At 47.7% G+C, this 72089-nt stretch overlaps 2 protein-coding genes and 1 pseudogene across 2 annotated transcripts; 1 reads left to right on the plus strand and 2 right to left on the minus strand.

The window, feature by feature from the left end:
• The window catches only part of LOC146192200 (uncharacterized), a 2028-nt pseudogene extending 1757 nt beyond the window's left edge, over positions 1-271 (plus strand).
• A 13220-nt stretch (positions 272-13491) lies between these two features.
• LOC146192201 (uncharacterized) lies at positions 13492-16867 on the minus strand. The gene is made up of 2 exons (XM_084600024.1): positions 16607-16867; positions 13492-13949 (listed from the first exon to the last, which is right to left on the minus strand). Exons 1-2 carry the CDS (start codon positions 16855-16857, stop codon positions 13724-13726), a joined length of 477 nt encoding a protein of 158 aa, XP_084456150.1. The 5' UTR covers positions 16858-16867; the 3' UTR covers positions 13492-13723.
• Positions 16868-16885: 18 nt separating this feature from the next.
• Positions 16886-38584, minus strand: LOC146192202 (putative glutamate receptor). Its single transcript, XM_084600427.1, has 6 exons — positions 38433-38584; positions 36197-36287; positions 30289-30456; positions 26416-26554; positions 22091-22323; positions 16886-16960 (listed from the first exon to the last, which is right to left on the minus strand). The coding sequence occupies exons 1-6, from the start codon at positions 38582-38584 to the stop codon at positions 16886-16888; spliced, it is 858 nt and encodes a 285-aa protein (XP_084456553.1).
• Between the last annotated feature and the right edge of the window lie 33505 nt (positions 38585-72089).

The raw sequence follows: 72089 nt of genomic DNA on the forward strand, positions 1-72089 counted from the left end.
CCTTACGCTCCTCGCGCAGGCCCGGCGGTCCCTTACCCGGCCGTCCTAACAAAACTTCTAGACGCACCCCTGAGGTAGACGATGACGACAACTGCTCGCTCTCCGGTATGGAGGATGCCCCCCTTCCCGCGAGTGTTGGCTCCGGAGCAGCGTCAATACAACCCCTCCTCAGCCTAAATGACCATGGCGAGCAGCCCTAAGATCAAGCGTTCCCCAAAAACCAATTCGGCCACCCCCGTCCAAATTGTCCAATGGAACTGTCGGGGCTTCCGTTCCCGCGCAAAGAGGGCGGATCTCCGACTTTACCTTTCAACTTTCGACTCTCTTCCCGCGGTGGTTGCCCTCCAGGAGCCAGGGAGTGGCGTCACCCTCACAAATTACATCACCTTTCAGCAGGACCCCTCTTCCTGCGTCTGCGTGCATAAAAATTATACGGCTACTCTAGTTGACTTAGAACTTGACACTGAATATTCCTACGTGATGGTGACACTTCTTCCGCTCAAGAAACAAGATGCGCCACTCCACGTACGCAACATCTACTGCTCCCCCAGACTCAAAAATGTAACGTTCGCAGCACTCTTTAGCCGCGCTCTAAAGGCTGCGGGCAGGGACTCCTTGGTGATTGTGGGTGATTTCAACGCCCACAGTACACTCTGGGGATACGTGCGTGAAGAGAAGCGGGGACGCAAGCTAGCGGAACTCGCGTCCACGCTGGGCCTGACTCTTCACACTGACCCTGCATATCCAACACGGATGGGTAATTCAGTGACCCGGGATACATGCCCGGATCTCACCTTTACCAAAAACATTGTACACGCAGAATGGATCAACACCGAGGAAACCCTCGGTAGTGACCACTGCCTTATCAATACCACTGTAAGAACTAAACCATTGGCAAGACCCCACGCACAAGCTCGGCTACCCGACTGGAATAAGTTTCGGCAAAGCTACATCAATTCGGCCTCTATCCACGAACAAGGATACCACGCGTGGGCACAAGGATTGGTTACACATCTTCATTCGGTGGAAACACAAATTCAGCTCTCGGAGGCCACTCCAGAGGTGGACAACCACCTTCTGCACCTTTGGGAAGCGCGGCACAGCCTCGTCCGCAGATGGCGACGCCAAAAACTTAACAGAAAGCTCAAAATTCGTATCGCCGAGCTCACTCAGCGAGCGGCAGAGTACGCGGCCCAACTCGCCGACTCAAACTGGGTAGACCGCTGCAACACGGCGGCCAGACAAATGTCGAGCCGGAGCACGTGGCGCCTTTTCCGTGCCCTAATTGACCCGACTCAAACTCGCGCCGAGACACAAAAACATCTCCAACGAGCTATTCATAGCTTCGATGGAAATACATCAAAATTAGCATGCAAACTGCGCGACCAGTATCTTTGCACTAAGCAGGACCCCGGAGGACCCGCGTACTCGTATGCAGGTTCAGAGAACGCGGATCTGGATCAACCGTTCCAGTTGCATGATCTGAAGGCGGCCCTGGCTAAAATGAAACGAGGAACAGCACCGGGCCGGGACAAGATAACTGTGAAACTGCTTGCCAATCTTCCCGACCCCACCTACGAAACCCTCCTCGCTTTCATCAACTCGATCTGGCTTGGTGAGGCACCTCTACCAATTGAATGGAAGACCGCCCTGGTAACTTTCATTCCGAAAGCCGGCAAAGCCATAAACACAGACAACCTCCGCCCCATCTCCCTCACGTCTTGTGCGGGAAAGCTGATGGAGACCATGGTGCGGGACAGGCTGTCTGGGTTTCTGGAAAATAAAAATACATTCGCAGACACCATGTTCGGTTTCCGCCCGCAAAGGTCCGCTCAGGATGTTCTGCTTCAACTCGATCGAGAAATTCTCAACCCTGTCGAATATCCCTTCAACGATAAGGCAGTAGTCGCCCTTGACTTGAAGGGGGCTTTCGACAATGTCACACACGAAATCATACTGCAACATCTCTCCCAGACGAACTGTGGACATAACACATTTCAGTACATCAAGCAATTTCTCTCAGATCGGCAATCTTTCATCCGAATACAAGACGAAGAACACGGCCCATATAAACTGGGAACGAGAGGCACTCCACAGGGCGCGGTCCTCTCGCCATTACTTTTCAATCTGGCCATGATGAAACTCCCGGCTCAGTTGGCGACGGTCGAAGGCATCCAGCACGCGCTGTACGCCGACGACATAACCATCTGGGCCAAACACGGATCGGTTGGAGACATTGAGGCCAACCTGCAGCAAGCGGCGCAGATCGTAGAGGCTTACGCCCGCCGCTGCGGCCTTCAATGCTCACCGTCCAAATCCGAATTTGTGCACATTCGCCCGTCGCCTAAGTGCACCACAAAAATGGAACTATCCCTGGCCAGCGGCCCAATACCCGAACACGATGAGATTAGAGTGCTTGGTCTCCTTCTCCACAAACATCGACGGGCTGATACAACACTAGCAAAACTGCGCAAGGTGGGGGACCAGGTGGGCCGGATGGTGCGCCGGGTTTCCAACAAACGCGGGGGTTACGGTGCACAGACGCTTTGCGGCTGGCGCATGCATTCGTGACCAGTCGAGTACTCTACTCGACTCCTTACCTCCACCTGCGCAGATTTGATGAGAACGCTCTCGAAGTGATTCTCAGAAAGATGTACAAGCGTGCCCTCGATCTCCCGGTCAACACATCCAACCAGCGTCTTATGGGTCTGGGGATGATAAACACATTCGCGGAGCTCCGAGAGGCGCACTTGACTAATCAATACACAAGACTTTCAAAAACGCCGTCGGGACGCCGCCTATTAGCCCGACTACACATCCATCACCCAACATTTACGGAAGAGCGCGTACGCATTCCTGAAATCTGGAGATACGCCCTGCACGTACGCCCTCTTCCGGCCAACATGACACGTGACGACCACAGTGGCAGGCGCCTTGCGCGGGCGGAGGCACTGGCCCGTCACTATGGGAACAAACACGGAATTTTCTACGTGGACGCCTCCGGCCCTCACCATGGGGGTTGGTACACAGCCGCAGTCGTCCATCAAAAAATCACGGTGAATGGCCTAACGTTCCGAGCTCAAGACATAACACATGCGGAAGAAGTTGCCATCGCGTTAGCCGCCGCAGACAAGGACTCACGAGTCATCATCACCGACTCGAGAGGGGCCTGCAGAAATATTAAACAGGGGTACATTCCTCTCTTTGCGCACCGCATCCTTCAAAACAGTGACTACCTCGGGGCCCCCGCGTCTCGAACGATTGTATGGGCTCCAGGTCACATGGGCCTCGAAGGCAATGAAACGGCCGACGCCGCCGCCCGCGCGCTCACTCTCCGGGCAACGCCTTCAGACCCTTATGACACGGATCTCGAACCCAATCCGGCTCTCACTTTTCGAGAAATTATTGAATTATTTCAATTCGGCCATGCAATTTATCCTAAGCCTTGTAAGGGTCTTACAAAGGTGGAGGAACGCACACTCCTCCGCCTTTACACCAAAACGCTGCTGTGCCCGGCAGTTTTAAAACACTTTGATCCTGCCTGTACAGGAAAGTGCCCGCACTGTGCGGAGAAGTCTTCGGACATCTTCCATATGGTGTGGGCATGTCAGTCAACCCCGAACCTCACCCCCAAACCCAACCCCACCCGGGAGGACTGGGAGGCAGCCCTGCTCGGCTGCTCCGATCTGGCAAGCCAGAAGGCCCTGGTTCACCGAGCCCAAGCCGCAGCGGTCGCCAATGGGCTCCTGTAATGAAGAGCCCACCTAGTGTTTGCGTGAGGTTGCTCCGGCTACCTCAAGCTTCCTCCCAATAAAGGTTTTACACACACACCACGAATTTTGTGTTTCTTGATTGCATGAGAAAACCTCCGCAAAAGAAAGAAAAACTCCACTTATACTCGCCCATGTCTGAAGTCACCGGGCTGCTTAATACGAGCCCGCCATACCCCTAGCCCGACAATGCACCACCACCAAAACATCAAACTTCTGGGAGGCACGCACATCAATCTAGGTACGGCATCCAGTTTGGAGGTTCTTCGCGTGGAGCTTATACCCTCCTGGCCAAAGCACACTGCTCCTGAAACACGGATTTGGACGATCTTGGTGGCTCGGCATGCCTGTTCATCATACGCCTTTTCCAAAGACTGAACAGTCCCATCAACACATAGATCATAAGGCACAACATAAAGCACAACATGTAATAAAAACGCTCATCATAATTTCCCTTGTCTACCGCGGGGATGATAGTGGGATTCCGCGAGTGACAGATATTGCGCCTTTTCTTTCCTGTAAACTGTAGTGAACTATGAGAGGATAACACGAAGACGAGGATGAGAACGATGAATTGCCGCTGCACGGCTCGAGACTGCTTGTGTCTGCCGAGACTGGCTGTGTTCTTGTGTTGTTCGCCGTGCAGCTTACAGAGGGCTATATTCCCTGTTAAAACTGTAAAAAAAAACGAATTATAGAACAAATGGCTTTCGCCTTATCGCATTGTATTGGCCCAAAACGCCCTCTAGAATTTCTTCGCTTTTGGCTATTCCTAGTTATGTTTTCCACTTTTTTGCTCTCTATTTTTTTTTTCGAAAAGTTTGCCACAAGGCATAAGTTGAGAAAGAGGGAATAGGATGCAGGAGATAGAAAGTTAAAAGAAGGAGTGAAGTCCAGTTGCGCTTATGTATTAGAGAAGGTTGGCAGTGTAGCGATTGTCCATTGCCCATTTCTCATAATCACAATCGCGATTCCACCGCAGGCCCACCTTCATGATTATCCGTTGCCTGATCTGAGTCGTTGATGGACACGTCAACAACAAGTGACGCACATCGCAGACGTCAGGTGGAGTGTCACAGTGAGGGCACCTGTCAGTCACTGGTAGATCTTTTTCCCGCCATCGATGTCGAACAGATGGGGTCAGAGCCGCCCCTGCACGGATCCGGCGCACTGTTACCTCCTCCTGCCGAGTAAGACTACGGGGGAGAGCGTGCGAACACGGAGGAATGAGAGCGCGTGTTCGCTGGCGCAGAACTTGCGAATCGGAAACGTGGGACAAGAACGGATCTGGGGGAAGAGGGGAAGGTGGTGGATCGCCTGATGTGTTTATGTGCGTCATAGCATCCGCTTGAATATTATGTGGATAGCGATCATGGCCGCGAATCCAGTGTATGCGCAGAGGACATGGGTACTTTGAACAGAGCAAATAAATGGACTGTGTTATTTGGAATGTGCGTCGAACGGCCTTAAGCTGTTTAAGGGCAGTGAGAGAGTCTGTGTTAAGATGAACTGCATTGAATGTAGGAACTGGCGGAAGGGAATATATGGCATTGTAAATAGCTTGAAGTTCCAGAGCCAGAGGGCTGCACGTATCCGCGGTATATGTCACGTGAGTGTTGAGATGCGGATGAGAGGGACTATACACAGAAGTACCTCCTCGCTCTGGAGTATGTGATGCATCGGTATATAATATGCACCCTTCAGGCAGATGTGCGGATGATACCGACGGGGAAGCAGTGGGGCGATTGTCCATGAGCTGGCAGTACGACCATGGAGGTAGTGTCTTTAAACGATGGAGTTGTAAAGACTGCGAGCTCTGTTTACCATCCGCTGATCAATGAGTTCAGTGAGCGAATTTATCTGGGCGTATTCCTGAAGTACTGGTATGGGTGTTAGGCGGGGAAGACATGTTATTGCACGCATAGCCTCACGATTGATGGCTTCAAAGGAGTCCCACTGTCTGCGGGTGAGACTTTGAAACTGTGCCTGGTAGATTATACGCGGCTGGAGGGCCGTGTGAACACACGCGCTGCCAGAGCGCATAGCTATGCGACGAATCAGACCTAGAGTAGCGTGAGCGGTCTTACGGATGGCTGTCAGCCACGGGGTGCCAGTCCCAGAGGAATGAAGAAGAAGACCAAGAATGCGAATGGTTTGTGCCTGAGGAATCGGGGTATTATCTATCATAAAATTTATAGTGGGAGCTTTCCGTAAGCCAGCTTTATTTCCAATGCGAATGAAACAGGATTTTGTATGCGAAAGAGTTAGACCAAAAGGAGGGAGGCGAACTGTCAATACATCCAGCGCATGCTGGAGGGCCGCCTGATGGACAGACTATCTGGGTGACAGCACCATAAGGTTATATCATCGGCATACGCAAGCACGCGTATAGAAGGGATGGCCTCTAGGGCTCGAACAAGTGGAATGAAGGCCACATTAAATAATGTAGGGGCGAGAACGGAGCCCTGGGGCACTCCTCTGTTTGAGGGGAAGTGACCAAAGGGCTTTCCATGGACACGCACACTGAACCTTCTATTTGTTAGAAAGGCGTGAATGGCGAGGATAAACCAGTGAGGGAGACCAAGAGTTTGTAGGGAGGCAAGAATGGCTGAGTAAAGGATGTTATCATATGCCTTTGTTATATCTGTAGCGATCACAGTTCTAACAAGATGACTGTGCGGAGAGTGATGAAGAACGTCAGCAGCCAAAGCAGCAAGACCGTCCTCCGTTCCTATTTGCGGGCGGAAGCCAATTTGGGATTCTGGATAACAATCATGGGATTCCAACCACTACGATAAGCGAGTGGCGAGAATATTTTCGTAAAGCTTGCAGATTGTTGGCGTCAGGGAAATTGGACGAAGGGCCGAGAGAGATACTGGAGGATGACCTGACTTCTGTATTGGAACAAATATAGAATGCTTCCACTCGTCCGGCATGACACCAGAATGCCACACGTCATTGAATGCATCAAGCAGGGCCTGCAAAGCAGTTCCTTCCAAGTTGCGGAATAAGGAGTTAGGTATGCCGTCGTGCCCGGGAGCAGAGTTAGATTTGAGGCGTTCAATGGAGGCCAGCAGCATTGCCATGGTTAGGTCAGAAGTAATCGCATCGGGGGGTTCGGTAACCGGTAAGCAAGGTGGAGAAGTCGAGGTGGAATCATAGTGGGGAAAAAACTGTCTGGCTGCCTGTTTTGCAAATGTGTCTTCATCTACATTCATCGCCAGGCGAATGCTCTCTGTGTAATCAAAAACTTGAGAAGAGCGCTCCATGGCGTGAAACACTCGCCAAAGTTGTCGATTACTCTGCTTGGAGGACAGGCGCTCACACGATGAAGCCCAACGTTGCCTTTCTAGGCGCTTTTCATACCGCCTCGCATGTGCGGTAGCCCGGTGAAGAGCGGGAATAGCCGATAGGTCGTCGGGGTTACGAGCAGCATAATGATCTGCCTGGCGACGCAGAGCTCAAAGATTCAGGAAGTGGATGTCCGGGTTTGGCTCGTCTTCATTTACAGTGGTGGTAATCGTGTGGGACGCAAGAACAGCAGGGAGAGTAGACAATGCTGATGATGGGTGAAATCAGATAGGCGGTTGTCTGCGCGTACAGAGTCCCATGATGTTATTCGTACGCTAGGGCGTATTTTACGTATCCGCGAAGGAGTGAGATAAAGATAGGACTGTGATCACTACCCCAGGTATCTGGTTCAACAGCCCAACGAGGGCTACCAGGGCCTAACCACCAAGTCAAATCAGGTGAATAAGGCCCACCTCGTGGAGGGGTAGATGTATGCGGGTGGTTTAAAAGATGAAAAGAATTATCTGAAAAGCTGCCCTGGATGTGTGTACCCCTGCTCTATATAATCTGCGTGTGTGCTCTATATAATCTGACAAATTAAAGCTCAGTAAGCACCAGTACCACGCTCATTCATCCTTGTCATAGACCCATGCGGCCCTTGTAGCGTGCGCCACATGGTTACAGAAACTTGCAGGCGGGAATTTTTCCCAACCCACTCGCACTAAGCAGATGGCATCCGGTGACACAGGACCCGCGGAGCAAACACTGCAGCGAAATTGCATATATGATACATATGGTGTGGACATGCAGACAGGAATGTGAAGTCCTAGGAAGCTTTAATGATCAGCCAGCACAAAGAAGACCAAATAAACATCATCCATCTGGCCCTGGACACCGCTGAATCCCAAGGGATACCAGCCTGCTGAAAGGGGAGGAATCTTTTCCTTGACAGGTGTTAATAAAGTTATTCATCATCATCGCTAGCGTTCGTTCGCCCACAGTTGTGAGCACGAACTTGTGGAATAGGGAATTTGGATTTTTTCGCCGGCATTTTTGTGCCAGTTAAGTTTATTAATGTGAAAGCATAGTAGTAGTAGTATAAAACTTTATTCCGCAAAATGCGAGGAGGTTTAGGGGTTTAGGTGTCGAGGTTATAAACTTCAGATGGTGTTCCTAGGTACAGGATCCCATTGGTTGTTGCTGCCTCTTCGGCCCACTCAACCAGCGCTAGCTGAACTTGCGGGTCGGAGCTGGACAGAAGCCCCTCCCACTGTTTGACTGACCGGTTTGTAATTTTTGGCTCTATCGGGCACGCCCGAAAGCCCCATGTGGAGTGGTAGAGGGTGGCTACCTCTCCGCACCCCACGCATTCTGGAGTATATTGCGTAGGCCAAATCGTACGGTTTATGTAGCAACTTGGGTATGCGTTTGTTTGTAGCCGTCTCCAGGGAGTTTCCCCATGTCTTGTGAGTGTCTTGTAGGGAAGCGGGTATTCACGGCATGCTAACTTCCAAAACATGGTGAGCTCTCCGTAGCTGTTCGAAGCAGTGTTGGTTTCCCCCATTGTTGTTGATTGCTCGCTAGGTTTGTGTAACCTCGAACTATCACATAGACTTTAAGGTTTCCTTCTACTCCTCCATGCCCAGATGTCCATACCACATTCTGCTTGTTGTTGAGTTTTGTCGCCTCCCTGATTACGGTGCCGGCCTGCCTGCTTATCCTTCCCCTTAGGAAGCTTCTGCATTGCGAGATTCCGTTCTCTCAACGTTAGGGTTCTCTGAGCAGCGTCACCTGACGACAGATAGCGGAAATATTGTAAAAATGAATAACAGCGCATTTAAAACCTTCCGTATACTCGTTGCTTCAGTGGCCCAATAGATTACCTGAACGCTGAGCGAATAAAACATCTGTTCGAATTCTGTGAGTGCAACGTTTTTCTGATTTTCTTTTGAAATCGCAACGTTAAAACAACCTACCAAGATCTTTGCGGGGGGCTGTACCGCTATGTTGCATTATGTGATCATTTTTAATTTTTAATAGGCGCAAAACGAGCCAAGAAGAGACCCGCGAGAAGACGCCATGACAACAGTAACACAATTAATTTAGCTTCACCGTAATCATTGCCTGTCTTCAGTGAGTTGCGTTCAGAGACACTTTTCGGTAACAATTGCCGTTTAACCGCTCAGAGGCAACCAGTGAATAAAAAGAAGTTCTGAGACCCTACCGTTGAGCAGACGGAATTACGCTTCTGATTGCGGCCTGTGGGTCTATTACTATTGTATTGCTCTTGTTGTTTTTATTTCCTTCAGTGATGGCTAAAACTATTACTACTTCGCTATGTTCACAGATTTCTGTCCGAACACCGCGTCTGCAGACCGCGTCAGCAAAATCGTGTCCGCAGCACTTGTGAGTAATTGAGAAGTGACAGATGTTAAGGAGCGGTGTCAATCGATAGAGGGTGACGTAATGCTCTGTCCTAAAAAAAAATAATTAGGCCAATAAGTGTTCTCATAACCCACTGGCTTGGCGCCACATTTGAATGTATCAAGTACTAAAATAGTCGTCAATGGTGGCCGGTGAGGACCGACGTATGTCTCTGTGCTTCGCCTAATCCGCTTCCATCGGCGATCTGCTTCGTCACACTCGCCTGCTTTTCACCCCCATGAACCATTGGTGTGTGAACTGCATCCACTCGGATATTATGTGCTGCAAAGGATTTTCGTGACTTTTTAACTGTTTTGTGCCGGACCTGAACCGGGGCCACACAGTGCACGTGGGCGGCCTGCGGCTCCACCATGTCCGAGACGCCGGCCACGGAAGAAGCCGACTCCTCGCCTCGCAACAAAGTAAGTGACGCTCCTATAGACGCACAAGAATTTTCGACCGGGATAGGCGGAGATGGCTCCACCATGTCGGAGACGCCGGCCTAGGAAGACGCTGGCTCCTCGCCTCGCAACAAAGTAAGTGACGCTCCTATGGACGCACAAGAATTTTTGTCTGGGATAGGCGCAGATGACTGGAAAATCACACTCAGAAGGAAATATGTTTCTGACGAACAAGCGGAAAAAATAAAGCGGCAAATGATGTGAAAGCGACGAAGCTGCTAGCGAAGAAGATGCTCAAAGAAGCGAAAACCTCAATTGTCCGGACTTTCCCGGTACCCAAAGAGTCCAAGGGGACCCAAAGATCGTACCTAGACCTTAGGGAGGCAAAGAAAAGATAATCAAAGGCTGTGGGTTGGCGGAGCTCACCGATGTCATCGCTAAATCCGCGGCAATGCGCGAAGAGGAAATGTAAGGTAATCAAATAACGACCAAGTCTAAGAATCAAACCATTCTGATCGCCACGGCATCGGAGGAAAGAGCAAGAAGGTACCAAGGCATCGTGGCCCTCTGGCATAAAGGAGGCACGTCCCCGGTCACAGCCCACCTTGTGACGCCGGATACATTCAGGAAAGGGGTTATCTACGGAATCACAGCTGGCCTCTCGGACCAAGAAATATTGAATATCCAGAATAGATCAGGATATTCGGCCATTGCGTCAGCTAGACGACTGGGACAGAACACAGGCACTGTGTTGCTGTGTTTCGTAGAAGACAGGCACTGGACGGTCAACTTGAAGGCAACGCCACTCAAGTGCAAGCTATTCAAAAAGAAATACCAGGTATGCGCCACATGTGGGCAATTCGGGCATAGGGCTGACGTCTGCCCAAATCCCGAGACGTGCAAATGCCGAGGATGCGGGGTTAAAATCCTCTATCGGATCATACGTGCATCCCCAAATGTGCACTTTGCCAGGGGCAGCACCCCCTTGGGGACAAAAGCTGCGTCAAGATTTACAGGACCCCATATATTGTCACAAGGAAACTCTGGGAAAAGAAACTGAGAAATCAAGATACCGCCTCTAAACAGGGACACATTCATCTAAAGAACAAGTTCGAGACTCTCAGAACTAAGGAGATATGCTCTATCTCCCGCTCCCGCAGCCGCTCCAAGTCTGCACTAGGCCAGGGCCAGCAGTCAAGATCGCTATACCGGGGAAGGCGGACGCTACACCCGGGTCGAAACTTAGCGCCGGAGCAGGGGACCAACCACGCAAAACACCGCAGCGAGCCAGGGCAAACCTCGGATCACCCATACGTGACCCGTCGGACCCATGGGGCCTCAAGCAGAAACGTACCTTGGCAGGATGTAAGGACACGCGCGTAACTGATCAAGGGAGTCTTGAAAGTAAAGTAGAAAGACTAATCAGGGAGAGTCAGGCACTCGTGCAGAAAGTAAAGAAAATGAAGCAACAAAATGCAGAATTGAGGAAAGGATTCATCAATCTAGAAAATTGTGAGATGAGGGCACGTCCCCCATTCGAGAGTGAAAACGAACCAGAACGCGAAAGTGGGCCCCCCAGTAGACAGAAGGCCAAGCCTTAGGACATGCATCTCGACAAACTTGCCGTAGAAATGAGGTCTCTTAAGTAACAAATGGAGAGGCCGAACTATAGGCAGGAAAATCTGCAAGTTAGAATGCTACACATGGAGGGCAGCCTAGGTATAATGGAGCAAACCCTTCTCGCCGCAGGCATAATCGCTACCAACAACGGCGGGAAAAATGGGCAGGGGACACAATAATTCGAGGAGGAAAGATGGCATAATCTGGAAGTGGAACTGCAGGGTATTCGTAGGAAAAAGGGGGGTCCTTCAGCAGGTAATACAGTCGAACGAAGAACCACCATTGGTAATTGCATTACAAGAGACCAACGCCAGGCATGTTGGCCTCAAGGGATGCAAATGTTTCCGCAGCTCGCTAGGGGACTCGGCTCGGGTGGCTACTCTGCTTAAGCAAAATACGGCGGTTACTCAACACGAGTTTGATGAGGACATTAAAGCGGTTTTGATTCAAGTCCATTCAGGAAATAATAAGAAAGAGAATCTCTTTGTGCTCAATGTACACAGCCCACCGAGACAAATCAATGCGAAATTCTCGCCCTTATTCAAAAAAGCTGTAAAGGTTCCTGGCTGCGAACCACTTCTAATCTGCGGGGACTTCAATGCTAAACACCAGGAATGGGGATATGATACACAATGCCGGAAGGAGAAGGACCTGCTTGAGTTGATATTATCCAATGGGCTGTCTCTAATAACGGATGCGGCGACACCCACGCGCATTGGTAACAGTATCTGTAAAGACACCACGCCCGATCTTACACTAGCTCACAGGTGCGGCCCAGATGAATGGTAGAACACGGGGAAAAACTACGGCAGCGATAATATGGTCATTGAAATTCGGCTCAGATTTAATCTTTGGGGTACCGTGTTACGAGCTAAAATAATAGATTAGGATAAAGTTAGGTCCATCAGAGGGGCTGCAGGTAATAAGTCCTGGTCTTCTCTGACTGAGTGGCAACAAGAATTTAATCGGCATATAAAGGAGGCCACGGAAGAACAGACGACGAATCTCCAAGTCCCAAAGTTAAGCAAACACCTCCTACATCGCCTTAAATCCAAGAGTTACGCTAGAACTATATGCCTGGTTGCGCTTAGATTCGGCTTGAAAGCTATGGGGGTTAAATGCGCCACAGGCGGGGGGGGGGGGAGGGGGGGGGAGAAAGGCTAGACGCTACAGTCGCCTTCTAGCCCCGACGTGCCAGTCATAGCAGACAGAGCTGTGACCCCCAACCCGCGGTGCGAGAAGTCGCCACTGCGGCGGGTTAGGGCCAGAGGGGACAAACAGGAGTTGCGCACTCGAACAAGTTTTAATTTGCCCGAGCAGTTGTACACTGCTACATACATATCCTCATCAAGCCGAAGTGCTTGATGAGGATATGCCAAACCATGGACCTCATTCAGCTTATTAGCCATCGGACATGCGACCATTTATTAGGACAATTAATCAGACAGTGTTGTTCGCATATCAGGTTCTGTTATTGTAAAGAATGGCTGTTTGCTCTGAACGGCCTTTCAGGTTCTTTGTTTTCTGGTTAGCTGTTTAGCATAGTATTCTATTTCGTTTTATTTGCAATCGAGTTTCTGATATCACCCTTTCACATATTGATCCAGATGTAGCCTGTGAGGTATGTGAATAGAGCATAAGTACTTGGTGCACTTTAAACTAATTACACAGTTTGTGCTTTTTCCTATTGCGGCAAATAATCTCGCGTGACCGTGACACTACTCAAATTTAGTGTGAAAAGTTTCGTGCGAACTTTCTGCGTGTTAGAGTTTGGAAAATCATTCTGTAATCCTCCCTGCTCCCCTGCCTGGACCCACTACCTAGCTCACTTGTGTATATTTGTCAACACTGACAGGCAACAGCTGAACCGCGAACTTTATGTCCGTCCCCAGTTTTTTGAGCGCTCATGTTTACGGCTACGTGTTCATGGCCATTGGTCGCTTCGAGGTAATTCACCAAAATACGCTGTCAGCTGAAACGAAGCATTTATTTTTGCAACACGCGGAGAGAAATGAAAAAGACAGACGTGTGCACCGAAGTAAGTAGGCTGCTTCAGACAGCTTGTCTCGAAGCCTTAGTGCGGTTGTATGTATGACAGGGACGCTAGAGCATTAATTGCTTTGCTTTCAGCTTTGGGCGAGGACGGCATCAGCAAGTTTGAGTGTCCACTTTGACATGAAATCCACCCTGAGCCCGCCAGTATCGGCGTCACTGCATTCACGGCCTTCGAGGCCGTGTCTGGTGCCTCCCGAGCTGCAGCTCGGCCAGCAGGGCCAGCAGGGGCAGGGTGGAGCCCAAGAGCGCAGCAGCCACCAGAGTTGCGCGCAAGTCCTTGAGCGACAGTGGCTGAAATGCTCTCTGGCGTTGCGCGCAGCGACCCCAGTCGGGCAGCATGCGCTCCGTCCACAGGCCCATGAGGCCGGATTCGCGCAGCCAGCCAAGCCTGCGAGTGGTTATGAGGGCATATGTGGTCAAGGCGTCGACTTGACCATTGAAGTAAAAAGTCATCATGTCAGACTGATTGACCAATTGGGTGAGATGCTGTTCCATATGGAACGCAAACAATCAGGAAAACAAATCGCTGTCAGAAACCTGCGTAGTTGACCCGAAATACTAGATGAGGGACGAAAGAAATAGAGAAATAAAAACGCTCAACAGTGTACGTGTCTCTCTTCTTCTGACCTCGCCTGTAGTTTTTGAGCAAACGTCTCCAAAACGTATACAAAATCACCTAAAGGTGACAACGTGCTCAGCTAAGATACGTCGGTTCAATTTTCTTTCAATGCTTGCCTGTGTTATAGCAATCCACGTAATACGGGTATCATATATCAATACGATGGCCTCGTTTACCAGAAACACCGGTGTCGACATTGTGGGCGAAAAACCACGAGCATGGCGCTGGCAGGCGATACCTGACAGCAGTAATGACCGCGCACGTATTGGACATAGGGTTGCCTGATGTTACGTTTGGAGGGAGCTGCCAACTCGGGACTCTCCTTTCACATGGGAGGGTGATATCAGAATCAGCCTGCCAGGACCACGCACTCACGTTACCGCTAGGCCACGGGGTGTGGACGTTCCACCGAAAACTCCACACCGTATTTCAAGAGACCTGCAGTTACCTGACCCTTCCAAGCTTTCACCTTCCCGTATATTTTTTTTACTTTTATTTACTTCATTCTTTGTTACTGGCGGAACGTGTGATCGATCTGTTTTATTGCTACTCGCATTGGCGTCTTGACCGCTTCGGATTCATCGGCTATTGTACAAATCAGTGCACAACTCAGTAGATCCATATCGGTAATTACTTTGTCCGCCTTGTGGCTTACGCATACGTTCATTTTTTGCCTATGCCTAGTTCCCTCTCAACCGCTTTCAGTATACCTCCGACCTTTTAAAGCGTGATCAATTTTCTGCATGTTATACGCTATTATGTCGGATTTATTAGGCTTAATAAATATTATTGATAACTCTACCAGTCCTTTCCTGAGAGTTGGATTGGGGGCTACATGTTTTGAAGTTGCTCAATAAGAACATGCATGGTTCTGCTTAAAGTTGTTATCCTCATTACGTCCAACTGTCGTATACCGCCTCAACATATACTACGCACTACGTGAGGATAGCTCTTGAATTATCGTTCATTGCTACTACTAATATTGTCTTCCTAGATTAAAGCCTAATATCTGTTCTGCAGCAATATCCCGAAATCACATTTCCTCACTTGCAGCTTACTAGTAGATATGCTTCTTATTTAGTTATTTTTTCCGTACTCTCTTCCCGTCTGGACCTATCTCATACGTTACCATTCTATGGGCGCATGCACAAGGTGGGTTTGGCGCACAATATTGTTGCGACGAAGAAGATCGGCAGTGGCGAGAGAGGAGCTCTCGCGCTAGGCCAGACATTAAATCATCGTTCATCCTGCCACCATGTTGTGCCGTCTCTTCGCTTGTCACCACGTAACAATATGATTTTGTTTTAATTTTTAGTTTCTCTATTTCACATATTAAGAGCTCACTTATTCTGCCACTACCCAAAGATGTCATTCACTAAACGTAAATTATTGAGCTCTGAACTCTGCCAGCAGCCTATTTATAAAGACTGACATAATCGCCTACTGCCGGGTCTGTAGCCTTCTTTTTTCCTAGCTAGGAATTCAGGTCATCAATCAATACAGTATAGTGTCTCCTTAATTTATTCGTTTTCCGTTCTAAATCTATCGTGACGTTTACGCCATCATAACTCATAACGTCATCAGAAAACGTCTACGTCATCATAGACGTTTTCTACTACGTGGTCATCATAATTAGATGTATGCGCGTAGGTCTTTATCAACTTCATTTTATATGCCCTATGAATTTTGATATGTTCCTCTCGGCTAAATTAATAGCACACAGTGGGTCCACCCCTTGGTAATGTACAGACTTCATATGTCCCAACCTCAATATGAACTATTCTATCACTTTTAATTCCCGCTAGCGCCTCGAACTGCACTGTTGTACTAGTCTCAGTCGGGAATGTTTAGCGTTAAATGTGCCAGGCTCAGTTACCGATGGCTGCCTGTCCATAAACAGAGATGCTTGTCACCCTCCTTTACGCCACTGGCCTCATCGCTAGCATGATCACTCTGTACCAACTAGGGACTCAAACCGTGGGAGTTTACTGTAGCAGGTCATAGTCAGTTACGGCACCAGAGTTACCAAATTCTCCTCTGTCGAGGAATTGCATTTTCGGCGGTGGTCACCGGGATCAGGCTGCATCCCTGTCTTGGCAATCCAGTGAAGAATTCTGTGGCATCGGGATGCAAACTACATTCCTCTTCACCTCTAATCCATCGCTTGACATTTTTCGCCCGAGATGAGAGTGGTGAGACTTGTGCTTATACGAGTTGGCATAACTATTGATAGAACACATACGCTTCTGAGAAGTAAATACAACACCTATTCCAATGCTATCCAGGCAACAACAAAACCTGACGACTATTATAACTACAATACGGTACTTAGTATTGATGAATCTATGATAACCAAGCGCAATTTCACGAAGCCCAGTTCACCTCAAATGAGACCCATTCGAACGTGTTCCGGCAGAGATGTGTACCTTTGGTCCAGGGCACGGCGGAAGCGCGGATCCAGGCGTGCGTTGACGTACAGGCCGAACGAGAGCGTGTTGATGGGCTCTCGGGCCACGTAGAACTGGGCGTGGGGGAAGCGCGAGCAACTGCGCCCAACCACGTAGCGAAAGCTGGTGCGGTCCGAGAGGATCACAGACCGGCCCAGGGCCACCTCGCCCAGGTGTGCAGGTCGGTAGAGCTCATCGATGGACACCTGACCCGAGTGATGCTCCACCATGTTCCACACATGGCGCCAAACGGGCCGCTCAGAACCCTGCATGATGGACGCAGTCTCTCCTCAGCTGCGTTGCTGCCTTGGCAATGGTTCTAATAGTTCCATTCTACCGTGACACGGGTGGTCATAATTATACAAAATTGCTAGCCCAAAATATTAAAATGAAAATCTCTCATCAGCGCGAAAAACGCGTAGAAAGAAGAGACGATGACATACAATGAGCGCTGACTGTTAACTTACTTTATTCGTCATGGTATATACTATTTATAGGCATGAGCGACGGAAATGATAGAAAAGAAATGGCCGCAGCCCACTGCCTTATCTACAAGAGGTGCTCGCGAAGGTTCAGTACGACAGGCATCCTGACAACACATCGCGAGAGGCGGCTTAATCTTTTAGCATCCCCGACAATGAGAGCATATGCATCACCAAAACAAATATTTATCAAACTAAGAATGAAATTGCATTTCTAGACACAAGATGACAAAAAGGTGGTCTGCTTTTTATAATTTTTCCATGTTTATAACACTCTTGCTTCTTTTCGGTGATTTCCCCGCATATGTGTGTAACTGTTGTGTACCATGGTGAATAGAGTTAGTTTAGAGTCAACACTCGTCCTGTGTCATCGTTTCTTCTGTCTACCTGTTTTTCGCGCTGTTCGTTGCGAGGGATTGATACCAACTCGCCTTACTCGCTCTACTTCTACGATAATGTCTCAACAAAGAGTACACCCAAACAGAAATGATGGATGCTTGCAACAATGAAATGGCAGACGGCTGCACTTCATAGGCACATAGACTGCCGTTTACTGCCCAATGTTCTCGGTCATTTTGCGCACAAGCGCCGCACGTTCACTATAAGCGCACTGCAAGTCAAATACATAAACTCCAACTGTAGTGCGCATGCCTAAAGTAGGTTTTCATTTCGTTAGGAGATTAGACCACAACATCGCAAGGAGGCTATCACAATATCTGAAAATTAACTGGCAGGTAAGTTTTTGACATCATAAACACCCTTGCCTCACAATTTCCCGCATTCGCGCGCAAGATAGTCTGAGCCTATGCCAAACGAAGTCCTTGTGTTATGGTGCCCCAAAGATTGTGAAGCCCAACTCCACTGAGAGGTAATCGTCTTGTCAGATATTTTTGGCTGAATGAAGAGGCAAACATCACTCTGAGTGGGTCCAGCCCTGTTTTATTAGCTGTCGATGATATCCAGTTTAACTGCTGAGCTAGAGTCCCCATGTTCAACACTACATGACGGCATAAAGCTCATGGCCGGCGAATGCCTCTACCAAGCTTTGCTTTCTCTTCGCACAGCCTGGATATACTACGCGCCAATTGTGTGTACAAACTCTATTGTACATCCATTATTTATAAACTAAGTTGCTAAAAACGGCTGTTTCAAAATAAACCCTTATGGGAAATTTATTAACTATAATCAGTTCAGTTCAGTCGTTCAGTCGTGTCCGACTCTTCGTGACCCTATGAACCATGTCACACCACGCTTTCCGGTCTCTCACTATCTTCCTAACATCACTTAACTTCATCTGCATTGCCTCGAGGATGCCATCTAACCATCGCGTTCGCTGCCTACCCCTTCTCCGGCGACCCTCAACCTTTCCCAACATCAAATCTTTCTCCAGCGACTCCTGTCTTCTCATCAGATGACCAAAGTAGCTGAGCTTTAACTTTAGAATTTGACCCTCCAATGAGCAGTCAGGGTTATGGTCGACAATATCGACTGATTTGATCTTCTGACAGTCCAAGGAACTCTCAAGGGTCTTCGCCAGCACCACGATTCAAACACGTCAATTCTTCGGCGGTCAGCCTTTTTCACAGTCCAACTCTCGCATCCATACATCACAACTGGAAAGACCAGAGCACGAGTTATACGGATCTTGGTTGGCAGACTAATGTCTCTGCTCTTTACTAGGCGGTCAAGGCTAACCATTGCTCTCTTTCCCAGAAGCAGGCGTCTCCTAATTTCATGGCTGCAGTCTCCTTCCGAGGTATTCTTGGAGCCCAAGAAGAGAAAATCTGTCACAGCTTCCACTTCTTGTCCATTGATGCTCCAGGACTTGATAGGGCAAGACGCCATGATCTTTGTCTTTTTAATGTTCAGTTTAAGCCCAAACTTCTCACTCTCTTCTTGTACGCGCATCAGAAGTCTCTTGAGTTCCACTTCACTTTCTGCCATTAAAGTGGTATCATCCGCATATCTAAGGTTGTTGATGCGTTTTCCAGCAATCTTCACTCCAGCTGAAGACTCGTCCAGACCGGCCTTCCTCATGATGCACTCTGCATATATGTTAAATAGGCAGGGCGACAGTATGCAGCCTTGCCTCACTCCTTTCTCAATCGGAAACCAATCAGTAAGACCATGCCCAGTTCTGACTGTGGCCTCTTGTCCTTCATACAGGTTCCTGAGGAGACAGATGAGGTGAATTGGAACTCCCATCTCTTGGAGAGCTTGCCACAATCTGCTGTGATCTACGCAGTCAAACGCTTTCGCATAATCAATAAAGCAGAAGCAGATGGGTTTCTGGAACTCTCTTGCTTTTTCCATGATCCAGCGAAGGCTGGCAATTTGGTCTCTAGTTCCTCTGCCCTTGCGAAACCCAGCTTGCACGTCCGGAAGCTCCCGATCCACATACTGCTGCAGCCTTCCTTGGAGGATTTTCAACATCACCTTGCTAGCATGCGAAATAAGCGAGATCGTGCGGTAGTTGGAACAATCTTTGGCACTGCCTTTCTTTGGAATGGGGATGTAAACTGACCTCCTCCAATCCTGTGGCCACTGCAGGGTTGTCCAAATCTTCTGACATAATGTGTGCAGAATGTTAACAGCGTCATGGTTGAAGTTTTGAAGCAACTCAGCTGGAATGCCATCAATTCCGCTAGCTTTGTTCTTAGCAAGGCTGGCTAAGGCCCATTCAACTTCACTCTTCAGGATGCCTGGCTCGAGATCAGTAATCACAACAGTCTTATGTTGGGTTTGCACGTTCGGGTCCTTCTTGTACAGCTCTTCTGTGTATTCCTGCCACCTCTTCTTTATCTCTGAGGCTTCAGTGAGGTCCTTGCCTCGTTTGTCCTTTATCACGCCCAGCTTAGCACAGAAGCTTCCTTTGATATATTTGATTGTCTTATACAGAGCTCTTGTGTTCCTTAAATGGCTGTTGTCCTCAACTGCTTGGCGCTGCATGTTCAGGAAGGCATTCTTATCTCTCCTTGCTATTTTCTGAAAATCCGCATTTAGAACCTTGTATCTTTCTCTTTCCCCCATAACTTTTGCCACCCTCCTTTCCTCAACTATTTGCAAAGCCTCTTCAGATAACCAGTTTGCTTTCTTGCATTTTTTTTGCTTTGGAACTACCTAAGTAGCAACTTCTTGTATTATATCACGAACATCAGTCCACATCTCTTCGGGCTCTCTGTCTTCTAGATCTAATTCTTGAAATCGATTCCTCACTTCCACAGCATATTCTAATGGAATTTGATCCAGATCATACCTGAAAAGCCTTCTAGTTTTCTGCGTTTTCCTCAATCGAAGCTTAATTTTGGCAACAAGAAGCTGATGATCGGTGCCACAATCGGCCCCAGGCCTTGTTTTTACTGTTTGTATAGCGCTTCTCCATCTCAGCCGGCAAAGAATATAATCGATCTGATTCCTGTACAGACCGTCCGGTGAAGTCCATGTGTACAGGCGCCTCTTGTGCTGTTGAAAATGAGTATTCGCTATGGTCAAGTTGTTTTCTTGACAAAACTCTACTAGCCTATGTCCAGCTTCATTTGGCTCGCCAAGACCGCACTTGCCTATAATTCCGGATATTTCTTCACTCCCGACCTCAGCATTCCAGTCTCCTATGAGAAAAACGACGTCTGATGATGGGGTGCGGTCTAAAAGGCATTGTAGGTCCGCATAAAATCTCTCAACGTCAGCTTCTTCAGCAGTAGTGGTCAGTGCATAGACTTGGATAACTGTTATGTTGAAAGGGTGACCTTGGATCCGAAGTGAAATGATTCGGTCGTTTTTGGGGTTGTACCCTAGCACTGCTTTGCCCATTCTTCTGTTTACTATGAGAGCGACCCCATTCCTTCTCTTGGATTCGTGCCCTCAATAAAAGACATAATGGTCGCCGGAGTTAAATTCTCCCATTCCGGTCCACTTGAGCTCGCTGATACCCAAGATATCAATGTTCAATCTGTCCATTTCTCGCTTGACGACAACCAGTTTACCTTGCGTCATAGATCTTACATTCCATGTTGCTATGTGATATATCTTCTTGCAACATCGGACTTTCCGGTCGCTTCCCGACACATCCACAACTGAGCGTCGTTTTGGCGTTAGCCCAGCCGCTTCATTCGTCCTGGAGCTACTAGGAATCGCCCTTTGTTCATCCCCAGTAACATGTGGGACGCCTTCCAACCTGGGGGGCTCATCTTCCGGCGCCATATAATTAATGGTATTGTGACTGGCCATAGGGTTTTCTTGGCAGGAATTACTGGAGTGGGTTGCCATTACCTTCTCCAGTGAATCACATTTTGTCAGAACTCTCTGCCGTGACCTGTCTATCTTGGGTGGCCCTACACAGCAGAGCTCACGACTTCATCGAGTTTCGCAAGCCCTTCCGCCACGACAAGGCAGTGATCCATGAAGGGGATTAACTATAATAACACTGAACAAAAACCATAAGAGGAAAATAATTACATACATCGGCTAGATAATTTCGAAAAATATAGCAGAACAAGCTCTGTACTGTGAGTTGGAAAATCTGCTCAGATCACGTCTATTCTAAATGCCGCAATTTTGTAAAAACCACAAATATAGTTTATTCATTTGAAATCCAGATATTCATCTTTGTATCTGTATAGATGCAAAAATAGAACAGTATGGCTGTAGAGAGAAAGTATTTGAGAGATGGCATGGATGAGTGGCGACCAACAGTTCTGTTCTCCGTGATTTATATATTCAGCTGCAACTAAAGCAACTACCTCCACAGCGTGACATCGATGACTAAGTTTTTCAACTGCTACTTTGGTTGTGTCTGTAAGTACCTTCTTTATTTTAATAGCTTTCTTTTTCCACGCAGGCAGGGCTTTTATTTTTATTCCTGAAAAATGCAGTGATACATATAAAATGAGAACTGATTGTGTGCAAAGTCGGGAATACGAAGCAGTCATTTAGCTTAAGTGTCTTTTTTGCGGTTCAGAGAAGGAAAAAAAGGATTCCTCACACTGAGCATGGCGACCAGAATGCTGTTGGCGAATAGCAGCGGCCGCACATTGGGCCTCATCGCCAGGTCCTTGAGGCTGTCGATGCGCGGGCTCTCTGAGCGCACCGAGAGGCAGGCCTTCATCTGGCCGGCCAACGCGTACGCCAGCACCAGTGCCGAAAGCCACCACACCACGCGCAGTGCCCGCGCCGCCATGTAGAGCTGGCCACGCATGTCCTCGCCCGCTGAGCCGCCTGCAAGACAAGAATGTCAACGCTCATCTGTGGGCTGATGATTGTACTGCAAAAAACTGATGAAGAACTAAAGAAGAACCAAGAATTAACTAAGATCGCATCATGCATTTATATTATTTTGTCTTATTGTCCTCCTTATTGTACAGTTAAGGTTCAAAATAATTTCATCCTTCCAAACCAGGCGCGGTTAGGCCTAGCTGAGTCGATCCAACCTCTTAATTCGTAGGTAGCCATTTCCCCACGAACCAATAAAACGTAACACCAAAGATTTTAGAGATGACCAACTGGATAGATGAAGAGAAAGGGCATTGCATTTTTCTTCCAATCGCAAGTCTATTCGAATCCTGATCCTATTTCATTGTTGTACATTATTTTACTCGGTAATTCATTCGGATTAGTAATCGCTAAAACAGCCAACGTCATTCTAATTTTCTGCTGAAGTATTTTTAATGTGGCTCTCAGTCATCCCCTCTAGAATCGAATAGGAGAAAGCCCCCTAAACACCACCTGTCAAATGCAAATTCTCACAAATGGCTTCAATGGGAACGACAGAGCGTCTTTGCCATGATGGCATTCCAGATCGTATACCAGAATACCGGGAAGAAGACTATTCGTACAACACCGAACGGTCAGCATCAAGAAGCGTAGCTGAGTCTATGTAAGGCACAGGCAGATATTTAGGCCTAACGGGACCTAACTGCAAGCGTGAATTTATTTTCTCCCATCGATTCGCATATTCTTTCCTTGCGAAATGCTAAAAAGAATGTGAGCAGCTCAAATGCTGAACCAGAAGCGCTTGTGTATACATATCCTCCCTCGTGGCGTAATCGATAAGCAGAGAACTTGACGTTTCAACAAATATGATATCGCGTGTGGGAACGCAATCATATTTTGCGGTAACTTTATTTGTGGATTGGATCTTCTTATTGGATCGTCATCAATTCAATCATGCTAATTCTCATTCGTCATCTGTTTTCCCGATTTTATCTGGTGGTCCACATAGTGCTGTTTAAGGCCTCCATCTATTTCTTATCTATATTAATGATTTACCCTCGTAGCGACTCGCGTGGCATGCGTCAAGAAGGAGGAGGTCCGGCATGTGCTGAAAAGAAGGAGACAGCGTCGGCACGAAAGCTTCGGAACGCTCGGGACCTTCACGTCGGCCGGACGCTGCCGCCGCCGCCTCTTCAGCTTCTCCTCAAATAAGGCCGCGGTCGCCCCTACCTGGCGACCTCTATATTTGTGGTGACCCGGAGAACCATGTCTTCATCCTGACGGAGACCCGGTTTTTGACCTATCGCTTCCGACGTTCCGGCCTGCAGGCACCGGCGAGTGGTTCACTCAACTGTAGGCTGCGATATTCCAGACCTCTATCACTATCGAGCAGTTAAAGCATACAGTTCTCTCCGAAATATTACCACCCGACCCCCTGTACCGATTCGCCTGCCCTGCCTCGAATTGCCGGTCAAACGATGTGCTGCGCGCTGCCGTTCTGGCGTACTTTGGCGAAAGCTACTACCCGCTAGCGCTCTACGACGCGGTCGACCCACTTTCGCCGCCGCTAACTTCTGCGCCCGCGCCAGCATCGCTCTTGTCTACGGCCGCATCCTCGGGGCACAGCACGAAGCAGCTGCCCCCGACAGCTCCCTGCCACTCCTGCCCAGCGCATCCGCCCGGCTACTCTCCCACACGTATCGTCTACGACACAGGAAGCGCAGCCTCAGCTGTCCCGTCCTCCTGTGCCGTCGCTTACACTCCCAATACCGGTGCCAAACATTGCCGTCATTCAAGTGCTGGCATACGAGTCGTATGAGGCAGCAGCACCGGACTTCAGCACGTACCTGGCCGGATACCTCACACCAAGCGTACTGCTCATCGTCTGCAAGCGCCCTCTACGGCGATGGCGCATCAGTGGGCTCCTCAGCCACCTCGCTCGAACAGCATGGCCATGCGACTCAACATCTTTGGTTCGTGTCACAGCGGCTAAGGGCACTCATTTTGCCTTTGTTGTTTGCCTCCTGCTTTTTCAAGCCCCAATCAGGCGGCAACAACATATCAGCATGTGCCCACCACAAGTGGCCCGTGCGTACTTACCCCACAGCCCACATCTGCTGTCTTCGTCACGGCTAATTTCGCCCTCCTGTGCAACAAGCTTAGGACTGTACATAGCTCTAACGCCACGTTCCCTCCCCAGAACCCGCTCGCCCCAGTGCTTTGCAGCTTTTATTTTATCACTTCGTTGTGAGCACTACGATCCTTCAGCGCCGTCACATGAACCCCCGACACCGTGGTGAAACTACCGCAACTAGCCCGCCCGTTCAAATCAGTCTTGTTAACCGACCTTCGCAACAGGCGGAAGTGACTCGGCATACCAAACTTCCATGAAAGACACGACCTGATGATTTTCTTCAGGTCCTGCATGCGCGCGTAGCGTTCCAACGTTTCTAGTCGCCGCTTCAGTTCTGGCAAGCAGAGGACTCAAGGTGCTTCCGCACGCTCCTCAACAGCCCCGCCTCCTCTACCACTACGTTTCACTCAGCGGCGACCTCCTGAACAGGCATTGATGAAACCTACTTGCCCCTTAGACTACGACTTGTACACGAACTTAACAAGTGCATATGTGCATAGCTTTCTTCCTAGTTCTTTTTTAGAGCAATGCCTTTTGCTTAGACTGCGAGTTTCTTTTCCTTTTTCTTTTTTTTCGACTAATCGCCTAGAGGAGGGGCCCTATAGCGACTCGCGCGGTATGCGTTAAGAAGAAGAAGGAGAAGGTCCGGCACGTGCCGAAGAGAAGGAGGCAGCGTCGGCACGAGAGCTTCGGAATACTCGGGACCTTCGCCTCAGCTGGACGCTGCCGCCGCCGCCTCTTCAGCTTCTCCTCAAATAAATGTGGTCGGGGTCTCCCTGGCTGGTGACCTCCACTTCTAACACCCGACTCTTCGCTGATGGCTGTGTCCAAGAAAACGTTTTGAACATCGAAGAGTGGTGTAACTCTTCGCTAATGTCGTTAAATTCTACTAAAACCTCTCTTTTTTTCCACCACCATCGCAACCACCTGGACGCTATTGGTACAATTAACAATATCACCTTTACATCAGTAGACTCCTATAAATATATCAGCATCCACTCGATCTGATCGCAACACGTTCGCCATGTAACTAATTCAGCTAATCAAGCTAAAGAGTACTTACGCCATAACGTTACCTTAGCACCCCGTTCAATAAAACTGCTTGCTTACTTAACATTTGAATGGTCGAAATTAGAGTTTGCATGCACCGCGTACGACCCTTACTTTGCTAACCTTATTAAAACACCTGGATCTGTCCAGAGTCGCGCTGCAAGATTTATTTGTTCCGACTATTCGCATCACACCAGGCCTCGACACAAGTCTTAGCTTAATCTCCTTACATTGGCCGTCGTCACAAGATCGCCCGTCACCTTATATCGAACGTTCTATTATATCTTTGATCCCTAAGCTATTCCTATCACATGCGCTTATCGCAATTCCCGTAATTATCAATCTAAAGACATTTACTCAGTGAAAGCTCGCACCGGAACGTAATAATACTTTTTTTCTTGAAAACAGCCCGAACCTGTATTGACCTTCCATCAAAAGTCGCAAACATCATCAACTTCAGTAACCAAATGCAGAACCGCCAGCGAACAGTTCAACCCTCATGTAATGTCCCGGAGCTTTCCGGAATAAATAAGTAAATTAACTCAGTCCTCCACATATCGATCTCTCCGCAAGTAAACGCAGGGACAACCCATTTTAGTTGTAGCCCTGCAGGCTCAACGTGTAGCGTGTTCTTCATAAGTGGGGACTCCAAGGCTCTCTTTGAAACTGTAGCAGAAGGTCTGAAACATTCAAGTCTGGAGACAATTGGCCTTTCCTGCATAATGCCCCAGTGGGACATGTGGGTTCAGGCTGCGGCTGAGAAGCTAACATGTCGAGCACGAAATTCACCGATAACAGCGACGCTTGAGCTCAAGGACATTACCACAGTGATCGACTTTCTACAGACATCTTTCATTCGGAGGTTAAGTCCTGTGGGGTTCGCTAACTCTATTAGCGCCATGTGAGTTGCGTACCTTGCTGCAGGAGGTTGCCCAGGAGACCGAAGAAGTGGTGCGCGACTCGCCGCAGGAATCCCCCGGCACGCGGCCGGCTGTCTGCCGAGGCGGCGAACAAGCAGCACACGAGCAGTGAAGCAACCAGGCACAGCCACACCTGCAGAAGTCCACCAAAAATTCTGCCCTCAAAAAGAAAGCAGTTATTTATTTTAGGTGAAAGGCGTGTTCATCGCTGAGCACTGTATAAACTGTGGAGAGTTTGCCGTCGTGGGCTTAAAAAAAGAAAACCAAGTGTGCTGCATTGGTCGAAACATTTCAGAGCAAAAAATGATGTGAAAATAGCCTTTTGTGCTCGATGGAAACTTATAAAATGTGCGATGCGTCAAGTCCGCTATTAAGGTCTGGCAACTTCTACAATTACCACGTTATAGAAAAATCGTGCGCCGTCTAGTGTCTTCAGAGTGAGAGAAAAGGAGTCACTTTATTTGCACTTAACTGTACTCCGATGTCACCTTTGTACGTCAGAAAAGGTGAATTTTGTCCGGTTCGTGCACAAAGCTACGGAAACATCTCTCTTACACTTACATATCCTGACTTACACTTTCTAAGTTTGGTACACTTCCTAGCTTATCGCTGCCGTTGTACTTTTGTACCCATTCATATATGCCTTTATGATATCCGTTCTTTAGCCAATATTTTATGTTCGCCCCTCCCCCTTATAATGCATTTTAACATGAGGGTATTAAAAATAAATAAATAAATCTGGCTCACAGCAAAGAAACACAATTTTGCATCGGCAAGGAGAGCTAGCGAGGCCGCAATAGTCATGCAACGCACACATCAGATGGAAAATAAACAGCTATTGCCACTCGAAGGCCTCAGTAGAAATAATACCCAATGCACGTGATCTGAGCAATAGTGTTCAATGAGCCACGGTGCAAAACCCTATAAAGATGCGTGGTATGCGGTGCACTAACGACGTGCATTTTGATTTTCTGACGTTCGAGCTCATTTCTCAAACTCATTACAGACTTTCTAGGCTCCTAACGGCCGCCGGAAAGCTTCATTCATTTTAAAGGGTACAAAATGTTGCTCTCTAACCAGTGGGCCAGTTCTTCAGCGTCATAGAACTATCAATACCTCAGGACGGAACATATATTGAGTCGGATACATGCGGGGCGTCAAAAGCCCGAGATTCGATGGTTTTGAAATGAGCAATGAAACATTCCTAATACAGTAACTGCTGCCATGATCGAAGTCAATACTGTAGGGCCACCGTTATCGACGGAGGTCGCCGAAAGGGATGAATCCACAGGGACCGCGTGACACGAGGAACAGCTGCATACGCTGTTATCAGAGAAGAAAAAGTGAAAATTCAGAGAAACCTGCTTGGAGCATGAATGATGATACCCTCCTCAGAAGGAAGGAACATTTCCCGAAACGAACACGTGCCCTCGTCACTCTGGAGCGGTAGCCCTCCCTTGCGGTCTCACCCATACAGAAGAAGTAGCGCTTCCCCTCGCTCTGGCCGCCATTAGAAAGGAGCCACAATTTTGGAACCTATATCCCCGCCCAGCTTGCCCTTTCTGCATATCCGAGGCTATTGACGCAGATATTCACCACGTTTTTGAGTTTGCCCGGCGCTGAAGCCAACGAGAATTCGGCATTTGGCAGCAGCGGATCTAAACATGCCCTTATATATTGCATAGATGCAGGAGCCACACCATTGCTCCCTATTGGGCTTAATAAGATCATCGAGCCTTTTTCATTCATTCATTGCCTCGTGTTTTTCCCTTACCAGCTCCCTTTATGCCCGCAGGTAATTAACAGTTTTAAGAAAATGCATACATGGCAAAAAATTCTTAAATCCTAAGAAACCGGTTTTGCAAAGGGTTTGGATTCTTCTGTCGCCTAGCTCTGTGTAGTCACCAATTCAATCTTGTTTTAGTGTGAGCGTCGTCCCATGGTACGCGGCGAGATCGCGCACCTTACATCTAACGTCCTCGTTTCCCTCGCGCCGCTGTGATGACGCAAGCGGTGCAGTGTTTAAATCGCCCCACAAGTAACCAGGACATGCTTTTGCCCGACATAGTAGCCTCCATCCCTATCCTTATGGACTACTATATGGAATATTATGGAATGAAGTGATCCTTATATGAAATAAGTTTTCTGCCTGTAGATGCCACGAAAGACAAACAATACGGTCTTGCCATGGTCATGAGCCTCCAATTGAGCTATGTAGAAAACAAGAATAGAACTTAGAAGCGCCAATATTGTTCGCTATGCTCGGGAGCGCTTCACTGATCGTTGTGCATGTAAGAAACGCATACCGAGTACTGCCTGATCCACCACAATGGATATCTGTGTTAGTTTAGTTGGCGATGATGAAAAACTTTTAGTACCGTCCTAGTCAAAATTTGGCTCGCACGTTTTACCTTTTATATTGCTTGTCGTGTTGAACGTCGAAGTCGGCAATAAAGCAAAAAAAAAAGATGTAATAGCATCCATATTAGTGCTCTCAACCTAGACTCGGCCTGATTACGATGACGATTTACTGAATATTTTCCTTCGGCACCTTGATGGCGGCCAAGTTCGTGCTGGTTAGTTCGTTCAGGACGCCATCTAGCCACATGAGCACGTGCACTCTCATTATTTCCTTCCCAGCTGCTCAGTGTGGCGTTACCGCGGGATCGAGGGGTGTTTCTGTACTTTATGTGCGAGTAATTTTTACCGAGGCCTATGCACGCACCAGGCCGGCAGCTTAAGTCCAGCAGCAGAACGGCTACCTCATTTGAGAGGGAGACTGAGTTTGATCGCTGTATCACTTGACGCCGCCTTCAAGGCGAATTCAAGAGTTCACTAGTCAGGCACTCGGATTTTGTAAGGGGCGAAACGCTTGGGAATTGTACCGCACTGTTGTTGAATAAACCGTACGTACGTGTGCCAGAAGTAGGGCTCTCTTGTGCGATTCCATGTGCGGCCGCGCACAAGAGACAGCTTCAAACGTTTGCGGTATTAAACACGCTTCGTAGCAATGCAAAGGAGAGAAGTTGCCTATTCCGTATACGCTTGACCAGCCTGTGTTTATTGTGTTTGCGGTGGCAACGAGTTAATTTCGACGAATACTATCCATGTACTGCACAGAATTTCTGTTCGCCGTCTGTCCCCTCGCCGCGGTGGCGCAGTGGTTACGGCGCTCGACTACTGTTCCTAAGGGCGCGGGATCGAATCCCGGTCTCGGCGGCCGCTTTTCGATGGAGGCGAAAAGCAAGGCGGCCATGTGCTGTGCGATGTCAGTGCACGTTAAAGAACCCCAGGTGGTCGAAATTTTCGGAGTCTTCCACTACGGCATCTCTCATAGCCTGAGTCGCTTTGGGACGTTAAACCCTACAAACCAAACCAAACCAAACCAACTGTTCGTTTCTACCCACCAATCACCCTTGTAAAACATTCAGTTCACTTCGGTGACTCCAGCTCTACGATTGCTGACTCCTCGAAGATTTCGCGCTCCTTATCTGGCAAAGACGCAGTGCTGTATAGCCCGAGTCAGCAGAATGTGAAGTCTGCGTTGTTTTCCATCTGTCTACCATGTGTACTAATCTCTCTTGCCGCAGCGTTTCTATTTGTTCGACCATGGAAAGTGTCAACCTTTGCACCAATGCAACGCTTTCTTCGGATAGACTTGTGCGTCACAAATTGTTCTGTCATCCTGAGCACTTACTATGAAGGACTGCACATTTATTTCTGAGTACCAATAATCAGTGCAATAAGCCAATTCGTACCTCTCATTATCAAGCTTTCTTCCAGCAAGGGGAACAAAAAGATAGCCTTTCAATATCACCTTACCTCTAAAGCTCAGTAAGGCCCGCTCGGTGCCCCTCCAGTACTTACTGTGACATCGAACGCCCGGAGAAAGCCAAACGACGCCGCCCCGCCGCTGTGCACCGCCGGCACGGCCGCCAAGATGGTGATCTCGTCCGAGTACACGGGAGCCGTGTGCCGCGCTGCGCGGTCGCGCTCATTCGACGGGACCATCATGGCCATCGCCACGTCGGCCTCCTGCGTACAGGATACCGCGTACGAGAGGAGCAGTTTTGCAGACAACTTGGCTCGACTCTTACGCGGTTGCTTAAAGGATCCACGTCGCAGAAAATGCCGTGTCGTCAATGTCCGCGTCGCAAGCGTATGCGCTATTCTTAACTGAACAATTCTGTAACCAAATAATTACAAGATGCACTGATTTGGACCATGATCACTAAGTTACTGACGCGGGGCGTCCAGTCACCAGCAAAGTTATCTGCGGAGACTCACATTGGCAGTGGATCAGTGGTGTCGACTTTGTGCGCACGTGATAGTCTCTCCATACCAGAAGCAGAGCCGTCGCACGCTGTGGAACGCACCCACTAAGTAACATTCGCACAGAGGTGCTATGTGTGTCAGGCAATCTTTCGCATAATTACTGTCAAATACAGAATAGTGTCCATGTCTGCGTGGGCATGTGGAACACTGACGGTAACAAATAACGCTACTGCGACATACCCTTGAAGCTGGAGTTGGTGCACGTCGAAAGAAAAAAAAATAGGGTACGAGCGAATACAAAAAGGTGCGTACGTAAAAAGACAGGCGTTAGACACGGAAGCAAGCAATTGTGCTTTATTAAAACATAAACATGCCGCACAAAATGTCCAACTCAAATGCATCTTCAACTCCTCCCGGGACATGCGTAATGATGGCCTCTTTCATAACCCTTATCTTGCTTCTGGTACATTTCTACTCCGGTTGCCACACGTACATGTCACTCAGAAAAGTTTCTTTGCTACTATTAAATACTTCTGAGCTCATATGTGGTCCTTCTACTGCCCAAAAATAGCGACCCGCTCGAACACCGGCACAATTTCTTTTAACTTATTACAGCTAGTGCGATGAGATACCAAATGTCTTCCCAGGAGTCAGGACCCCTCCTCCAGGAGCGTTCTTATGCTCCTGCAGGAGTCCCTTAACGCGCCTGCCTGTATGGCCATACACACTTTTTCATAGGCCAAAGGAATGCGGTATACAGCAGCAATCTTGCACTAAACGAATGGTTTCAGATGCTTGATTTTACATACTCCTTTGTTGCTTTCCTCGGGCGCTCGGCTACAGCACCCAAGGATGCGGGATTTAATCCCAGCTGCGGCGGCCGCTTTTCGATGGAGGAGAAAAACAAGGCGGCCGTGGACTGTACGATGTCAGTGCACATTAAAGAACCCCAGGTGATCTAAATTTCTGAAGCCTTCCACAACGGTGTCTCTCATATCTGAGTTGCTTTAGGACGTTAAACCACATAAAACCAAACCAAATCAATCTTTTATGATTCTCGCGCAAATTCCCACCAGTTTGTAAGATCAGAAAAAAATATAAGCTTTTGCGCCATGCCTTTCACCTGCCTTCATAATATGTAAGAGATTTTATTCTGGTACGGCATTCCTTCTAATTTCTTCGTTCTATCCGACGTCAGCGGCTCTTGGCCTGCGAGGCCTTTCATTATTCGCGGCAGCCCTAAGGACCAAGGAAGCAAAGCCAGTTGCAGACAAGCTGAGGACCTGCTGCTTGGGGGAAGGAAACAACTAAGGAGAGGCCCTTGCCATTCCCAATGCAATAGACAAAGTGTGGCGGAAGTGACGTCAAAATTTAGGGTTAGCCTAGTCGGGCCAGTAGCAACGTCATCGCTGTTGCTATGAAAACCCGGGGCACTAGCAACAGCGTTGCTAAGGGCCCGAGGTACGTGAGCGTCGCAGAGAAAGAAAATGCGGAGGGTAAAGGAGGAGGAGAGACGTTGCAACGTCCGGTTGCGGCGCGGCCGCGCCGGCTCCAAAACCGTGACGTCAGGGTCTCTCCTAAGTTTTTTCCTTCCTCCATGACCTGCTGTATCAGGCTACAAAGCATGCTGATGCAACTGTTGCGCATTCTGCCGAAGAAGGCATCTCATCGCTATGCCTCTCTCGACTATATATTAAGGATGTCATAGATGCGGCATCAATGCTTTTCTTACCAGGGATGAAAACATCTAGCTAACAAGGTCGTTGTCGGGGAATGGTAATTGTAAGTCAATGAACCTAATGACTTTGTCATTTGGAAATTCATATGTTTAATTCAGGCCGAGCTAAACAGAGATCAAATATCCTAGGTTACACTGTCTGCACTGTCCCCTGATGAAAGCCTGAAATATATAAAAGGGCAATCAACATACATTACCTTCAAGTATCCAAGCGATATTGCTCACAGATGTACAAATGTGGTTTTCGGTTTTTAGCAGAGAAAGGCCGAGAAAGTATCGCACACAACTAGCGCTCTCTAGACACGGCGCATATCCATTTTTCTGGACAGAAAAAAACCCTGCCCTTAATATTGGACAGCAATCCCAAAGCGACGATATTTTCATGCATAAATCGTCGTTAAAGCATAATATCTCTACTGAGCTCTATCGCTTCGCATATCGTTGCAGGCAGTTCATAGTGGCGAACTGAGAAAGGCCCTCTATATCGATATTAAAGAAAGTTTAGGCGCCATGAAGATATTCCATCGTTCAACACTTATGCCAAATGTGCTGAATTTCGTACGGAGTACTGTACCCGCTGGAGCCCTATCTGTTTCATCATCATCATCAGCCTGACTATACCCACTGCAGGGCGAAGGCCACTCCCGTATTTCTCCACTTAACCCGGTTCTGTGCTAGCTGCATCCACTTGACCCCTGCGAACTTCTTAATCTCATCCGCCCACCTAACTTTCTGCCTCCCCCTGCTACGCTTTCCTTCCCTTGGAATCCAGTTTGTTACCCTAAGCGACCATCGGTTATCCTCTCTTCCTACTACATGTCCTGCCCATGCCCATTTCTTCTTCTTAATTTCCACTAGAATGTCGGTAACTTGAGTTATTTATCTGACCCACTCTGCAAGCTTCCTATTTTTTAATGTTACCTCTACCATTTTTCGTTCCATAGCCCTCTGAGTTGTTCTCAACTTAAGTAGAACCCTTTTGGTTAGCCTCCACGTTTCAGCCCCCTATTTGTTTAAGTGTCACTAATTTCCGTGTTTTCACACTGAAAACGCATAACTGCCATTGTGGCCCTGCGACACACTCATTTTTCTATCTACTCGCTTCGCTTCATACAAAGGCGCCAGAAGCATGTTCCTACAGGGGACGAACAAATTTATATCTCTTAAAAATGCGACCGATGTCACCTGGAAACCTATTTCTTTCCTTAACTGTACACAGACTGCAGTGAAGAGTTTGGGGCGTGATGCTGGATGCAATATTTTATGCATGTATTCGTTGCTTTATCTTTATGTGCATCGCTAAAATTAATTGTCAATGTAATACTAAAAAGGAAAGGAAGACAGGAAATAAAACGAATAAACGGTATGATAACAGTACTGATCATGACAGCCTTTGCACATGTAAAAACACCTTGTCCTACGTTAATCTGCTATCCTGTGTTGAATTTCGCATCTGTTGGGAGCTTTGTCAAGCCGCTTGCGCGTCTTTTTCCTCTAGCTTAAAGGGGCCACGACCTAGTCGTGGGATGTATTGCCATTTTATACATCTGTGAATAATACCTAAGTCTGCGATTCTACTCATAAAGTTTTAGTGTCTAGCACGTGGCGCTTATTAATGCGATAGAAATCGGAATGGGGAAGCTCCTCTCGATTTTGAAATGCTCGTGCAGCGTCTTAAGTGACTAGGCGGCGGAGCGTCATCTGCAATGCAGGCTTCAATAACAGGAAAATGCCTCTTTTCACATGCCAGAAATGTCATTCGGCGCTAACTGCTGGCCCGTTCCGTGGCGGGTAAGCCTAGTGCGAGTGCGCGGGGTTCGGGTGGACAGTTTCGGTGATTACGGTGCGTGCATGCACAAGCTTTAGCGGCTGCATGTGGCCATCGAGTGTAGTTCTGACAGTAGTGACCACAAAACCACGACACGTGCGCATTGAGCGGGAAGCGTCGATGTGACCCTCTCTGACGAACGCAGCTGGCAGCTGTCGGCGCTGCTTATACCCGGCGCAGGCAGAGAACGTAGCGTTCTCTGCGCTTCTTGCAGCGGTGTTGTAATTTGCAAACAAATAAACGTGCAACTGGTGCGAAAAGAAGAGAATAATTTTGTATTGCTATCTCTGCTTGCATTTTATACCGCGCGAATAACCAGCATGTAAACAAACACGCTGTGGATGCAGTAGTAATATGCGAATCGGCGCATTCCTGCGGAAGTTTAGGGCTCACACACTATATACTAAATAATGTACATTTACATTGAAGCACAATCATGAGTCATTTCTGGATAAGCACCAGAAAAATGTAAGGTTATGCTCTGGAGTTGTGGCTGTAGGAAGACGGAAAAGAATATGCACGGGCCTGCTACTGGCTCTGTACCTGGGCCACCTCCGCTGTGTATAGATTGATTTATGTGTAGATTGATTTATAGGAAGAGAAAGGTGCGGTAACTGTCTTACTTGTTTTCTGTGGACACCTCAACCGCGCCGTAAGGGAAGGGAGGAAGGTGGGAGGGAAAGTGGAAAGAGAGAAAGAGGAGCCGTAGTGGAGGGTTACGGTGTAATTTCGACCACCTTGGGATCTTTATACCGTCTTTACACGGCCGGCTTAACCACGGTTACGCTTAACCGAGGTTACCGAACTTAACCACAGTTAACCGCCAATCGCGGTTACAGGCTAGCCCCCGCCGCAAGCGGCGGCAACCTGCCTATCCCAGCCCCATCAGGGCCAGGATCAGCCAACACCCTCTCGAAAATTTCTAGGGGGTGTTGGATAAGCCACCCTCCTCGCCTCCCTATGCTCTGGAGTCGAGTCGGTCTCAGCCGTGCACGCACGGCTGGAGAGACTCGAGACGGAGACGGCGGCGGCTGGGAGGCTCTTGTTCGGTGCGGGCAGTGAAGTGTATTTGAATCGCGTTGGGTTTTTCAATAATCGGATTGCAGCGGTGGCGGCGCATGCTTTCGTGCACAGGCCGTGGCCAGACTGAACATTGTTTTGTAAAAAGCCCTTGTCGGCTGAAAATAATTAAGTTTGACTAACATCGGCATATATGTGAGGTACCTCCCGGCCGCTCCAACCCTGCTTGCCTAGCTACCCAGCAGATGGCCATAGCAGTCTGTCCGCCGAAAGCCTCCAGTCCTGAACTCGAGTCGGATATCTGCCAGCCAGCCAGTGAACCGGCAGCAGTCACGCCATGCAGTCGTATTTTGTAGCGTCGCTCTGCGCGCCATTGTACAGTCTTTTATTCCACGTGACCCCTTTAAGCTGTTGCACACGGCTGAAGTAAACAGTGAACTGAGTTAAACTGGACTATTATAGGTTATCGATCCTCATGGCGTACATGTCAGAGGAAGCAGCACTTGGCACCTGGTGGAAAGAAAACGGGTATCCTTAAGTAAGGAAAGCGTGATTGTGGCTGAGGCATCAATTGAACTCCAGGAAGTTGTGAACATCTGCATATGTATTCTGGCAGGGCTGCAGCTGCTCTGACTCGCTATATCTGGAGACTAGAGGGCGCACTGTTTGGTAGTTGGTCGTAGTATTTCTCGACATAGGTGCGACGACAACTTGCTCTTCGGTGCTTATTTGTTTTGTTGTTGTTTTTTCTGCTTTGTGAGCATCTTTAGACACATAGTAAAAACGTGCGCGCGAAGGAACCAGTGATTGAATGGGGCTGATTGCCCTGCAAGCGTAACCTGGTGAAGACCAAATGGCGTGCACGTATATGTAAAAAACAAAAAAGAGGATCAGAGAAATAGAGCTTGTCTTACGTCTCGCTGAAGACGGCCTATAAGACCCGTGGCTGTGCCGTTGGGCAGCACGTTTCCCAGAGACCGGTCGTCGGCGAGTTGCAGGCTGTAGCTGTAACAAGAAGGGAGTGCAACGGCCCAAAGTCTGAAGAAAATAGCAAACCATAATGATTTGAGCTCTAAACCCCGTTATGACCACTGGCGACGGGCTAGTATTCATTTGCATTACTGATGTGGTGCACGAAATAGTTGCGGGGCTCCTGCTTCGCTCATAGAAAGGATGAAAAGCGGCTATGGGAGGAATATGCGCGTTATTAAAGCAACAAATTCCCCTTACACATTTCAAGATTCACTAAAATACCGAAGATAAATGTTTGCTTTTGTTCACGCCAACAATTTTCAGTTCGAACCCCGAGTATCTACCACGAGGAATCTACAACTAAATAGCATCTACTATCTTCTAAACGTGCTATGTCAGGGGTTCGATAAACCCGAAAGCAGTAACTGCTACTCTTATCCAGCCAAAAGCCCCACTTAGTTTGCAAGCGCCTTTCGCAAGCCGTACTCGTATATTTCGGGCTGCAGGAAAACAAACCATTGTAGTACGTCGCGAACAAAGGTATGTGTTCGACAGTATGCGACAGACGTTGCTAGAGCTACGCATAGCTCGAAACGTGAAGGCAGGAAACTTATCAGGTGGGGCTTCTGGGGAAAAATGAAGGAGACACCCAACCTACGCCTTAAAAGTAGACGTGATGGCGCTTTTAACTACAGCTGTCATGATTTTCAAATGTTTTGATATTAATAATAATAATAATAATAAATAATAATAATAATAATAATAATAATAATAATAATAATAATAATAATAATAATAATAATAATAATAATAATAATAATAATAATAATAATAATAATAATAATTGTCTGGGACGAAGAAAAAGGCACAGTATCCGGCACACTTGTTTCTGTAGACACCTGACCCGCGACGTAAAAAAAGGGAATATGGGAGTGCTGCTGTCATGAGTTAGGGCAGTTGCCTCGTCAAGCTGTAGCTTGGTAGCAGTAGCTTTTTGCGGCCGCTCCATCCTTGTACATTGTGCAAAGGAAAATAAAGTTTGATTTTATTTGATCTGAAAGCGGAAAGAGGGGGAAACGAGTCGTAGTGGAATGCTACGGAGTAATTTCGACCACCTGAGGATCTTTACCGTGCGCTGACATCGCACAGCATACGCACGCCTCTTCGATCTGACTCCATCGAAATGTTTTAAGGTCGATTTTTGGGGGAACTGACGACGCAGTATCACTCAAACTTTTCGGTGGGCACTCGCAGTATAAAGGGAAAGTAAAGGCACAGGATCTGTCACAGTCCTTGCTGGAGAGGGGGGATGGAGGTGGTGGTTGTTGCTCCTGGCACTACGGGACGCTGGTAGGTCACTGTTGCTTACGGCGGGGGGTAGCCTGCCACCGGATATTTATTTGTTGTAGGCCGTCATTGCACCCGCCACCCCTTCGGTGGTGGACGACGGCTCTTGCGACACGCGTCTTTTTCTCTCCCTCTTCATATTTCCTATCTTTCTCTCTCTATTTTCTAATCTGTCCGCACGAAGCAGCGGAGGTGGCTTGGCTACAGAGCCAGTAGCACGTCCATGCATTTTCTTTTCCTTCTTCCTAAAGTCGCAACAATAACCTTGCTGGAGAGCATACCTACGCCGTAAAGGAAGAGGCACGCCTCAATTGCAGGCCTCTTATTTTTCGTACCACGTTCCGAACACTGCCGACAAAAGTCGAGCAGAAACTGGGCTGTGACGCCGGCATTTGGACTTAACGAGCTGTACACGGTCACGCGTTATAAAAGCGCTAGTAACGGCCTCACTCGCATCCGTCATCGAATTGAAGTCCTAACAAAGGATAGTCTTATGCACGCAGCCTAAGCGGCTGAAGAGCTCACAAACAGAGGAGGCAAGGTGCCTATCGCAACGAGCCAACGATAGTTATCGAACAATGCGCTATCATTAAGGGATATCTCATAAAGGATTGTACACAAGATATCGACGGTGGAGTGAAGTCTACGGCAGCCAATACGGTGTACTTTATTCCTGAACCATGAAGCTCTTTTTTCCAAAGAGTAAATATCCGTTTCCTGCAATGGGATGAAACTCGCGCTTACTGTACTGAACTTTACTCAATGCGCACGCGCCCGTATTGTGTAGTCGGCCAAAGAAGCATGGCTTTGTACAGCCCCGTGTATACTCACTTGAAACGCAGCGACAGCGACAGTGCCTCGAGCACGTCTCCCAGCAATCCGACAAGGCGGTTGCCGGTCTCGCTTTTCACTACCTGCAAGTGCGGCTTGTACTGGGAGAAGAAAAAGCGCGGGAAACCTTTTAGGGATAGCTGCTGGTTCATGTTACGTTGTGGAAGCATTACGAATAGCTCTAAACACTTCACGCTTCTGTAAGTAAATTAAGAGTGAGATTGTCGACATGATTTTGTTTCTGTTCCTCCCTTACATATCGCTAATACATACATTTGAGAAAGGAGCTATCGTTATAGGTTTGCGACCTTGACTTTCAAAATACAATATTGCTCGTTAAAAGGAAATATAAAACGTTGAATAATTGACTTAGATGGATAATTGTGTAATCATTAAGTTCTATAGCGTATACGTAAATAACGTTCGCTTTGCTGTACAACCCACCTGCATAATCCGTACCAAGGTATCTCTTATTTTGTTGTAAAATACAAATGTGTGAGCAGCAAAAAAAGAAAAAAAACAGTCACCCAGTACATCTTTTCGCCGGCGCTATCTGCTTACCTACATGTCATTGCAGTAGTTTGCAGCGGAATGCGGCAGCCCCGAAAGAGAATCTGTACCAGGTATAACTGTCTCTAGTTGGTTTTTTTAGCAGAAAATACAGCCGAAGTGAAACGACACGGAGACCGATCTGCTCCGCCAGAAGTCCCACATGCTGCTAAACTTTGAAATCGACTGCTGTGCAGATGCGCTGCGAGGATCAGCGAGAAGCTTCCAGAAAGCATAACGCTCCATGAAAGTATTCTTTTTTTTCACTAAGCGGCATTGAACGACACCATGATCCTGAATGTTGATATTCGGCTTCCATAGAGATTTCTGCAATTTCTTTTTCCTTAAAAAGGAATAAACATAGATCAATTTTAATGCAAATGCGTTTTAGGCGAAAGCCTTATACGTCTTATGAACAAAGAAATTTGGCTCTGACTAGAGAATGTGGTCTGCAAAAGACGCTGAATTTCAAATGGTCTTTTCACCCACACGACGTATCACTTGGTTACGTTAGTTACAGAGCAAATAACGGGGAGATTAAGTGTGAAGTTACATACGGGATAAGCATTGTTTGCATGTATTGAGAAGTATTTTCTGCATCAATATGGTTTATGTTAAAATGTGGTTTATTATGGTGTATTACATTATACTAGGTTAAATTCTTGTGGATGGGGGGTGGTTTAGTTGCATTATGTTAGATTAAAGAATTATGGCTTATTCAGTACGGGTCGCAATGAATTAAAGTAGCAATGACAGGGTCGTTTGACATAGTACTTCATTTACACTTCTGTGAATAATATAAATGTCTGTGATTCAACTACCAAAGTTTTAATACCTGGAACAAGCTGCATATTTGAAACAATCGCGGTAGAAATCGGAGTCAGGAAACAACTTCCACCGAGAGCGATCGTCATATTGAAAAGCATCATGGGCGCTTCTTGCAGCGCTGTTTCAGTGCGAGAAAAAAATAATAATAAGGCTAAAACTAGAATATTTGTGATAATGAGAGCTCATATTGTTTTATTTCCGTGAACCTACAGCCATTTGTATGCGGAAGCTATGTAGGGTGCATTGGTAATCAGTGGATCGGCGCATTCTCGTAAGAACTTTGGTCTCGCACCCTAAGCCATAAATAGCGTATATTTGCAGTGAAGCATTCATTAAGTGTACACGCGAGCTACCTGCTCAAGAAGGGCCAGAAAAAAACGAGCATAGCCTCAGGAGTTTACCAAGATACTTTGTTGGGCGAGTTGGTACACATCCATCATTAATTTAAGCAGCGCGAACAAGAAGACACAGGACAAGATAAAATGAAGCCACAGTACAAGCAACCGCTTCATTCGGCAGTTTTCTATGTCCCTGCAGTGTCGCAAGGCATGCCCTGTAGTGTCAACACCACCTAGACTACTACAAGGCCTGTGAAAGCTTATGTGACGTCAAGGTAGTGAGATCACACTGAACGTCGGCTTTACCCTACCCGGTTGCGTTTTATTTTATTCAACGCTGCTCTGGAGCTACCTCTTGAAATTTTTAGTGCTAGCGATGAAGAGGGTTATACTTGTGCTACCTGTGTTGTCTGATATTGCCAGTATTTTGAAGTATATCAGAAGTTTGACACAATCCACCTGGCATTTCAATGGCCCAAATGAGGTTGCGAGGAAATATTCACCTTCATTCAGAGTTACTTGAATAAACATTAAGACTGGCAAAAAATGAATCTGGGAACACATTTATTGTCAGATGGTTAGATAAAGCTAAGAATGGTAGGCAGATATATTACTCAGAACGGTGACCTTGACGATACTCGGTGTAGCTTGTTGTGAATACGAGGTCGTTTTCACGGAGTGCTGGTCACAAAACTATAACGTAAATATAAAAAAGCTGCTTAAGCTGGGAGCAGCGATTACCATGAGTATATTAACGCAGCGAGCAGCTCACTCGGCTTTAAATCAGTAATTTACTACGGCAACTACGATCACATGGCCACTAACGAAATAAAATTGTTTGCATAAGAAAATAATTTAGGTTGCAAAAAGATTTTGTTCCGCACTCAAAGCAGGGCGAATGCTACTCGATTATTAGTAGCTGTGCTGTCCAAATTGTGGGCTCGATATGGGCACGTCTACGCTTTAATGCACTGTGCTAAATCAAATAGTGGTGAATAGCAGCACGAGTAATAGGAAGCAAACAAGAACGCTTTCTTACCGCAGTGGACTTCATTGGTAATAAGTTTTTCCACGGCACAGCCTTTGTCCACGCTGCATTTTGAGCTATTGTCTGACGGAAACTTGTACACTTGTGTTTTGGATCCATTGGCATAGTTAGAGCGACAGTTTCGAGCACAAAAACACCCAGACATGGTAGATACCTTGCTCGCAAGCGCCTATGCAGCACGGATCAGGAACACAGCACACACGGGCCGAGTCGTTCCATATCGCCTTGCTTGCGTACGCTTGCGCTCGGCGCTGCCGATCTATCCCCAGATCTCACTGTCCTGACGTAGGACTAGTGGAAAGGGGGACCTGCGCTGGCCTTCTCTTAGTCTAGGTGGTGTTGGTAGTGTACACCTTAGTTCTTTTCTATTTCTTCTAAGTTTTTCCACCGATGGAGCGGCAAGCTTTAAGTCGAAAGTAAGCCGCGAAGCGCCACCCCCTCCCGTCCCCCGCCTCTTCGCGGCGAACATTCATAGAAGCAAACACGGGACGTGTCGCTTTTTATATGCGGGATCACTTGGCTGCTAATATGAGACAATTCCCATAGCATACGAATAATATGCTCCTAAATGCATGCTTAAATAATACCTAATGAGCCCATCGACCTCAGCTAAGAAACAAAAAACGAAAAATAAGTTCTTGCCAAAGAAAAACTTTCTAATGTGTCAGCGTCTACGGCACACATGCAAACCCCTTTCTGCATCAAACATCCAATTGGAGATGACATGGGGTTGACGTGCCGTTGTTACGTCAGTGATCAGCGGTTGCCAGACCAGTAAGCTGTTTTCAAAAATAGTCGAAAAATTTCTTTAAAACATATATGCGGCCACGTATGAACTCAAATTTTAACGATATTTATTTTCACGTATAAGGAGTGCAATGCAGTAATTTGTTTATGTTCATATGGTAGCTTTCCTGACTTTTTAAAGTGGCAGTTGTGGCACAATATTTTTGCTCTCCTAGGTGCTCCATTTTTTCCCTACTTTAAATTGTTCAAGACTTAAATCTTCTTCGCGGTCTGCTCAGCTATGTGGTCTATATAAAAGACGCTTATAATTGAGCGAACATAAGCGGAAACAACATATTTGAAATAAGCGGTTCAACTTACCGGAAACGTTGCCACTCTGAGCATAGAACCAGGCGTCATTCCAACCGGAGGAGTCGAAAGTCAACGACGCTTCCTGAGGACGACTGTGGTCCCGCTGCCTTTGTCTGGCCTTTTAAGGCGCCCATAATAATGTGGTGTATTGCTCTTACAATTTTAGTTCAAAACTTCGTCATACAAAAGGCACACGCTATGAGAAACGCCTCAAAGGAAGAAATTCAAACGAGAAACGTGGGATTCTTCATGCGTAAATTTTAGCTCGATATTAATGCGTTCGCGTCCAGTGGACAGACCCCACGAAACAACATGGAAAAAAATAAGATGATTGATCACTGTTTGCATTGGAGCCATTGTCACCTTTCCATAAGTTTTCGCAATGTTTACTGATTCAGGGATAGTAACGATTTTTGTGTGGCTGAATCTTTAATAGCGCTGAAGTATACGGACCTGCAGAAGCATGGAGCGTATAGATGCGTGAGTAAGTGGAATTTTTTTATGGGTAGAATTTCTGGTTCAAAAACTCGGACGCGGCAACTTCAGCTGAAAATGTGATGTCTGAGATAACGGTGTTCTGCCCGTAAAATCCGCCTCTGACTGTGTTTGCATAATCTGGTTAAGATATCTTGCATATGTATCCTCTGTGCCTTGTGAGTTTTGTCCGTAGCGCGGATGGATTCATTATTGCCATTTATAATGACTAACATTTCTGCGTAATCACCTTATCTGCCGCTCTAGAGGATATTATGCAGGTCACAGTGACGTGAGCTCCAGTCGCTGTGGCTCTACCCAGAAGGCAATGCAGTCAAAAATGAATCGTAGCTTAGAAAAGCAACATTCGGCAACCGCATTTTAAATTAACGATTTTATTCAGCCTCGAGATGCTCCCTTTCAAAAACATTACAGGAGAAAAATAAGGGAGGGAGGGAGGGAGGGAGGGAGGGAGGGAGGGAGGGAGGGAGGGAGGGAGGGAGGGAGGGGAAAGAGAGACGCTGCAAACACCGAGAGGTAGATGGACGGAACAATTGGTGGCCAGGGCCAGGTGGAAAGGTACTCTCAACACCCCGCACCTCCGCCAAATATTCTTAGGGATGGGTAGGGTTCGTTCGCCAATAAATGCATGCCGTTTTAATTATCAGAGTGGCGAGTGCCACTGTGAATAAAGAACTGATGTGGTGCAATTTTATTTTTTGCTTTCAATCAATAACTCTGCTTATTTCAGGCAATATTACATGGCGCCGAACAGGGAGAGGCTAAAGGACACTCAGCTATCTCCTGACAAGGCATAATCCCCTCATTAGAGACCCCATGAGATGCTACACAGGATTAAATTTTTTTTTTTTCGTGCATACCTGAACCACGCCTTAAGGAAAGGGAGGAAGGGTGAAATGAATGTAAAAAGACTGAAACAGATGGCGTAGTGGACGGCTACGGAGTAATTTTCGGGGATCTTTGACGTGCACTGACATCGCACAGCACAACATGTTTTGCCTCCATCAAAACGCAGACGCCTGCGGTCGGGTTCGAAGCAGCAAAGAACAGAGCTAACCTGCTTTTACTAAAGGCACGGCCGCTCGATGGAAGCGCACTGGGTGCGGCCTGCTGCGTCGCGCCGCCGTCAATGGGCAAGCGCGTCCTTGGGGAGTTTACAGTTGCACCCGCTATTTCTGCTGAGGGCGCCACTGTTCGGGGACACGTCGCCGCCGGGGTCGCCGGCTCTGAGAGCGCGGTTTGCTTCCTTTCTGGGCTCGTTCGCCTCGCGTCTGCGTGGTAAACGCAAACTTTTTTTGTGTGTGCGCGTGTGCAACCACGTTAACGTTGAGACGGGATGCGTTTGTTTTTTAGGACGAAGGCCGTTCTAGGCTCATGGAGCGAAAATCTGTGCGCAGAAGCTGTGCCTGTAATCTGTGGGTCGCATCTGTGCACTGGTGTGTCAGTCGCAAAAGCGGACGTGCAAGGAGGGAGATTATTAATGAAGATGATTGATGGTAATAGGTAATCAATAAAAGTTATAAATAGACATTGATAGAGGTAATGACTACTGCTAATGACTAATAATGGTTAATAATGACTAAAATGATTTGTAATGACCAGTATATGAAACTACGACATGTAATGACCGCAATTTATTAGAAATGAGTAAAAGCGCTTAGCGATGTGTGGTAATGACTTTAATAGCTAGGCATGACTCATCATTACTGTTAATGACTACGAAATGACCAATATGTGAAACGCCGACATGTAATGACCACCGCTGGTTCTAAATGAGTAACCTGCTTAGTTATGAGTGATAAGGGCTACAATGACTACGCAGGCAGACTCATCATGACAGGGAAACGACCAATATATCAAACGACGACTTCAAATGAACTGTGGCAAACGATGAGAGGCAAATGATAGGAGAAGAGTAGGCTTTCGCCGTCCTCCACTTAAGAGACATCTAAGAGACCCTCTAATTCTATTTTCTGAACTCGCTTCAGGCAAAGACAGCAGCGAGGAGTGGAAATGCACTCTCTTCCTCTGAAATGAAAACGGCGCTGAGGTTAAAAAGTCCAGATACTGAAGCATAATGCCCTATCAGCTGCCATTTAATTTGCTACAAGGGACATATAATACGGTGAGGCTTCCCAAAAAAAAATTATATTTTGCCTCTGCCCGTGCAGCAGTAGATTGGACTTGTTGGCCTGATTAATTATAGGTTAACCATGCAAACAACGTGACGGGAACACAGAAGAAGAAGACGGCACAACCGCACTAGGTGTGTCGTCCTCTTTTCCTGTGTTCCCGTCACGTTGTTTAACCTATTTAGTTACCAGGGAGCTGGCCAGTGAACTAGGATTTTTAACGATGTGTTGTGAAGCAGATGAACACGATGAGATAGCACCAGAAGCTTTTCTCGCAGGTCATGTTGCGAGGACATATAAAACGCTACGACTTGTTTTTTTATATAAGCATGCAATTTGTTCTAAATTTTGCTGCGCTAGTCTGAGTGGCCTTGCAAGTAAAGGAGCCTGTGCATACAACATTTGTTTATACTGTTGAGACTGTTTAAGCCAATGCGATAAAATGAAAAGCCACGTTCCACAGAAACTCCGGCGCCCGCTCTGTCGGCGGAAAGTCGGAAAAAAACCTCTCTGGTAAGAGGCCTTTAGTTGGTGATATGGCCAAACACATTTGGCGCAATGAGAACACATGACGTGTTCAATGTGGCAGGAGCTGACAAACCAGAGAGAGTCAATAAGATGTAAGGGTGAAATGGGAATTATTGAAAGCGGGACCCTTAGATCCCAAGTCAGGCACACTATACTCCTATAGGGCACGTTCGTACGGCTTCGGTAAAGAGGGTCCTTATATAGCTATGTGTAGGGTGCTATTTCATACAATGCGGTGGCTTATGGCTGCATTCTAATGATATGCGACAGAGGCAGCATTTACGGGATACCGTGAATAAGCAGGTAGCAAAGTGCGGGCACTCTAACGAGGCTCCTCAAGAAGACTGAAGAACCCCAAGTTTTGTTTATCACTACCAGGTTGTTGCTTAATTTATGTGATATTTAGTAATGGTTTTGAGGCGACATGTCAGTCGTGCAAGAGCCTGTTGCAGTAAATATGAGTCAACTGGACCAGTTACAGGTTAATGAAAACCAAGGACAATGGAGGCTTGATTTAACCCGCAAAGGAAGTAATCAAGCTTTGTCAGCTTACGAGCACCTTCATTAACAGTATGATGAAGTCTGAAGAGGTCCGGCGAAGTAGCAAGCTGTGTACACTTTTGATTTCATCATTGTTTTCTCCCTGTACACAGTACCTGCAGCTAACCTATAAAAACAATGATCGTGTCCATGCTAAGGCGCCATGCAAGATATCGTTAAGTTGCTGCTCCCACTGATAGCGAGCTGGGCTGGAAATGTCAACTCAGCAGTGGAGCGGCGTTTATGGCTATGGCATAAAACTCTCACAAGAAAGGTTTCCCGTCTGCGATTGGTAATTCTCTTCCTTTCTTTTGTGTGGCCATTAAATAAGCGTACATTAAGAGATAGAAAGCGTGCAGAGTGGGTCAGAGAAATAACTCAAGTTACCGACATTCTAGTAGAAATTAAGAAGAAGAAATGGACATGGGCAGGACATGTAGTGCGAAGAGAGGACAACCGATGGTCGCTGAGGGTAACAAACTGGATTCCAAGGGAAGGAAAGCGTAGCAGGGGGCGGCAGAAAGTTAGGTGGGCGGATGAGATTAAGAAGTTCGCAGGGGTCAAGTGGATGCAGCTAGCACAGAACCGGGTTAAGTGGAGAAATATGGGAGAGGCCTTCGCCCTGCAGTGGGTATAATCAGGCTGATGATGACTCGGCTGCTCGCTGAATCTCGGCTGAAGTTGCGCTCTGAAGCGTGAACATTCTTGTGATCGCAGCTAAGAGTTTCCCAACAGGAACACTCGATGCGCATTCTTCCATTGAAAATACGAACCAGCAAAATTGTATGGGTTTGCAAGCAGCCAATAAAAATAGTAATAAAACCTTTCAGCGCATATACGTAGCACCTTGAGGCAGACCGGCTCTATCAAGCGCGCTTACTTTGTCCGGTCATGCAAAATACGGGAAGCCATGACGGATAGCGTTCTGGCGTGCAAAGTTTAAGGTGTCCAACTGAGTCGAAGATCCAAGGTTATCATCTAGATTTAATCTAATAAACATTTTCATATTTCCACCGTAGCATTACTTGTCAGAATGAGATAGAACGGTTGGTTACATGTCGCATTTTCACAGAGGTTGCTCATAGTAGGACATATTAGAAACACTGATTCCCGAACACAGAGCTGAATATGGGGTCCTTCCGATTTCCAAAAACATTAACCCCCTACACAACAGCGAAAAATGACAAGCGAGAAGTCAGACAATGCAAAACAACTTCATCAAAAACAACAGAAACCTACTCTATGTTGACGACAGTCCCTGTCTGCAAGAAAAGCGATGGTAGCCACCGTAGTTGACCACAACGGAAGAGGGGCGACCAGCTCATTGATCAAGGTCAATAACTACGTAGAAATTGCCAGGAAAACTGTAGTCGCCCTTTCAATATATACACGTCAACAACCAAGGAGGAAAGCACGTTATACTCACCGATTCCCAAAAGCCCTATCGAACATTCTCGCTGGGATGCTTATGCAAACACGCACACCAAAATACGAAGTAGGTAAATAAGTTTGACAACTTCAAACATGCAATTCTTTGAATACCGGCAAGCGATGGAATCGATTGCAACGAGGCGGCTGACTGGATAGTCCGTGGGCATACTTTCCGATAATCTGAGCCAGCTGCCTCACAGCCGTCAACCCCTTTAACATATGGGGAGCTAATGGAATACTTCAAATCAGGACGAAATCGATACGCAGAACCAAACAAAGGCCTCAGTAGACATGAGGCAGTATCCTGAAGGAACATACAGGCTAGAACATTGCGAATTCTAGCAAAGTACCACTAGACTAGAACGAAAATTTCAAAATTCAAAAACCACACAAGCACTGCGTGCGGAGAAGTCTCGGTTAAGGAAAATGTTAAATCCACTAAGGGAGCTGTCTAGAAAACAAAGATGCCGATCAAATTAGCAATATAATCATAAAGTCTTTCAATCTGGAAATATTCGCAGAAATTATCTACCATGATTCGAGCATAAGCTTATTTTTGATCGAAACCAGGACCGGAGTATTGCGAACTATAAGAATTTCGCAGTCCAGTATCCAGAGATGAACATATTATCATGTGGTGCATAAGGAGAGCAGAATGAAACATCTGAATACTTTCCTTTAAAGGGCTCACCTCACAGTTTAATGCAAATTAATTCATTTATACAAAGCACTGAGGCGTAATGATAGGGGAGGAAGAACAGTGTTTAAACTGGTAAAAATTTCGAAAACCGAGTATACTTGACTAACGCATGAAATCAAGGTAAGAGTAGGCGCTAGCTATGTATTACTCGTCACGGTTCCAGGCTGATAAATACATACTGAAGATTTTTTTTTCTTGCACTTCATGACCCACTTTCTTCTCACCCATCCTCTCCTCCCCACTTCTTCACACCTACTGTCTTTGCCCCCACTTTCCCCTCCCCAGCTTTTCTTCTTCGGAAGCAAAAGCGTATTTAAACCCCTGCCAGTGATGATCGCTACGCCTAGACGAAGACAAGTTCACTTGTCGAAACGGTGGCTCATTTGCGAACTGAGGCGTACCCTATTTATCATTGTTCAGTTCTTCCTCATACCGTGCAAACCATCTTCTTCCTTTCGTTCTAACTAGATCGTCAAGCTAAGTGGCATGCGCCATTGCCACCCGATTAAAGGGGTCAGGCCTTATTCATTGGTACATCATCCACCATCCAGCATCCATGACCCACCAGCCTACCCACACAGTGACGCATCCATCATTCTTTACATCCATCCATCAGTCCATCCGTCTTTCCATACAATCATAGCACAACCATGCATTCCCACTCTATCACCATCGGCCATTCATCCATTATAAAAGGGCATCCATCGCGGCACCCTACAGAAGGACAACAGGACAGTTATATTTCGGACAGTTATCACTTCAGTTTCATAGGATTTTCATTCTGTACATTTTGAACCTTCTCATCACTTGTTTGACCTCTTTTTTTCTTTTGTTACCGATGAATTCAATCAATAATTAAATTATTTTCATTAGCTGCTCACCGCCTATGACACACCCCTCAATTGTCAGTCTCTAGACCCACAAATTACTATGATACAATTCGTTTACACCAGCCCGATTATTTCCAAAACGCAGTGTCAACAACAACTACTACGAAGTGTATAAGCTGTCATTTCATATTTGCTTTTTGTGGATTTCTGTCTCGTGGACTAGAATTACACGAAACAGTGCTAGAAGACTGCATCGACAGCGGTACCAAGATGTTGTGCGACCCGTTTTTTGCCCACCACAAGATGACCACCACTGGCTTCACGCCGGCCTATTACCGTGAATAGGAGGCTTCCACTCAAGCCGTTTTTTATAGCCTCCTAGTTTCCAACACTTGTTTGCAGTGTTGCACGTGTAGTGTGCTAATCGTCATCGCTGCAGCCGCCGACATGCACCGGCGTGTTGGCGCGCTCGAACACGAGTATTTTGGCTACTGTCTTGGTGGCTGCATACGCCTAGCGATCCGCGGCAAGATTCTCCTGAGCATCCGAATCCAACTGAGCTCACTCAATGAACATAGTACTACAGACGCAATATTTGAAAATACTTGCCGCCTTGCCACTAAAATCATGTCGTTCCCCTTTCTCAAGTAATAACTGATGATTTAAATGACCGAAAGCTTTCGTGAGTTGTCCTGCAAAGCTGTGTATATTGCCTCGTCTGAAAAGCTGGGCGCTGCGGCGTCAATGTAGCCGGTGATTCTTACGGTATCCGAAAGGCAATGCTGAAAACATTGATTTAATAAAGAACTCTGAGGGATATATATTAAGCTTTGGTCAATTGCGCCGTTCGTTGAAATGCTTTAAATGATTTCTGATTCATCTGGGTGAGGAATTATGATATCCAAATACAAGCAACCATACAGGGCTACCTGCCGTCACCGCGGAGCGAGATAAGTTGCTCCCACGTCGCGGTTGATCAGTGGCTAGGGCGCTCTATACTGAACCGGGTAAAATGTGTTCGACTCTTGCTGCCATAGCCGATTTTCTTGAAGGCGAAACACAGGGCTCCTGATTAGTGTCCGATGCCAACACACGTTAAGGAGACCCTGGTGGTTCTATTCAGCCTAAGAGCAGCCTGGTCTATTAGGAAAGGTAAAACGCATAAATAAAACTAATAAACCAACAAGCTATACCGAAATATCTAGTGAAAGTCGCACTTTGCATGCAGTACTTGTCGATCTAAATAGCTCGGCGGCACTTAGTTTGCGAATAGGGGGCTTATGGGAGAGGAGGAAACTGCCCCAATAACAGCCGCGCAAATCCCTTCGTTTGTTGTCGCTCAAATCAGCCATAGCCTCCTTTATAAAGGAGGCTATGATTCAGCACACGAGATACAAGTACAGATGATGAGGGCTGGCAAAGGGTGGTAACTTTTGACCAAAGTGCAAATTTCGTCCTCGGGCATTGCCTGAATGTCAGTGCCGCGAAAACGCTCGAAATTTCATCATCATCATCATCATCATCAGCTAAGTTTACCTATTGCAGGGCGAAGGCCTCTCCCATATTTCTCCACTTAACCCGGTTCTGTGCTAGCTGCATCCACTTGACCCCGAGAACTTCTTAACCTCATCCACCCACCTAACTTTCTGCCGCCCCCTGCTACGCTTTCCTTCTCTTGGAATCCAGTTTGTTACCCTAAGCGACCATCGGTTATCCTCTCTTTGGACTACATATCCTGCCCATGCCCATTTCTTCTTCCTAATTTCCACTAGAATGTCGGTAACCTGAGTTATTTCTCTGACCTACTCTGCACGCTTCCTATCTCTTAATGTTACCCCTACCATTTTTCGTTCCATAGCCCTCTGGGTTGTCCTCAACTTAAGTAAAACTCTCTTGGTTAGCCTCCCCGTTTCAGCCCCATAGGTGAGTACAGGTAAGATGCAACTGTTGTATACTTTCCTCTTGAGCGATACCGGTAAGCTGCTAGTCATAATCTGCGAGTGCTTGCCAAATGTGCTCCATCCCAATCTTATTCTTCCTGTTATTCCCTTTTCATGGTCCGTATCTGCGGCTACTACCTGTCCTAAGTAGACACAATATTATTTTCAGTTCATCCCCCGAGTTGCTTAGCAAGGCAATCTCATCAGCAAATCGCAGATTACTGCGGTATTCTCCACCTACCCTTATCCCTAACTGCTCCTGTAAGGCCGCAGTGAAAAGCGACTCGCACGTGGAGTCGCGCTGGCGGTCGATCCCCCCACGCGCCGAGGCAAAGGAGCGAGCGCTGTTTTTTTTTTTTCCCTCCTTGTCACCCCTTTTCTTGGGCGCGGGCTCGCGGGGCGCGTGGGAGGCCTGGTTTGGTTCATCCTTTCGCCCCGAGGCGTCGCCAAGACGCGAACGCAGCCGGGATCAACAGTGGCACGCTTCTGCGAACCAGCTTACGGTCAGCAGAGGGCGACAATAGGCGCGACATTTGCCCCCCCCCCCCCCCCCGAAGTAGGCAATCAGCCCAGCGTTCCCCCGCTGTGCCCGGGACATTCCGAGCGACGGGACAGTGCCCCCCACCCCCTTTTCCTCGAACGGGACGGCTGAGTGACCTCGTCTCGTGATCCCCCGCGGCGTTTCTTTCACAAAGGCGCAGCTGCAAGGTCGCGTCGCAAACACGCTGAGGAGTGGAGGCAAAGACAGGCGCCATGTGAGAGGGTTTGGGAACCGGCGAGTGGAAAGAGTGTGTGTTTTGAATGTTGTATTTTTATTTGAAGTAATTAAGGACCTGGGTCCGAGATTATTCCCAACCCAGGGGGGTTGTGGCATGTTTTTGAATAATTTGATTGGCTGCTTTATTTTCGGGGCGGGTCACCTAGGGTGACCGCCCTCAGGCCTTTGTTGATGTTTATCATCAAAAAGCGGTCCTCGGACCATGTTTGTCAGTCAAGATTGAGGCTCCGTGCTTAGCACGTATTTACAGTCCCTAGGCTTTAACCGAGATGCTCGGTAGAAAAGTAAGGGCTTGTAGTGACTTCTCTGTGTGAGGGTCTATTTTGTGTTAAGTTGCAGTTGTCTGTGTGACTTGTTACTGTAACTGTTTGCCAATGTAAATAATATTTTTCATCTGTAAATATATATCTCCTCCTGACCATCATCAGATCATCGTCTACTGTTCTCGTCTTCTGCTTCTGTACCTGCTGAACAACGAACATAACATCACTGGCGCAGTCGACAGGATTCGGCAACCAGCGACCACGAGCATCACCCAGAGCACACAGGCCCTGGGAACCCACTAGGCAACAAGTGTCCGCACGTCCAGCCAGAAGCAGCAAGGTGATCCAGGCCCCGAACCAGAGGCAGCGTTCTGGGGAAGGACTCCGACGAGGCTGCGGCACCAAGGGACGGAGGCCCCAACTGGCGACACCAGCACGGGTAAGCGGGATTTCTTGCACTTTGTTGAAGTGGCTATGGCTCAAGTGTAAAGTGGCGTATGGTTTTAACACGGAGCATGATGGCGAGCGTAGGCGAGAGAGAGACAGGGGGAAATATAACAGATGACAGCGAGCAGTCGGAGCATGCGACAACTCAGCCTGTAGCAGGAGCGCTACGCGAAGTAGCGGAGATGTCGGTATCCGATGCGGTTGCAATTCGCCGCATGGAACTAGATTTTGAGCTGGATAAAATTGAAAATTCTTTCACAGGAACGCCTAGAGTTACAGAAACTTGGGCTAGATCCAGCGGTTGCAATGGCGATAGCGGGAAGCGGGCAGACGTCTGTAAGGTCAGACATGGACGATCAGCGTCGAATGGGGCCCGATCCAGTCTCCCAATGCGCTAAAGTCCTTAAGGGACTGAAGCTGCCGTGTGACGCGGACGTGCCGTTATGGTTCGAGGAAGTCGAGAGAATTTTCACGACGTTCAAGGTGCCAAACGAAAGCCGCGTTCACTTAATCATGCCAGCACTAGCTGAGCGTGTCAGGTACCTTCTCCGTAACCTCGGGGACGATGAGTGTGGCAGCTACGAGTCGGTAAAAATAGCCGTTTTAAAGGAGCTGAAGCTTAACCCCTCAGAATACCTCGAACGCTTTGAGCGCGTGACGAAACGCCGCGATGAAACTTGGGCGCAGTTCGCCTCGCGCACTAAGACGTACTTTCAGTACTACCTTCGGTCACGGGACGTAGAAACCAAAGACGACCTGGTATCAGTGATCATCGCAGATCGCATAAAGGGTAGCTTGAGCCCTGAGGGCTTATAGTATGTGCGTCTTCGTGAGGAGGAAAGGTGGCTAAAACCGGATGAAATATCCGACGTTCTCCAAACGTTCGAACAGGCTAAGGGCAAGGGGCGCGCAGCGAAACAAATTGTTCTGTATGCGGAAAAACCGAAGGGACCCCCGCAAGCGGCGAACAATGATAGCAAACGGCCAATTCAGTGTTATGAGTGCCGCGCACCTGGCCACCGAGCCAAGGAATGCCCTCGCGCTTCACAAAACGTGCAGAAGAAGGAGAAACGCGCTCGAGCTCAAAAAGTAGCTGTAGCCACCGTAGAGGCATGCGAAACACCGGCGTCAGTAACCTCCCAGACAACCCTAGTAGCAGAGATGAAAACGCCCCAGTCATTCGACGAGGTACGCAAATCGAAGCTGCAGCAGGTGGAGATTGAGTGCGCAAGGATACCGGCGACAGCTATAATTGATACCGGTAGCGAGATAACCGTGCTTAGGGAAGCCCTCGTGCCAAGTATATGTTGGGAGCCATCCGGATCGATAAAGCTAGTTTCGGCTTTTGGGGAGACGGTTAACGCGAAACTGGTTACTCCTGCGGTAAGCATCAGGCGACCCACCGCACACATAGCAGGGCCCGAGGCAGTAGACATTGTATGCGCGCTTTCTGATAAGCTGGCGGAGGGAGTGGATTGTTTGCTCTCCAGGGAGGATTGGGAACTGCTTTCGGAGATAGACAGTCGTTACGAGGCACTTGTTATGAATAAGGCCTGCCCTCTTTCTGAAGCAGTTAACGCGTCTGTCACTATGGCGGAGCAGAACGCAAAGCTGAGCTCTACATCACACGAGGAGCAAGCGGCGGGGCCTGAGACAGACAAACTAATGAGTGGTGAGCAGAGGGTGGCGACGGAACAGCCCTCTGAAGTAGATCTGGAAGAAAGCGGGAAGGAAGATGTAATCTCGATCCAGGATGACGCGGAGGCAGCCCTAAAACAGCGCCAGGTATTCAGATCCGACCAAGTATCAGACGAAGCCTTAAAGAAAGCGTGGGCTGACGCAAAGGCAGGGAAGGCAGGCATGTTTGTTTCAGACGGCTTGTTGTATCACTGGGACTCAATCTCCGGTAGCAAAGTGAAGCAGCTTGTGCTCCCCCTTAGCAGGCGTGAAGAGGTACTCTGCCTTGCGCATGAGTCCCTTTGGGGAGGCCATTTGGGGCCACGGAAGACAAAGACCAGAATTAAATACAGCTTTTTCTGGCCAGGCTTAGAAGGGGACGTAACGCGACACTGCAGGACATGTCACGGCTGTCAAGTCCGCTCAGACAGGCGAATTAAAGATAGGGTTCCCATCACACCTCTCACCAGACCCGACCATCCGTTTCAGGTCGTAAATGTCGATATAATCGGGCAACTCGATGTTCCGTCGAGCAGGGGTCATAGGTACGCTCTCTGCCTCGTTGACTTGTGCACGCGGTGGCCGGAGGTAGTCTGTTTGCGATCCCTAACCGCCAGGGCAACATGCGACACCTTGCTTACGATTTTCAGCCGCACAGGCATACCTGAGGTAGTCTGTTCAGATCAGGGAACGAACTTCACGGCGCAGCTGACGTGTGAGATGCTAGCAAGACTGGGATGCGCGCCGCGTTTTTCGACTCCTGAGCATCCGGAGAGCAACGGGACAGTGGAAAGGTGGAACCGCGTTTTGAAGAACATGTTGTTCCATGTTATTGAGAAAGATCCCAAGAACTTGGATAGACTGGTCCCGTTCGTTCTCTGGGCGTACAGGGAAGTCCCCCATGACACTACAGGCGTGGCGCCGTTCCGGCTCTTATTCGGTAGAAACCCTACCGGACCGCTAGCAATTCTGCAGCGAACATGGACAGGCCAGCAACCCCTCCCGAACACACTCAGGGAAGAACCCGCGAAGTATTTGCGACAGCTACGCGAGCAGCTAGAAGTAGCAGCAGAAGTAGCGGGTTTGTCGTCGAGCGCACGTCAGGGAAGTTACGCGCAGGCGTATAACAGGCGCGCACGGAGCAAGACGTTTGTCGTCGGAGACCAGGTATTGCTCTTTGACACAGACCCTGGCAGTAAAATGGCCCCCAAATGGCTCGGTCCATTCGTCGTAACAGCGCAAGAGAGGCAGAACTCGTACAGAATCGACAAGGGAAAAAAGGCTACAGCGATAGTGCATGCGAACAGGCTGCGACCCTACTACGCACGTGTCAGCCATGTCGGAGTAGTTTTCGAGGAAGACGAGGAGTTTGGTGAAATCGAGTACACCCCTCGGTCTGTGCTTGAGAGATGTGGTGGTTGTCTGATAGATGCGGAGAAACTCGCACACCTACCTACTCAGGACCGCCTAGAGATCTCGGAGGTGTTTGCCGCTTACGCTGATTTGTTCAGCGAAACGCCGGGAGTCGCACGAGTTGGGGCACATAAGACAGAGCTGCACGAAGGCCACCAGCTCAAACGCACTTTCCCATATCGCGTGCCGGAGTTATTAAGGAGTGAGGTGAGCCGCCAGGTAAACGAGTTGCTGACCTCGGGCTGGTGTATCCGGTGGAAAGCGAGTGCGCCCATCCCGTTGTATGCGTGGGTAAGAAGGATGGATCGGTGCGCATGTGTGTTGACTATCGCGCTTTAAACGCAGCTACGCGCACGGACGCCTTTCCAATGTCAGCCCCTAAAGAGTTCATCATGAGGGTGGGCCGCGCTAGGTATATCACTCTTATCGACTTACGACGCGGATACTGGCAGGTGCCGGTAGCTCCGGAAAGCCAACATCTGACCGCCTTCGTAACTCACGAGGGGCAATATGCTTGGCGCGTCATGCCGTTCGGGCTAAAGAACGCCGCGGCCACCTTTCAGCGAATAATGAACACCCTCCTCTCGAAACATCAGGCTTATGCGGCCCATACCTCGATGACATCGCCATTTTCTCTTCCTCGTGGACTGAACACTTGCGGAACTTAGAAATAATTTTTGATTTGTTGCGCGACGCCAAGCTTACAGTGAGCCGAGAAAAGTGTCAGGTCGCACAGGCCCACATTAAGTACCTAGGACACATAGTGGGAGGCGGAACCCACGGGCCCGACCCAGAAAAGATATCGGCCATTCGTGGGCTCGTGCCCCCCGCAACAAAGAGACAGCTACGGAGTCTGCTAGGCTTATGTGGTTACTACCGCGATTACGTTGAAGGATACGCCGAGGTGGCGGCACCACTCACGTCTTTAACGAGGCGAGGTGTACCTAACACGATTCCGTGGAGCCAGGAAGCGCAAAACGCGCTCGACAGGCTCAAGTCAGCTATGTGCGAAGCTGCATCGCTGAACACGCCCGACATTAAAAAGCCATATTGGCTGTTCACCGACGTGTCCGACGTTGCAGCGGGGGCTTGTTTGGCGCAGATGGGAGACGAGGGACGGGAAAGGCCGATAGCGTTTGCCAGCCACCGATTCACGCCAACGCAGACCCGCTGGCCTACGATCGAGCGGGAAGCATTCGCCATTATCTGGGCACTAAAGAAATTTGATCATTGGGTGTACGGGGCAGAAATTAACTTGGTGTCTGACCACAACCCCCTCTCCTATCTCACTACTAGTACGCCTCATGGGGCAAAACTTGCGCGATGGGCGCTGGCGCTACAGCGCTACAATGTGACGGTGACCCACAGGAAAGGATCAAGCAATGGTAACGCCGACGCGTTAACCCGTGTCCCCAATGTGACTTGGGGCGTAGAGCAAGCACACGCTTGAGCCATGGCCTTTCGACGACGCGTGAATGTTCCCGCGTACCCGGTGCAATGTGTGATGTGACCGGTGGAGTGCGCGTGAACTTGACGTGAGGACATCCAATTGCTCGCGCGCGGAACTTTCACGAACACTGTCCGGTCCGCCAATGCGAATGTGTGATTCGTTTAGTGCTATACCCATCTTGTGTCGCGATTTTCATTTGGTGTTTCATTCACGTGCGAAGTGTCTTACATATTTTGTTTTCTTCGCGGGTTGTTGCGGCCTTTGTTGTATTAGGCTGAAATGACCGGATTCCAAGCTCATTTACCCTCTTCGGAGGGGCGTGTAAGGCCGCAGTGAAAAGCGACTCGCACGTGGAGTCGCGCTGGCGGTCGATCCCCCCACGCGCCGAGGCAAAGGAGCGAGCGCTGTTGTTGTTGTTTTTTTCCTCCTTGTCACCCCTTTTCTTGGGCGCGGGCTCGAGGGGCGCGCGGGGCGCGCGGGAGGCCTGGTTTGTTTCATCCTTTCGCCCCGAGGCGTCGCCAAGACGCGAACGCAGCCGGGATCAACAGTGGCACGCTTCTGCGAAACAGCTTACGGTCAGCAGAGGGCGACAATAAGCGCGACACTTGCCCCCCCCCCCCCCCCCCCCCCGAAGTAGGCAATCAGCCCAGCGTTCTCCCGCTGTGCCCGGGACATTCCGAGCGACGGGACAGTGCCCCCCACCCCCTTTTCCTCGAACGGGACGGCTGAGTGACCTCGTCTCGTGATCCCCCGCGGCGTTTCTTTCACAAAGGCGCAGCTGCAAGGTCGCGTCGCAAACACGCTGAGGAGTGGAGGCAAAGACAGGCGCCGTGTGAGAGGGTTTGGGAACCGGCGAGTGGAAAGAGTGTGTGTTTTGAATGTTGTATTTTTATTTGAAGTAATTAAGGACCTGGGTCCGAGATTATTTCCAACCCAGGGGGGTTGTGGCATGTTTTTGAATAATTTGATTGGCTGCTTTATTTTCGGGGCGGGTCACCTAGGGTGACCGCCCTCAGGCCTTTGTTGATGTTTGTCATCAAAAAGCGGTCCTCGGACCGTGTTTGTCAGTCAAGATTGAGGCTCCGTGCTTAGCACGTATTTACAGTCCCTAGGCTTTAACCGAGATGCTCGGTAGAAAAGTAAGGGCTTGTAGTGACTTCTCTGTGTGAGAGTCTATTTTGTGTTAAGTTGCAGTTGTCTGTGTGACTTGTTACTGTAACTGTTTGCCAATGTAAATAATATTTTTCATCTGTAAATATATATCTCCTCCTGACCATCATCAGATCATCGTCTACTGTTCTCGTCTTCTGCTTCTGTACCTGCTGAACAACGAACATAACATCACTGCTCCCATTCCATGTCTCTGAATACCTCCTCTAAGCAAGCTGTGAATAGTACTGGGGAGATTGTGTCTCCTTGCCTAACACCTTTCTTTATGGGAATTTTGTTACTTTCTTTATGCAGAACTATGGTTGCTGTGCAGCCACTATATATATCTTCCTGCACTTTAACGTATGGCTCGTCTACCCCTTGATTTCGCAATGCCTGCATCACCGCCGAGGTTTCAACTGAGTCAAATACTTTTTCGTAATCAATGAATGCTGTGTATAAAGGCCTATTATATTCCGAGCATTTTTCTATCACCTGATTGATGGTATGGATATGACCGATAGTAGAGTGCCGTTTCCGAAAACCTGCTTGATCCTTTGCTTGATTGCAGTCTAAGGTGGTCCTGATTCTATTAGCGATTACCTTAGTAAATACCTTATACGTAACAGACAGTAAGCTGATTGGTCTGTAATTTTTAAGGTCCTTAGAGTCCCCTTTCTTATGAATGAGGATAATGTTTGCATTCTTCCATGGTTCCGGTACCGTCGATGACACCAGGCACTGCGTATACAGGGTGGCCAATTTCTCTAGCACAATATCTCCCCCGTCCTTTAGCAAATCTGAAGTTATCTGATCCTCTCCAGCTGACTTCCCCCTTTTCATTTTTAATGCTTTCTTGACCTCGTCCTTCGTCACTGGTGGAACGCTTGACTGTTTTTCCCTGCCGCCAATCTCGTTACGATCCTGACTACTTTGGCTGCTGTAGAGATCTGTATAGAACTACTCGGCTACTTTGACTATCTTGTCCATATTCATGATGACGTTGCCCGCCTTGTCCCTTATGCCATACATCTGGTTTTTGCCTATGCCCAATTTCTTTACCGCTTTAAGGCTTCCCCCGTTCTTTACAGCATGTTCAATTTTCTCCATGTTATACTTCCTTATATCAGCCACCTTACGCTTATTGATTAGCTTTGATATATCGGCCATTTTGATCTGGTCTGTTCGATTGGAAGCTTTCACACTCTGGCGTTAGTTAATCAAATCTTTCGTCTCTTTAGACAGCTTACCGGTATCCTCTCTAACTATCCTACCGCCTACTTCACCGCACACTCAGTAATGATATCTCTGAAATTATTGTTCATTGCTTCTAGGGTAATGTCGCCATCCTCGGTTAGAGGTGAATATCTATTCTGTATCGAGATCCTGAATTCTTCTGCCCTCCCCCTCACCGCTAATTCGTTGATGGGCTTTTTCTTACTAATCTCTTGCGTTCCTTCTTCAGATTTAGGCTAATTCGGGACCTCACCATCCTGTGGTCACTGCATCGCACTTTCCCGATTACCTCTACATCTTGCACAATGGCGGGGGTTTGGGCATCCTTATCTGGCTCAGTCGTACTGAAAGAAAAAGGGTATTATGGGAACATCAAAGCCCATCTAACTTCTTTCATGATCTCGCCGTACACGTGTTGAGCCGCACCTCTCTACCTAATACGTGTACTTTCAGTTGAATGAGGGAGTGGTCGATCATGCCGGCTTGCCCCATACCCGTGCTGTGCTGGCCTTAGACCTGAAAGCGGCCTTAGCCAATGTGTCGCACGTTGCCATCCGCGCGGTCCCAGCGAGGTCACGTTGTGGCCAGTGCACTCATGATTAGGCAAGGGCCTTCCTCTCGGATTAAAATGTTACCCTGGGCTTCGGAGATGTGCGGTTTGAACCATACATTTTAAAGGTAGAGGAATCCCACTGGGCTCTCGGTTCTGTCGCCAACGTTATTCAACCTGGAGATATCTCGTGCTCTCTCGAATCCATGATGTGCATCATGACCTTCCTGCTGATGACACGCTGTATGGCTGATGAAAGGCTCGGAGAACACCACTGAGGGCTCCAACACTGGACGAAACTACTCCACGCAGGAAGACAACGAAACTGCTCTATAAACGATCCTCCTCTTCGACTCCTAGTGGCAGTAAGAAGTGCGTTTTCCCTCTAGGGTTACGCACACAACCATATCTTCTAAACGCTATTTAGTAGTTCAGTACGCCATTTATAGGCGTTATCGGGATGCCGGAAGTATCTGACAAAAACGAAAGGAAAACAAAATTTCAGTCTGTCGAGTCACGTTTTGGCTTTGTTAAACCCAGGATAAAGTGGCCTCCAAAACATCCTGTTTTATGCTTTATACGCAAAAGTACGGGTTATCACAGAATACGACAGTGCATTTTTAAAACCAGTGAGAAACATCTTGTTCGGAGCAAGTCTCGCCACATGTTGCTTATCACTGTAATAATCACGGAGGCGCATTCCGTCCGAACAGTTAGGGCGCCTCGAAGCGCGCGCCCTCGGGGAGCGTGTTCATCGAGGCACCCTAGCAGCAATCACCCTGGCAACGAGCCCGCAGGCACCCTAGCAACGAGCCCGCCATCAACCGGCAAGCCGGTTAACTGATAAACTTTATATACGTTTTCTCATGAACTCTGTCAATGCTCAGGCACTGATTTATGGCAGCCCAACGGAGGTCTTCGATCCTGCGTTTGCAACTCATTCGTTGGCGCTAACATAGAAATATAAAAGCAGTGCGCAGGAGGTGCCACTTTCTATATGTGGGTGACAAATGGTTCGATAAGGGAGCGTCTCAAAAGTAAACAGTATTGTATTATCTTTGGTTCGACGAAACGGTAATAAAGCGAGCAGAATAGAGGCGATAAATGCGCAGAGGCTCTCGGACTCAGGCAAATCAGGGCGCTGTTATTCTCTGAGGCCATGAGTGACGTGCTTAACTGTCCCCGTTTCCATGGTACAGCCATGCACACAATAAAAGCGAATCAACCACCGCAGAACTCGATGATCAATGTGGCGCATAGAAATCAGTACTATGAATTACATCCCTAGGGGCTGAGTGAAGCCCCCACTTTGTGACGTGCCCGGAGCTAGGGCAAAATGTATGCTTCGTTTCAGCACCACAGTTTCACACATACTTGTACAGTTGTACGTTACAACTCAACCCGCCAGAACGGAAATAAAGCACTTCAAAAATTATATATAAATTGACCCTTAAGCTCCATCGTTAACAGTATGACACAATAACGTTTCATACACACAGACGATGTTTTTCATCATTTTAGTTTTCTAAATTTTCAATTTTTGTTTTCCTTAATTTTCACATTTTTAAGAGCGATACTTAGCATCACCAAGCATTGCCTATTCATTTTGAAGTGCTTGACGACCGCCAAACAAATTTTTCATATTTTCAACTATTTCCAATTATATAATTAATGAATTACTCACTATTTTATCTTAATTAGCATCATCAAGCATTAGCTTGTCGTTAGCACTTTGACAACTTTGAACACCCTTTTTTCGACATTTCTTTTTTATTTCTTTCCCTAATTATTTCACTAATTACAATTATTTCATTATTTGCATTGCCTATGACACACCGATCAATTGTAAATTCCTAGAACCACAATTCACAATTCGACACTTTCGAATTTTTCTTTTCTTTGAATTATTCTGATTAATTAATTATTAAACTACATTTTTATAGTTAGCATCATCAAGCATTGGATTGTCATTCTTATCAGTTTGTCACCTTTGAGCCCCGTGTTCCTTTCCTTTTTCACATTTGTCATTCTTTATTTCGTCAATTAATCAACAAATTAAAATGATCGCATCAAAGCAGAATCGCCTATCACACATCAATCAATCTTCAATCGCTAGAACCCCGAATAACCACGGTGTAATTTTGTTTCGTAGACCCCAATCATTTCCGACACGCGGTGCCGATTACGGCAATGGCTTTTTTCGCGTCTGCATCATTGCTGCTGTGCACGAAGGAAGGCAGGTGAACAGGCTCTCAGTAAAAACTAACGACGCGCTTATGTGCGTCGCCACCCACTGCGACACAGCCTGCATAACGTCGGACTCGCAACAGGCATGCCGAAATTACGTGCGGGGTAGGATAGCGCCACTCGCCCGCAGGATATCATTGGCACATGCGAAAAATTCAGATTCGGCTATTAGCAAAAATGAGATTATATGCGTGCCCGGTCCCCAGGGGGTGGAGGGGAACGAGACCGCTCACGCGGCGGCCCGAGCGTTCCTCCCCCGGGGTTCCGCTCAATCCACCGATTCTACCGAGGGAACCACTGCAATCCCTCTCATAACTTATGCGGAGATTACAAATTGTTTACGCCTCTGCAGGAGGGCACTCCCGGGGCCCGCCAAAAGTCTCGACAGATCTGAGGAGTGCCACCTTAGATGGCTTCAAACCGGATGTTTTCTAAATCCCGCCATACTAAAACGCATGGACCCGACATTCACGGGTGGATGCAAATTCTGCAGGCAGTATGCTGACAGCCAACTAGGGAGGGCTGGGAGGCGGCCCTGTCTAGCTCGGACCTGGAGGCTCAGCGTGCCCTGATCCAGAGAGCTTGGGCAGCGGCGGCGGCCAATGGCGTCCCGGAATAGGGTCTGCCACTCAGCTCCACAACTATACGCACCTCCCTTCCCAAATCATTCCATTGTCAATAAATGTTTCTCCTCCTCCTCCCTCGCGGTACCTGGTAGCGAAACCAGAAACGAGCTAAAGGCGTCATGGAAACTGGCTGACAGCGCTCGTGGCACCAAGAAGAAAAAAAAAAACTAACTGAAAATCAATTCTGCCACGTTTTGAGGGCATTTGATCACAGTAGAGCATTGTTTCGTAACTTTTTTCGTGTTCTAGCGATCTCCGCGGGAGAATCGATGCATTTACAATCGCCGTGGAACGCAATGAAGGTGTCGTCGACAATTTAAATGTATTCTCGTCAGTTTTTGTTCAATTTATTCCCTGGTATCAAATGCCACCTGCTATTCTTTCTCATTCACGGAACACCCTCGAATAAGTACGAGTGAGCAACTAAGCAGCTCGTGCTCGCGTCGCGTTTGCCATAGAAATGTCGGCGCGCTTCATCATAGCGCATTTTAAGCCGCTCCTGCTGCCAGGAACGTAATCATAAACTGTTTATAAGGGAAAAGTATACGACGGTCGGCTGAATACTTCTCTACGTTAACGCTGCGTACGTCCAAATGGGTTCATTTTCTGCGTTGCAGCTTATCGCAGCTTAAAATGATCCCGTATAGATGGTTTTGTCGGCAACAAATTTTGACGACTAGAGGTAAACCGCTCAAGCCGGCCGCCACCAATAGATTTTTTTAGCACATATTCTTAGGTAAACTAAAATTCGACGATGGCAACGCCCGCTTGCAAGGTGCTCATGTGGTCAAATGCTTACAAGCGGATCACATCCCATCAGTTACCAAAGCAGTAGTGAATTTAGCTACACACACTACATACACAATTCGTATCCAGAATTAGATTGACCGGTAATCAGAAAGGGGCATTTTAATTAATTGGCAAACTTATTGAAATCGTCTTTTTTTTCTATGGCAGTGTTCATAATTGCAGCTTAGGTGAGCCCATACTTTTAAATATAAGATCTTCATTGCTTCTCACGTGCCTTTCATCTATCTTGCCCCAAGTTTAGTTCACGAGAATTTCATACACGCGATATATGTTGAAGTAAAAGTGAAGTCAAAATTGCGAGGCAATGAAACAGTATCAGAAAAAAAGAAGAAATAAATATTTTCCAGATATACCACGCACCCCCTAGTCCGCTGCAGCATACACACCTTTTTTAAAGCGACAGTGAATGCAGACTGGCCATGTAAAACTAATGCACACAACCTTCCTTGCATATACATCCGAAATGAGTAGTGCCAGACGCCAAGAAATTAATTATAAGCGATGATTTGCAGCTGCTCTAAGGACGTCACCATAAACAGCTGTCAAGGATAGAACGAGGCATATTAGCTGCACAAAAAAGCCAGAAAATGCATTTCTTTTTTCGTGTTTCATGACACACAATTATTTGTGGTGCCTTTCTGCACAGCGGCTACTTTTTAATTAATTCCACACTTTCTTGAATATCTTTGTGCGTGCAAACGTGAGAGTAATGTAAGCGTATTGCACAGTAGAGAAAACACCTTAATGATGCAGAGGCCAAAGGCAGGCAAAGGCAAGAATCTGTAAGAAAGCAGCAGTCCTACAGAATCCCTGCCGCACAACAATCATGTGCGTATTACATGATAAACTATCATTGCACTCGTCAAAGTCCAGACAGTCCAGCAAAAGAAATGAACAAAAATCCATATGACCAATAGCCGAACACCAAGCACAGGGAAAGCTCAAGTGAGTAAAACACAGCGTAAAAACTTCGATGAAATGAATCTTTGCCGGGCTCAAGAAAACCAACAGTAAAACGTTTGCAGCAATATAAGCTAATTATCTTAATGGTACATGAAACATGAAAGAGGCTGGCAATGAACTAATTGAGTTTTATAAACTGGCATAAAGTAATTTTAAGTTAAGAAACCAAGCTTCAGACCATGAGATGTAATGTGTTGTCGGGCCATTGTAGTGGGGTGGCGCACGTGGGGAGACGTAAATAGGCTCCGACAGGCCTCTGATAGGCACTGGTCAGACACGCTGAGCCTGGGTCGCTGAGGCGCGTTCGTATCGCTTCTCTAAAGCGGGATTTATCTAAAAACGTAATTTGGCTAATTCAAAGGGTGTCCTGCTGCGGTGGTGCAGTGATAGCGCCCGACTACTGTGCCGAATCGAGTACCCGGGTTTTATCTCGACCGCGCCGGCTGCGTTTCGATGGAGGCGAAACGAAGAGGCGTCCGTGTGCTGTGCGATGTCAGCGCACGTTAAAGATCCCCAGGTAGTCGGAATTACTCCAGAGGAAGGGTGGCTGCTCCTGGCCCTATGGGGCTGGGACTGGTAGATCACTGCCGCTTGCGGTGGGGGCTAGCCTGCCACCATATTTTATCTGTTGTAGGCCCGTCATTGCACCCGCTACCGTTTCGGTGGTAGACGACGGCAGTTGCGACACACGTCTTTTTCTCCCTCTTCTTTTCTTTTTTCTCTATTTTCTCTTCTGTCCGCACGAGGCAGCGGAGGTGGCTCAGCTACAGAGCTAGTAGCAAGCCCGTGCATTTTCTTTTCCTCCTTCCTTCAGTCGTAACAAAACAACAAACAAATTACTTCGTAGCCATCTACTGCGGCTCTTCTTTCTCTCTTTCCGCTTCCACTCCCACCTTCCTGCCTTCCCTTACGGTGAGGTTCAGGTGTCCACAGAAACAAGTGTGACAGATACTTCGCCTTCGCCTTCCTTTGAATCAATTTAAAAAGATTATAGGAAAGCGCAGTATCTGTCACAGTTCTGAGTAGACACCTGAACCGCATCGTAAGTGACGGGAGGAAGGTGGGAATGAAGGAAGAGAAATATGGTAGCGGGGTGGCGGAATAATTTTGACCATCTGGAGATCAGTAAAGTGTCTTGCAGTCATACAGGTGACACAGGTCAGACACGATGCTCCTTGGTCACTCAGGCGCGTCCGTACCGTTTGTTTAAAGCGGGATTCACCTAAAAAGGTAAATTGGCTAATATAATAAAGGCGGTGTATCTATCACAATTCTCAGTAGACACCTGAACCACGTCGTAAGTGAAGAGAGCAAGATGGGAATGAAGGAAGAAAAAAATAGTTGTTATAGTGTTTAGAAAAAGTTTTATTAGACATTATACAGTGACATGTGTTATGGCAAATGTCCAAAACTGAAAGCGTACACGTTTAAGAACAGGAGGCATTGCAGATAACATACCTCATGTCGAGAAAATACTTTAAAATTTATTATTAACATTGCGGAAAAAATTACCTGCTAGTAATGATGATATTGTTACGTTAGGCGGCGCATGCACTGATATGCGTATAAGAAGGAAAAAGAAGAATCTCGGGAGTTTTGGCGAAGACGACAACGACGTTCGAGCAGTGTCGGCTAGTGCCTGCAGGAAAGGCCTGTGGTGTGAAAGCCTTGTCTCCCGTCTCCGCTTTCTGCAGCCTCAAGCTGAACTACCCCCGTAACATCTTGGTGGAGGTGCGGGGTGGTTCAGCTTGAGGTTCCAGAGAGCGGAGACATATACAGTTTCAAATGAGAATGCAAATGAAATTCTACACATTGTACAATAACTTGACAAATAAATATACGTACAAACGTATACAGCATTCACATGCATAATGTGTATCACAAATGTGTTTGGGGATGTATACAGCTGTGAATTGTCATAAATATTTAAATCAAGTATCAAGGTGGACTGAAAACCACCTGGACAGGTACATCCGACTCGGAAACAAAAGGCCAAGAGCATTGGCAAAGAAACTCTCGCTCCCCAAGGTAGAAAAGTTCCTCAGCCAGAAAGCTTACGATCTCCTTTCGAATACGCTCCAGGACCGGAAAAAGCGCCCATCAGCGCCGGGTTGAGGCCACAGCCTCACAAGGATTGCGCTATAACGCGAAAGCGCCAGCTACAATCAGCATCGTGCAAAGCGATCGCGAGGACATCTACCATTTATGTGAAATAAATTGACGGCATGACTTCTGAGACCGACATGAACTGCCCTCCAAAAAAGACACGAGCAACGACACATTGCTGGGCCATGTGACGATTAGACTCCTGAAGAGCGCAGTTGGGGCACTGCGCTGTTCACAAAATGCCCCGTTGTTGCAGTCGGTCTCGTGTAGGAAACCCCCCCCCCCCCCCCTCCAAGAGCCACATAATGTCCCGTAAATGCTCTGACAGAAACGATGGTGTAAGTGATAACCAAAAAAATGGAATCCGTCCTTCGCCTGCGTTCTGCAGGCACTAGCGGAAGAAGTAAAGTTCTTATTGTCCTTACTACTGAGATTTCTAAATCCGGGGAGACATAGCGTGCGTGCCGCTGAATTGCCACAATACACTAATAAAAAACCGGCATCCGGAAAGCCTGTGGACACTTGTTGAGCAGTATATCAGGGACAAGCTCTCTAACACTTGTGCCTAATAAAAGGCAGGTGAGCACCTGCTCTGGGCACTCATCTCCTTGTAGCAAACGAAGAAGGTAGCGCAGAGCTGGTGAAGGTAGGTGAGCACCTGCTCTGGGCACTCATCTCCTTGTAGCAAACGAAGAAAGTAGCGCAGAGCAGCAGCCGGCAGCAGACAGACAACGAAGGAAAGGCGAACCCACCCTTCAAAAGTGGCTGGCCGAGTGCCCCATGGCATACCAGTTCCGTTTACCCTGCCCAAAAAATGAGCTCACAAGAGGCTGAAGGAACCGTAAAACACTGAGAGGAGGATACGTTACATGTGCGAGATACCATAATCGGCCGAAGAAAACAGTATGGACAAGTTAGCGTTTCTCCAGCATCGGTAATTCAAAAGCACTAGCCTTAGCCACCTCGCAGCGCACCTCGTTTAAGACGGAACTCCACACCGAAGATACTATCGAACGTGCCTCATAATCAATGCCAAAGATGCGGATTATGTTGATGTGTGTAATTTGTAGGGCACCATTGAGGCGTGTGTCTGGCCTGCCAATTAAAAGATATTTACTTTTGCCAAAACTGAGATCAACCCCAGACACCTTGCCGTATCTGTCAAAAAGAGGAGGCAGCACTGCAGGCTCGCTTCATCACACAGGTACAGCGTAATGTCATCCGTGTAAGCCCTTACTCGCAGCATCTGACACGCTGGGAGAGGGAGGCCATGGATACTCTGGTTTACAATTACAGACCTCAAATAAGGCTCTAAGCTGAAAGCAAACAAAAGAGGCGAGAGGGGACAACCTTGTCGGACACCGGGGTTCACAGGAAAAGGGGCACTTTCCCACCCATCCATCGACAATGTACTTTGAATGCCAGCATAGATGCTTTTAATTAAACATGTGAAATTTCGCAGAATCTAAAAAACGTCTAGAATGCCGAATATGTAGCCATGTTCTAGCCTATCAAAGGCTTTTTCTTGATCTAAAGAAACAAGGATACCACTGTGTGTAATGAATAATGTCACGAGTTGTATACGACAATCAATGTATTTCCCTGCCAGAAACAGAGCACATCTGATAGCAGCTAATGAGGGAGGCCATCACACTCCTCAAGCCTCGAACCACGATGGCTGCGAGAGCCTTGTAGTCCACGTTTAGAAGCGTGATCGGCCTCCACTCGTCAGGACGAGCTGACCTGGGATCACATTTTGGGATCAAAAGTATTCGCCCCCTCCGAAAGATGGCAGGAAAATCTAAATTTTCAAAACACTGGCGAAGAGCACTGGTCAGTATTGGACCGACAACGTCCCAGAAACCTAAATAAAATTCTACAGGGAGCCCATCAGATCCAGGCGCTGACCCGCGTTTCATTGACTCAAAGGCTGCCTTGACCTCTTCTAAAGTGGGAAGTACGCAAAACACATCCTGCATCTCAGGGCTCACCAGCGGCAACCCAGCTAATATTGAATGCCTCTTTACAGTCCCTACATCAGTCGTGTTATCCGAAAACGCCATATCTTTGAAGCGCGTCAAGAAACACATACAGTCACGAGTCTGATGGGACGCAGAGGGAAGCGCTTCGCTCAACGCTGAGCTATATATGGATGTAAGTTCGCACAAATCGAAACACCTCGGGATGGGCAGATGTACTACGCTTCCCACGCCAGGCAACCGCCGAAAGGGATGATGCTCCAATTAAGGCACTGATACGCGTTATATGTAACTCGGCACACTAGGCACGTATCAGAGGGGAATACCAACCCGCCCTGTATGCAATGCGGAGCTTCGCAGCAGTATCTGCCAGCTCCTGAGACACGCGACGCCTTAGTGCGCGACCATCTACCGAACTGTGCATGCGCCAAATTGATTTGAGCGTATCCCACTCATTTTCAGCACTATCACTAAGCGAGACGCACAAAGTTCGTGACAAGCTCTCACGCGAACGCGAATCATGAAGTACGCGCACATCAAAACGCCACGGAAGAAATGAGCCAGCTCTACGAACGGAAAGAGTGAGCAGTACTGGCCTGTGGTCAGAAGTGTGAATCGGCGTCTGAGGCAAGGCCAGAATATCCATAGCCGTCACACGTGTAGAAATTAGTGTCTGGGCACATACGCGTGGTCTAGCCTGCTCGCCGATGAACCACTACGTCATGTCGAGCAGAAATGCTGCCCATATATGAGTTCGTGCGCATCAAGAAGCGTAAAGTTCTAAACCAGCCCCAATGAAAAAAATTTAATATCGCGCCTGTTCATATCGGATTATTGGACATGGGAGTTGTGGGAGTGGTCGGAGTAGTAGAAGTGGTAGGATTTCCAGGTTATGGGGGTTGTAGAATGTGGTCAGCGGCCCTCGTTCAGGGAAAGTGCGAATACAGGCTAAAAAAAGGTTCAGATATATAAAATACGTAGGTAAATTTAAAAATAAAAACAGAATAAAAAAACACCGACCGCGCCAGGACTCGAATCATGATCTTACGTATCCAAACGCACATCAGCCCAGTACGCTAACCACTATACTACGGCGATTTTCTTTCTTTATTGCCTGGTCTTGACACATTGCATTTCACGAGAACAAAATCGCCCCGCCGGGGTGGCGCAGTGGTTAGAGCGCTCGACTACTGTTCCCAAGGACGCGGGATCGAATGCCGGCATCGGCGGCCGCTTTTCGGTGCAGGCGAGAAGCAAGGCTCCCGTGTGCTGTGCGATGTCAATGCACGTTAAAGAACACTGGGTGGTCGAAATTTCCGGAGTCCTCCACTACGGCGTCTCTCATAACCTAAGTCGCTTTGGGACGTTAAACCCCGCAAACCAAACCAAAATAAAATCAACAAAAATGACACAAATGCTATTTACATACGCTATTTACATATGACACACTAAAATTCACGCATACATAACAAAGGCCCTAGCCTTGAGAGCCACTCGGGAGCTTCTGCTGTAGCTTTTTGGATTGCCAAGAACATGTCCACGCTTTCCCGAAAATAAATTTTGGCAGACCATGCATCTTTATCCCAATGGTAACCCGCCATTCTTGAGCGCCATATACAGTGGAAGCCCATGAGCATAATTAAATCAAACGGTACCCTATCCTCACGTTCTACGCATAAGGACCAAATGCCATGCGGGTCTAGCGGAAAATCTTTCATTAGCGGTCTTTGCAATACATCCTAAGAATATACTCCTTCCCAACAGTGTAAAACAACATGATCAATTGTCTCTGGCTTCCTGCATATTAAACAGTGTGATCCCCAGGGTATAAATAATCCTTTTTCCTCCAAAAATGTTTTTACCTGCAACGTTCCGGTGTGCAATTTAAAAAGGAAGGTTTTTGCTCCTGACGTTACCTGCATTCGTTTTACCCTTTTTAGCACATCTGCACCTGGGCCTCCATTGTACTAGGCCCTGTACAAAGGCATAGGGAACATAATGTCACACAATACATGGTATAATTTCTTTCGTTTTACTGTTGGCAAACAATCTCTTGAAAACCACGCTGAAAGAAACTGAACACTTGCTACTGCTTTTCTATAAAAGCCCTTAATGCCTGAAGGAAATCTTCAGTTGAAACAATGTACTCCGGTAGCAGCCGCCTCAGTCTGACTTCGCATACCGTGCGTAAGAAAAGGTCAGTCGCGTCTCTAAAAAACAAAGAACGACTGACCAGCTGTCGCAAAAACAGGTGGCCCAATCCTAGCCCACCATTTTTTACTCGTCTGAACAAGTTGGCCCGGCTGCAGCGCTCCCATTCAGACGCCCACACAAATACGGCGAAATTCTTGTGCAGCTTCTGAATATTTAACCGTGAACAGTGCAACACCTGCGTAACATACCAGAGCTTACTGATAAAGAACAAGTTGCAAACTGTGGCTTTGGAAAAAATAGATAGGTTGGTCGCTCTCCACTTTTCAGCTTTGTCCTTTATCTCTTTAGCCTGCCCTTTCCAATACTGTTCACTGCCACGGTAAGCCATAAGCGGAACTCCCAAGTACCTATCTGGTGTCGTCGTCCAAGGCACGCTGGCAAACCGTTCAGGCGTAGATGGCCACCTTCCATGCCAAAGCCCGGGGCCATTTCGACCAGTTAACTCCACTACCGCTGACGTGACTGAATTCGCGCACACACTTCACAGCTTGCTACATGCCCCCCTCACCATCTGTAAAAACAGCGATGTCGTCTGCATACGCGAACAGCTTTACTTCGGCTGCTTGTACATTGAATCCCTGAATGCTATAATTCTTGAGTATTTTCAAACAAAGGGTCTCTATACAGATGCAAAATAAAAGAGGGCTGAGGGGACAGCCCTGGCGTACTGAACGCTGTACACTGAGGGGGGCCCCTAAACATTTGTTAACAATCCATCTCGTCGAGCAGCTCCGGTGCGCCAAAGCAACGCCCTCAAGGACAACAGCACCGACATTCACATGGCCTAAAATGGCAAACAACACTTCGTGAGTGACACAGTCAAATGCCTTTGCTAAGTCAATCTGGAGAAAGGCCGCCCGACCATTACTGCCATCACAGTATTCTAGTACACTGCGCGCTTTATGGATATTGGTGAAAATGCAGCGCCCTTTAATCCCACACATCTGATGAGGCCCAACTATGTCTCTAATCACGGTCTGCAACCTTCGCCCTAGAACGTTCATAAAAGTGCTGTATTCCACGTTTGTGAGCACTATTGGACGGTATGCAGTAACCAGTCTTAACTTATTAATTTCATTTGTTTTCGGAATGAGCACAGTGTGGGACGACCCATATGACGAAATAAGAGCCTTTTTCTTTGAAGGCTTCGTTAAAGATTACAGTTAGAACAGGGGCTATTTCTTGTTTAAGCATTCTATAAAATGCCGCACTGAACCCGTCGAGCCCAGGGAATTTACTGGGGTTTAATTTATCAATTGCGTGCTCCTCCACCTCCGATTCAGTTATGTGCA

The sequence above is a fragment of the Amblyomma maculatum genome, chromosome 4 (genome assembly GCF_055883805.1).
Source record: "Amblyomma maculatum isolate TAMU_Amacu chromosome 4, ASM5588380v1, whole genome shotgun sequence".
NCBI classification, from domain to species: domain Eukaryota; kingdom Metazoa; phylum Arthropoda; class Arachnida; order Ixodida; family Ixodidae; genus Amblyomma; species Amblyomma maculatum.

What these genes read in the sequence shown, in the direction of transcription:
- LOC146192201 (XM_084600024.1), bottom strand. Translation starts at nt 16,857, where the DNA reads ATGGTGGAGCATCACTCGGGTCAGGTGTCCATCGATGAGCTCTACCGA. An exon ending in CGCCGTGCCCTGGACCAAAG is followed by an intron (nt 13,950 to 16,606) that starts GTACACATCTCT and finishes AACCACTCGCAG; the next exon opens with GCTTGGCTGGCTGCGCGAAT.
- LOC146192202 (XM_084600427.1), bottom strand. Translation starts at nt 38,584, where the DNA reads ATGAACCAGCAGCTATCCCTAAAAGGTTTCCCGCGCTTTTTCTTCTCC. An exon ending in TCGCTGTCGCTGCGTTTCAA is followed by an intron (nt 36,288 to 38,432) that starts GTGAGTATACAC and finishes TTCTTGTTACAG; the next exon opens with CTACAGCCTGCAACTCGCCG. An exon ending in GGGCAACCTCCTGCAGCAAG is followed by an intron (nt 22,324 to 26,415) that starts GTACGCAACTCA and finishes CTTGTCTTGCAG; the next exon opens with GCGGCTCAGCGGGCGAGGAC.